The sequence below is a fragment of the Sciurus carolinensis genome, chromosome 2 (assembly GCF_902686445.1).
Source record: "Sciurus carolinensis chromosome 2, mSciCar1.2, whole genome shotgun sequence".
Taxonomy (NCBI): Eukaryota; Metazoa; Chordata; class Mammalia; order Rodentia; family Sciuridae; genus Sciurus; species Sciurus carolinensis.
This window is the reverse complement of record NC_062214.1, coordinates 119220144-119292232: the sequence shown is the minus strand read 5'-3', so window position 1 is coordinate 119292232 and position 72089 is coordinate 119220144. Positions and strand designations below refer to the sequence as shown.

At 37.7% G+C, this 72089-nt stretch overlaps 1 pseudogene; it reads left to right on the top strand.

Annotated features, from left to right (window-relative positions):
• Positions 1 to 45120: 45120 nt before the first annotated feature.
• On the top strand, positions 45121 to 46091 carry LOC124976408 (olfactory receptor 4F3/4F16/4F29-like; annotated as a pseudogene).
• The last annotated feature ends 25998 nt before the right edge of the window (positions 46092 to 72089 follow it).

The window sequence follows — 72089 nt, the reverse complement described above, 5'->3', positions numbered from 1 at the left end:
AAGTAGATGGGAGGCGGGGAAAATGGCTGCACTGGAAAGGGCGGGGAGAGCAGCTTTCAGACTGGCAAGCTAGGTTGTGATGCAACAGAAAGGGCGGGGAGCAGCTTAGTATTACAAGAACAACATTAATAGTCTGTTGAAAAAAAGGCAAAAGATTTCATGCGGTTTCTTTTTGGGTCTTGGCAAGTTCAAGTATGTCACTCATAATTCTCAGTTGTTATGATTTACTTTAGGAATCAATACTGCATTTGAAGTGGCCAAAATTTAACTTCTAAGAATGATTTTTGTGGAACAACTTTAGGTAAGAATATTTTTTCAAGAAGTTGAGAAAAAACAAATTCAGTACAGCTTGAAGTGGAGTCTGTTAAGATGATGTACATGTACAGCTGATGGTGGGCAAAACCTCTGGAGTAAACAACAGAAGGCCTTACTGGGCAAATTTATGAAGTTTGTGAAAAATGTTAGTGAGGCCAGAATTGGGGACAGGCAGTTAGTGTAGAAATAGGGGATCGGGTCAAATTGAGGAAATGGAGGTCATAAAAGTCATCTGCCTCTGGAAATTGGAGACTGCCCCTGGGAGAATGGAATATCAAGGATTTCCAGAGCCCATTGATTACCAAATTTACCTGCCCTTATCAAGGACTGCAAGCAAGGAGATGCTAACTGACACCCACCTGGCCCTTGCCTGGCTGAATCACTTTGGCCCTTCCCCTGCCCCATCTGCTTCTCACTTTTTACATCTCACCTGCAAAACCAGGCCTAATCACTTAGGAAGGAAGGAGAGATAATAGGGGTGAGAACTGGAGAACAAAAGAGACCTTAAGATGTAGGGGTCGCTCACTTCTTGGGACTTTAGAACATCAGCCATGGCCCCCTTCTCCCTCCTGGGAGAAGTCTGTATTATTACCTTTAAATAAAACCTGCTTAATATGCTTGCCTTGGCATGCTTCTCTAGTGTTCAGACTTCAACATTAGAGGGAGCAGAAGTCGTCACTGGTAAAAGGTGGTATCATTAGCTGTTGAAACTTTTATACTTACTCATTTTATTACTCATCAGCAGGTTCTTTGTAGAAAAATTTTGAATTTATCGTGTTTATTGAACCAGCAGTGCAGTGCCAAATTTTATTCATTTTTGAACACTTAACATTACTTTGTTCCATGAATTTTAGTCAGAAATAGAAGCTGAGTAGCCTGATCTGTTCTATCACATAGCAGTTTAACCTCGAAACGGTAAGGTCTTATTGTGATTTTTTTTTGAGTTCAGGACTGAGATTGAAAATTTCCTGAGTCAATGTGAATTAATTAGCTCTATATAAGAGAAGAGAACGATATACTTTAACTAGATTCAAATAAATTATCTGTGAGGCTATCACAGACAAAAAACTTGTGATTTCTGTAGAAATACCATTGAAAGAAGAAAAAAAAAATCAAATCTGTGAGTTCAATATAAACAGTAGTAGAAGCATCTCAAACTTCAGTGACATATCATGGATAGATTACCTGAAGAAAATACACCTATGCTTCTGAAGTTTTCAGCAGTTTTGCTGATGATTTAGATATAGATGTGAAGGGCTAAAATGAGAAATGTTTGGGGATAAATAATGAGAAAGAAGCATATTAGCTGTAAACTCATGTTAAATCAAGGATATCGATCCCTCAAAACTAGTAAAAATTCAGAATTTTCTAATAAAAACAAGGGGAATCACAATACTGTTTTGCTATATATTGCCAGATGACCAGTACTGCTCTTGTATACCAGTCTCTATGCTCTTTGGTAATAAGTTGGTCTGTAATATATCTTTTAATACAAGGTGTCCACAGTTATATCCAAGAATCCTCAGTTCTCTTTACAGACCACAGCTCTCCAGGTATAAACTCTGGCAAGTCCCAGAATGTGCTATGCTATTTCAGATTTTCATGTCTCTGCATATAGTGCTTCCCCCATCTTTGCTTAAAGTTAAGCTGTCACCCAGCTGTCATTTCTTGAGTTTTGTACAGGGTGAGAGATAGGGGTTTACTTTCATTCTATTGCATATGGATTTCCAGTTTTCACAACACCATTTGTTGAACAGGCTATCTTTTCTCTATTGTAAATTTTTGGCACCTTTTTCTCATATGAGAAAACTGTATTTATGAAAGTATGTCTTCATGTCTTTTATCCTGTACCATTGGTCTACCTGTCTATTTGGTGCCAATACTACACCATTTTTGTTACTATTGCTCTATAGTAGAGTTTAAGGTCTGGTATAGTGATACCTCCTGCATCACTCTACCTGCCCAGGATTGCTTGGGCTATTCTGGGTCTTTTGTTCTTCCAGATGAATTTCATGATTGCTTTCTCTATTTCTATGAGAACTGTCATTGGGATTTTAACTGGCATTGCATTAAATCTGTATAGCACCTTTGGAAGTATGGCCATTTTGCTAATTTTAATTCTGTCTATCCAAGAACATGGGAGAGCTTTCTATCTTCTAAGTTCTTCTTTAAATTCTTTCTTTAATGCTCTGTCATTTTCATTGTAGAGGTCATTCACCTCTTTGGTTAGATTGATTCCCAAGTATTTAATTTGTTGTTTTTTTTTTTTTTTTTTTTTGAGGCTATTGTGAACAGAGTTGTTTTCCTCATTTCCCTTTCAGATGTTTTATTGCTTATGAATAAAAATGCTTTAGATTTATGCATGTTGATTTTATATCCTGCTATTTTGTTGAATTCATTTATGAGGTCTAGAAGCTTTCTGGTGGGAGTTTTTTGGATCCTCTAAATATAGAATCATGTCATCAGCAAATAGTGACCCAGTTGTCATTTCTTTAATGAAGTTTCTTTGAATTTTCCAGGTACATTATATCTTTTCTTTGGTGTGAACCTTTTGATGTTGCACTTATTACTGTGTTTAAGTGTTTCTTTGCCTTTCTCCATCTACAGACTGAATTCTCTGAGGCAGAGTCCTTGTCCCTTTCACTCCTTCTCCTCCTCCTGTGTGGGCATCATATACAGCAGAGCTCAGCATGCTAGAACTGAAGTGAGTATTGTACAACCTGTTATCCTCTCGCCCTCTACTCCAACATCTTGATCAATGCTCTATAAATATTTAAGAACAACATTTTGTCAAGAAAACTAACTAGACACTGAGGAGGTCACCATCAAAACATGAAGTATTCCTCAATCCATAAAACTCTCCTGTTTGGCAGACTAATATTCCCTATACATAGAGGTAAGAACATTAATGAAAATCCTTAGGTGAGTTAACAGATTTAGGGTAGAGTCAAGAACAAAAGGTGTTAATATTTAGATAGCAGACATTCCCCCAAAACTCATGTGTGAGACAATGTGAGAATTTTTAGAGGTGAAATGATTATGGTAGGTATTATCTAATCAGTGAATTAATCCACTGATATGGATTAACTGGGTAGTTACAGTAGGCAGGTAGGAGGAAGTGGGTCACTGAGGGTGTGCCTTTGAGGTTTATATTTATTTTTGGTGAGTGGAGCTCTCTCTGCTTCCTAGTTGACATGTCCTTATCTGCTCTCCTCCACCACACCTTTCAGCTATGATGTTCTGCCTCACCTCTGGCCCAGAGCTATGGAGTTGGCCAACCATGAACTGAAATGCTGAAACTGTGAGCCAAAATAAACTTTTCCTCTTTTAGTTGTTCTTGTCATATTTTTTGTTCACAGCAATGTAAAACCTGACTAAAACAAGAGGTCTTATTTTTTGGTGGCTCTTTTCCTTGAATTTTTCTTGTATATGCTGAACTCCAGAATATACCCATTCTTCTTTTCTTAACCTGCACAAATGCATGTATTTAGAAAATAAATATGCATTATATATTTTGTGTCTCTCTTGTATGTGCACATATGAGAGAAAATAAAAATTTTCATTAAAGAGTAATTAAAAGATACCTTAATGAATCATAGAACTTCACATTTGCCTTAAGCCCTGAGGTAGGAAATAATGTGATAAAACTTACTCATCCTCGGGGGATCACTTCCCCTAGGTGACTCATTAATTGTTTTCTCCTATGGCTCTGGGGAAATCAATCTTATTGTATGAGGCCATTCCCAGCACAGATTGAAGACCTATCAGTCTTCCCTCTTTTCTCTACTACCTTTTATATTGCTAATTAGATGTATCTTTTCTACTCCACAGTAATTTCAAATAGCTGCATATGTGAGGTGTAATTTTTCTGAAGATGCAGTTATTTCAGATCTGCTAGAGAACAGGTGGGTGAGAAGGATGGGCTGAACATATCCAACCACATTGTTGCAATTTGTTGACTAATATTTTTGGTAACTAAATCACCATTTGAAATTACCACTGGGTATACACGAGGGTACTCAAGAGGAGAGAACTGAGAATAATAGTTGTGTCAATGAGAAGGTCTGAGAAATACTTTGCAGTGAACAAAGAGGGCTTCAGGTATTTAAGGAAAAGAGCTATGAAGTAAGAGCCAGGCAAGAGCCCTGGGGAACACAGGAATTTAGCTCCTGATGTAGGTCAGTGCAGCAGTAAACATCTATTCTATAGTTGGTATTGGTATTTGGTCTTAGTTGCAGAAGACAACTTCTATGTGGACCAAGCAAATAGATGTATGAAAACCAGGCAGTGTTTGCCAAAGAGGTAGGAAGTGCATCCTTTCCTGCACACACTGACCATTTAATCAATCAGTTGTTATAAGAAATGACTCATGAGAACAAATCTGAAGTGACTACTGAGGGCAAATATTCCCTCTGATTTTTCTCAATCAGACTTCGGTCTTTCTGAAATATTCGAAGAACCTTGATATCTGGTTTGGATCATTTTTGTGTGCAGATCTACTTCTTTTTTTTTTTTTTTTTTTATTCAACGAAATCTACTTTGACTTCTATTAGTTTCCCACTACTGTTTTGGGTGAGGGAGACACAGAAAGGCATCGCTTCTTCCCTCCAGAGTTCCCACCTGGTGTGGGAGAGAGGAATGGAAAGTTGCACTGGGTCACTACACAGCTAGGGTGGGGACAGCTGAGGTGGAAAGTAAGGGAGGAGCACACCTCAGGAAAATGTCACCTGAGGAAAGCAGTGGGAAAAGTGGGGAAATGGTTCCAAATTAAGGATCTGCTCTTTTTTGTCTATCAGGGTTCGGTCAAATGCTTTTCTTTGAAAGTCATTTGCTGGGTATGTGAGTAGACCTCTTTGAAACTGTAAAAATATAATCTAGTTTTTAACTTCTTTTCTGTGTTTTCCTAGTTGGGCATGTTAGTCTCCAGTCTCAGAGCATGAGGGGAATTTTTATGATTATTCCTTTTTCATTCTCTTTCTTTTCTACTTGATTCTTTTGATCACTCTCTTTTCCTAGTTTCTTCCCCCCCACCTTTTTTTTTTCCTGGGAATTGAGCCCAGAGGCACTTCACCACTGAGCCACATTCCCAGTCCTTTTTTCTTTTTTCTTTTGAGACAGGGCCTCACTAAGTTGCCTAGGACCTTGCTAAATTGCTGAGGCTGGTTTTGAACTTGTAGTCCTCCTGCTTTAGCCTCCCAAGCCACTGGAATTATAGGCATGCACTCTTGTGCCAGCTCTTTGCTATTTCTTGCTCCTTCTCCCAATTTTCCTGTTCTCCTTTATTTCACATTTTCTCTTTCTTCTCTTAGTATGTCTCCTTTGTCTTTATCCTTTTAATTATCTTGTCTGATATAATCACTCCAAATTGCAAAGGAATGAATTTGAATTAATTTAGAAAATACATATTGACTTCCCAGAAATGAAAATTCTGACCTCTGAAAATATCCTAGGATGTGAAGACAAAGGTAGAGATGAATACTACAGGAGACTGGTTTTCCTGCCCTTGGAAACAGGACATAAGCCATGCACACGCAGCTCCACGCCAGGGTGAAAGGCACCGGGACAAGGACAGAATGCTGCGGGAAAGGAGGAGACAAGATGTCTTTCCTAGCTAAGAGAAGTGGGGAGGACAACGTTTCAGAAGAGATGGGGCATTTTGCGAGGAAGAGTATTTTATTGTATGAGGAAGGGATAATTTCAGCAAAAGAAGAAAAGGAAAATTTTGGAGATGGCAAAGGCACTGATTCTGCTGAAGAGGAGAGAGAGAGGGTGCTGGGGACCAAGCCCAGAGGACTTGAGAGTGTGGGCTTCACCAGGGGGAGACAGTTAGCCCTGCAGAGTGATTTCAGCAGTAGAAAGACATAACTAGTGTTTTTAGAGTATTAATCTGCCATGAAGTCAGCTGAGGGGACAGAGACTGGGGACTGGTAATGCTTTATATTTAGTAAAACCCTATTTCCCACCTCTGGTGGGTTAATCATCACTATGTGTCATATAGAAGCTCTAGTCTACTGGTTAATTCCATATTTCTCATTTATGGGTATTCCATCTCTTTCTAGATCTCACTCCATCCCTACCAAATTCCAGGACAATAATGGAAAATTCGATTTTTGTTATTTCTTAGATACTCAAAATCAGGATACCTGGTGATCTTTTCCTTGGTTTTTGGCTTTTTCTTTTATTTATTTGGTAGCAACATGATCAAATAAAAAAAAAAGGAGTTAGTAATAGGCAGAAATGATTTTATTTATCTGCCTGAAAATCTAAAGTTATACAATTTATTGACAGTAGAGTTGTTAAGACTGACCTTTTGATTTCTTAGTATAGTCAAAATTCTCCTGTTACTAGTCTAGTGTTCTTTTGCTACAACAAAATCCTTGTTATATTTAACTTTTCTTTGTATCTTCATACATTTTCCTCCTTTTCCTCTCTAGATTCAGAGCAATTTATAGCCCTCTTATTTTGTAAGGCTAACGATCCTCCTCTTCCTCCTCATCCCCTCCCCCTCCCCCCACCCTCACCCTTGCCTTTTTCAGGGGAGATGCTGGAATCAAATTTAGGGCTCAACATTCTAGTCAAGTGCTCTACCACTAAGCTATGTCCTCACCCCCTGATTCTTCTTATCTTTGATTTTATCCATTTCTAATATTCCAAAACCTCATGATCAATTACCTCTGACTCATGCTCTTTCCTATTCTCCTTGTCTGGCTTCTATGAAATGTGTTTATCTAGTCATCAAAAAGACATTTTGGGGACACTATTTCTATATTATTCTTTTCCTATTGTTTTTAATTGTACAACCTCTATAACTATTAACAATCGATCTTTCCTTAATGCTAGGCATTCTGAGTTCCTCTCACCATCCTTTATTTATTCATTTACTCCATGAATAGTTGTTGAACATGAATGATGTATTAGGTATGTTAAGGGCACTGGGGTTACATTAGTGAAGAATTCCTATAAGATTCTTGTTCTACAAATACCTATTTCCTTATTAATGATACCATACATAGTGTTAACCCTGATTCTTTTTGACCCTCCTGTCCCACTGTGACATTCTGCATCTTCTTTCTTTCTTCTTTTCCTTTCCTTTTCTTTTCCTCTCTCTTCTCTTCTCTTCTCTTCTCTTCTCTTCTCTTCTCTTCTCTTCTCTTCTCTTCTCTTCTCTTCTCTTTCCTTTTCTTTCTTTTGGTACTGAGGATTTAACCCAGGTCTGCTTTACCACTGAGCTAAGTCTCCAGCCCTTTTTATTGTTTTATTTTATTTAGAGACAGGGTTTTGATAAATTGCTTAGGGCCTCTCTATGTTGCTGAGGCTTTCCTTGAACTCACAATCCTCCCACCTCAGGGTCCGCAGTAGCTGGGATTATAGGTGTGCCCACTGTATCAGGCACTTTTCACCTTCTTGAAATGGTCTTGTACCTTGACTTCTGGGGTCTTGAACTCTCCTGGCTTTTCATAACTTTTCTCTGTGTGCATCACTGTTTTTGCTTCCTCTTCCCAGTCTCTCAATCTCCAGCTTTCCCCATTGTGCATTTGATCTTTTTCTGAATACATAATTCCTTGAGATTTCAAATGATCACATTTGCCTAGGTGAGGTCTAAGTTACCTCTCTAGCCCTAATTTCCTTCTAAAACACTATTTTTTACCTAATGTAAAACCCTCCTGGACTCAAAACCCCTCAAAGACTCCTCCTCAACCATGGACACTTTCATCCCTCTGTAATCTTTTACATTTTATCTCCTGTCCCTCCTGGGCAACCTTGTATTGAAACCCAGAAAGTCACTGTCCTCCCCACCAAAGATCTAGTATTCACTCTTTCTTCTATACCTTCTTACATGTGGTTTCCTTTCTTTGGAATCTCTGTAACCATCTTCTCTTATTTTTAGTTTTTTTTTTTTTTTGAATTGAGAAATATATTCTATATCCAAAGAAAATATAAAACATGCAAATATATTAAAAATAAAAAAAATGAAATTCAGTGCATTCACCACCTTAGGTTAAAAGAGGATATTTCTAAGTACCTTAGAAAAGCCTCTGTGTTCTTTTTATTTTTTAAATTCCCTTCCCTTCCTTCTGCAGTTAGCCATCAATTAATTTTGCCTTGCATTTTCTTTTTATCATAGATGTGTGCAAAGTAGACCAGAAAAAAAAAAAACCCAAAAAACTTTGTTTAAAGATGCATGCTCATGTATATCAAGAACAAATTAAAAAAAGAGAGAGGAAAAAAAAAGATGCATGCTTCCGGACACTGGTACTTATATGTCTACCTTTCACTTAAAACTTCACATGCTGAGACCAGAATCCATCATCTCCTGCCCTCCCTGCCACCCAGATCTCCCTTCAAAAAGGATGTTCCGTAAAATTGAGAGGCATGCCATCAATAGCTGGCTTCTAGCTGGTAGCTCCTTTGGATCTGTTTCAGTGGCAGAAAGCCCTGAAGTCACGTCTTCCCCAGAGTAGCCCACCTGGGGTAGGTGACTGAGTGAAGGGATGGGGATAAATGCCTGGTAATTTCAAACCCATGTAGGATCAGTAGGTGGAGAAAAGTTCAGTACAGATCTCTGCCTGGCGGAGACCTTGTTGGGCCTGTGTTGCAATTAGAGGTCTTCCTTTGCTCAGTCCTACTTCTGCTGTCTTCCCTTTCAAAGTGCTGACCCCCTAACAAACGTCTTGTACTCAAAACTCCATCTCAGTGCTTATTTCAGGGGAACCCAAATGGCTACCTTGTTTCTTTTCCATTTTCTTTAACAAAATCAGTTTTTGTTGAACAGATTTATAGCTGTTTCCATGGATGTATGGACCTGAAGATTCTTTTCTCATTTTGTCTTGGTTAAGTTCAGTATGGACATTATATTAGTCTCATAAAATAAGGCAGGGGATAAATTTTTCTCTTTTTCTATACAATTTATGTAGAATTATAATTACTTATTTGTTTTTTGAATCTTTGATAGATCTTGTCATTAGAACTGAAGTTCTCTTTGTGGGACAGTTTTTAAAATTACCGATTAGATTCTTCAGTAGTTATAGTATTATTTAGCTTTCCTATTTTATTAATTATGGTTTCAGTAGACACACGTAAATGAACTAAAAAGGGAAAGATTACTAATGAAGGGCCTATTTAAGAAGTGACATTTAAACCAAGTGTGGTGGTGTATGTCTGTAATTCCAATGACTTGGGAGGCTGAGGTAGGAGGATTGCAAGTTCAAGGCCAGTCTGGGCAACTTAGACAATGTCTCAAAATAAAAATAAAAGCACTGGGGATGTAGCTCAGCGGTGAAGTGCTCCTGGGCTTAATTCCTAGTGCAAAGAAAAAAAAAAATGAATGACTATTTAAGAAGGTGAGGATAGGATTTAGGAATTTGGTAAGTATTGGAGAAGCATACCAGGGTGGTTACTGGAACCTGCCAAGTAAGTTCTAGATGTAGAAGAGGGCTACGCTTTTGGGGAGAACTATAGCCACTTCAACTTGAGATGTGGTAGGGACTAAATCAGAAACTCAATATCCTTCTCTTTCCCTCTCTCTTCCTGACCTCTGCTCTTTCCTCAGTGCTTCCCATTGACCAAAACCAACTAACAGCAGGATTGCAAGGGAGACCAACTCATGCAACCCTTGAAGGTCAGCCTCAGGGACACAGAGCAGAGTGGGGAAGGGGACAGTGCATCTAAATGTTCAGGAGAGTGAGTTTTGGTAAGTTGTATTTTTCTAGATATTTGCTCATGTAACCCAAGTTTTGAAGTATGCTGACATAAAGTTGTTCTTTATAATCTCATTATGCTTTTAATGTCTGTAACATCTTTACTTATGTTCTCCTTGAATATTTAATATTAGTCCTACCTGTCATCTCTCTCTTTTCCTTAATTGATCTTATCAGAGGCTTATCAATTTTATCTTTACAAAAAGTCTATGGTTTTGTTGATTATCTATAGTGCATTTTGTTATTTCATGATATTATACTCATCTTTATTATCTTTCTTTAAGTTTCACGGTACTAAGGACTGAATGCAAGGACTTGTGCATGCCAGACAAGTGCTCTACCAAGGCGTTACATTCTCAGTTCTCTTCATTCTTTATGTTTGTCTTGCTGTTCTATTGACTAATCTTTCTTTTTGCTGGGGATTGAATTTAGGATCTTGCATATGCTGAGCACACTGCTCTCCTACTGAGCTATATATTCAGCCCTTTGTTTACTAATGTTAATTTAAAAAATAATTTTAAGCCTATTTTTCTTTCTCTGACATGACCAGTTAAATCATATATTTGCCTCTAAATAATGCTTTAGCTGCATCCCATGAGATCATAGTGTGTGTTTATCCATCTGTGTTTGTGTTCAGTGATGGGTATTGAACCTAGGAGCTTGCACATGCTAGGCAAATGCTCTCTATCCCCAGTCTATGGTATATAGTATGTTTATAACTCAGTTGAAATGTTTTCTAATTTCTATTGTGAGTTATTTAAAGGTGTATTTTTCTACTTTGAACCATGGAGATTTTCTGGTTATTATTGTTAGTGGTTCCACCTCATGCACTGGGACTGGCATGTGTATATGGTAGCAAGATTTTGAAATTTGCTAAGATCTGCTTTATATGAGAGTACAGTATATAGTGAATTTTCGTAATGCTCCACACATGCTTGAGCAGACTGTGTATTGTGCATATAATGGGGACAGGAAACTATTATAATTCAATTAGATTAATCATGCCATTCAATCCTTCTTTATGTTGACTGATATTTTATGTCTTATTGTTCACTGAAAGAAATGAACAAATTTAACTGGACATCTTGTTTTTTTATACACTAAACACAGCAATCCTAATAGCATTGCATGGTTTTCTAGGTATGTTTTCTTTGGTTAATACTGTTAGGCTTAATTGGAAAATGTGAATTTGTGGACAAGTACCTTCCATCAATTTTGGAAAGTTTTTACATATTTTATTTCTTCAAAATTGCCTCAACACTAGAACTTATAGATTTCTGTTAAGCTTCTTCACATGTTTCTCTCTCTTATTTTTTGTTTCCCAATTCTATTTTCTGTGTTACATCTTCAAATATGACTTCTAATTATAAAACCTATCTTTGACTATGTCTTCTACGCTATCATTTCTCTTTTGAGTTCTAAATTTTAATTATTTTATTTTAAATTTCTAGGAGCTTTATTTGATCATTTTTATGTCTCTATTTCTTCAGTCTGTAAATTTTCTTGTTTGCAGTTTTAATTTTCACTTTGTATTTATTTGTTTAGTTTTGAGATATGGTTTCTCTATGTTACTCAGGCCACACTGAACTCAGGATCTTCCTGCCTCAACTAGCAGGGATTTTAGAGGGTGTCATCATGCCTGGCTCACTTTGTATTTATTAATTTATTTATATTGGGGATTGAACCCAAGGGCGCCTAACCACAGAGTCACATCCCTAGCCTTTTGTATTTTTTTATTTTGAGACAGGGTCTTGCTAAGTGCTTAGGGTCTTGTTGAATTGCTGAGGCTGGCTTCAAACTTGTGATCCTCCTGCCTCAGCCTCCCCAGTAGCTAGGATTACAGACTTGCATCAGTATGCCTGGCATGCTCTTTCTAATATTTGAAGACTTTATGGATTTGTTTTTTTCTTCTACTAGTTTTTGTTATGGTTCTTAGGGTTTTTCTTTTTTTTTTTTAATGTAATGATGTGTTTATGAGCTCATGTTTTTCCTTTGGAACTTTATAGGAAGTATTTGAGGACTTGGATGAAGATCAAGCTTCAAGACATGTATATTTTTCCTTACAAAATCCCTGGGGCATAAGGTGGATGGGTTTTTCCTAGTTCACCTTTCAAGAAATAAGGCCTTAAAAAAAAAAAAAAAAGTGAGGACTTTTAGAGTCCCAAATTTATTGGGAGAGATTCCCATAATAGACTCCTGTTTTAATTGGCTGCTGGGTTTTATTCTTCTTTTAAATTTTATTTTTTCATATTTATTTTTTTGGTACTAGGGATTGAATCCAGGGACACTTAACCACTGAGTCACATCCCCAACCCTTTTTTTATATTTTATCTAGAAACTTGCTAAGTTGCTTAGAGCCTCACTAAATTGCTGAGGCTTTGAACTGGCTTTGAACTTGCAATCCTGCTGCCTCAGCCTCCTGAGTTGCTGGGATTATAGGCATGTACCACAGGGCCTGGTTTGGGTTTTTCTTCTTCTTTTTTTGGGGGGGGTACAAGGAATTGAACTCAAGGGCACCTGACTTCTGAGCACTGAGTCACATTCCCAGCCCTATTTTGTGTTTTATTTTGAGACAGGGTCTCACCGAGTTGCTTAATGCCTTGCTTGAACTTGAGATCCACCTGCCTTAGTCTCCCCAGCCGCACCTGGCTGGGTTTTTATTCTTGATCCTGGAATTCTGCTAGATCATGTAAATTGAAGCTCAGACTCACTTTATTTGGCCTAAGGTTTTAAGGTGAAAAGTCAGGTTCCATACTCTAGTTGAGTTCCAACCTTTACTGAAGTTCTGACCTGAGTTCTGCGTTTGTGTGTTTAATTTTTTTAAATCATTTACCTATAGATAATAGGTAAGAAGACAATAATTCAATCTTTTTTTTTTTTTTTTGTTATCGCGGATTGAACCCAGGGTGCTTAGCCACTGAACCACATTCCCAGTCCTTTTTTATATTTTATTTTGAGACAGGGTTTCACTAAGTTGCTCAGGGCCTTGCTAAGGTGCTGAGGCTGGCTGTGAATCTGGAATCCTCTTGCCTTAGTCTCTTGAGCTGCTGGGATACAGGTGTGTGCCACCATGCCTGGCAAGAACACAATAATTTTTATTCAGCATTTTAAATTTTTAGTTGAGGCTTGGTTTAGATAGCTCTTCAGTTATATGGTCATAAATGAAAGTGTTTTTCTTTTGAATCAACATTTGTTTAATACTATTAATACTATTGTCAAATACTATTGCCTGAAACTTTGCCAAGACCTAAACATTTCTTTTAGAATTGTGAATGTAGGGGATTAATGTAACCACTCCAGTGCACTGGATTCTTGAATGTACCTGTTAGGAGCAAGCAATGGTAAATAAATACATATTTTGTTGTTGTGTATGCTGATATCTAGTTTTCTAATTTGAATCATCTGTAAAATATGCATTCCTTCTATGATCATTGGTACTGTGATCGTATTCCAAAACTATGTAGATTTATTGTTAAAACAGTACAATGTCCATCACTAAAATGAATAGTAGTTACACAATCCTCTACTTTTGTTTCACCACATTTTAAAAAACTAACTCTTCCAGAGGAAGATAATCAGGATTATAAGTGGATTGGAGCCAATATTACATGATGAAAAAAAATTTTGATACTGGGGATTGAACCCAGGGGTGCTTAACCACAGAACCACATCTCCAGGCTCCCCCTTTTTATATATATACATTTTATTAGAGACAGAGTCTTACTGAGTTGCTTAGTGACTTGCTAAGTTGCTAAGGCTGGCTTTGAACTCCTGATTCTCCTGTCTCAGCCTCCTGAGTTGCCAGGATTATAGACCTGTGCCACCATACCTGGCTCATGATGAATTTTTAAAGGACCTAGGTAGTTTGCTCATAAAAGGATGACCTTGGATAGATAGGAGAGATTTTTAAGTATTTGAAAAGCTGATGTATAAGAGATAGATATAATTATTCTGCATGACTTTAAATTACAAAATTGGGATAAATTAGAAGTTAAAGAAAACCTTTCTTCTCATTAAATAGAAGAATTACACAATATAGATGTCCAAGAATAGATACATTGATTCAGGAGCTAACTTGGTCTCCATCAGTGGAATTGTTCACTGATGATCACTTGTAAAGAATCCTACAGAGGAAATTTCTGTTCCCTAAGAACCAGTACAATTCTTGCTTCTGTGAACTCTGGTGGCTCAGGAGTTGAACCACGTATTTGACTTTTCGGGTGTTTCATTGTGTGTAATGTTTATCTTTGATCTGGTTCTTCAGATTCTAAGTTATGGCTCATGTGATTAGGAACCTTGCTTCAGGGCTCAGTGGTAGAGAACTTGCCTAGCAGGTGTGAGGCCCAGGGTTTATTCCCCAGTACCACAGAAAGCAAACAAAACCTCCAAATCAAACCAAAACTAAAAATCCAAACAAAACAACTTCTCCTAAAACCCAAACAATCTTCCTGAAAAACAAAAACAAGCCTTGCTTTAAGTTTCTGTTTCTTCACTTGCACAATATTGTGCCCAGAGCATATACTTTTGCATGTAGTTGTTAATGGTTGTTTTTCAGTGTATTACAATTATGTTTTAGTTCACATTTGTAACTCCAAACACTTTTTAGGAGATGTGTTAGATTTGCTGAGGCAAATGATTACCTTAGAGTAAAAATCAAATAATTTCAGAGAATGAGAATAGTTTCCTTTAGAAAGAAAAAGAAGCCTATAATCCTAGCTATTTGGAAGGCTGAAGCAGGAGGATTGCAAATTCAAGACCTGCCTGGGAAATGTAGTGAGACTGTCTTAAAATAAATAAAAATGGGCTGTGACTATAGTTCAGTGGTAGACTGCTTGCTTAGCACGTGTGAGACACTGGGATCTATCCCTAGCACCACCAAACAACAAACTAACAAAAACAACAACAACAACAAAGGATTAAAAAATTGGTAAGTCAATTTAATGAAGGAAAATGATTTTGGCTTACTACTGAAATCCCAACTGACCAAATGAAAGGATACATTCATTTATTTATCCATCCATTTTATCTGCTCTTCATCATATAACTCAAGTATCCAGCCACCCACTAAACGATGTTTATTAAGTGCTTTCCATCTATGAGGCATATTGGACAACACAAATATCTTCTGTGTTGTTAAAATACTTTCGCAGGATCTCTGGAAACTTCATAGTCCAATGGCTAGTAAATAAGCGACTTTCTCTCCTTTTTTATTATAGCACTTAAGTTCTGACTAGTTGACTAGCGCCAAACTTAGATCAACTTTCACATATTTTAGGATTAGTCTTGAATGTAGAATGGGAAATAATATTACTCTTTTGATTTCCTTATATAGGGCAAAATATTTGGAATCACATATAAAATAAACCTTACTATTCAGACTCTAGATTTGAGTTCCAATCTACCATGGGAATGCCCATATTATCAGTAGACTTATTCTTGATCCCAGAGAAATCCCCATGTACTTGGGATTGGGAGAAAGAGGTCAACTCCCAAATTCTTTAACATTTAGTTTTTTGGGGCTTTCCATGTAACATAATACTTGGTTCTTTTGTTCCTAAAGCTCTATTAAAATTATTTTTGCATTCCTCACTTGAAATGGCTCCCTGATGCTGCAGGAGAACTCATGGTCAAATTCTAGACAAAGCCAGTGATCACATTGGGAAGTTGGTGGAAGACAGGGTGGTAAGAGGAACCGAAAATTTAGAGATTTTGGCAGATCTACTTCAGTGCTATTGTGGTCATTGTGCCTTTTCTCTCTTTTACTTGGAGATAATTTTGTCATTTTATCTTACTAAGGATTGAATTCAGGGGCATTCAACCACTGAGCCACATCCCCAGCCCTATTTTGTATTTTATTTAGAGATATGGTCTCACTGAGTTGCTTAGCACCTCACTATTGCTGAGGCTGGCTTTGAACTTGATATCCTCCTGCCTCAGCTTCCCGAGCTGATGGGATCACAGGCATTATCTTACTTTTAATTGATACATAAGCATTGTGGTGACTTTCATTGCTCTAACGAGGCTGAACTATGTGCCTCAGAATTCCCTTTTTAAAATATGTTTCCAATGAGAACAGACTCAGGAGAGATTTTTTGGTAAGATTTGGAGTTTCTTCTAGTTTCTGTCATTGGTATGAGATCGTGAGTGATGCTGCAACTGCCACGTGTTCCCTAGGATCCTCCTTTGGGTCCGTGGGCTCATGACCATGTGTGTGATTATTCCTGTGACAAATGACCTTGGTTTCTGCAGTGTACCCATGCTGTTGAGGACAGAGGCAATGAGATCTGCACTAGTTTCTGTCTGGTGGATCTAGCTCTTGCTTGTGTGTTCTCGCTTACTCTTTCTCTCCCTAACTTAGCACCCATCTTCCCATCCTGGATGCCTCCTTGTAGACTTCAGCTATAGCATTAGATGAAAAGATGATGGACTCACAGATTGCTGAACCAGCTTTCATGGTTATGTAAGGTCAACTTCCTATAACAAATCCTGTAGCGTATTGTTTCCTAGTGGTTTTGTTGCTGTCATGGAATCCTAAAAATATATATCTAGTAATTCTACTTTCTTATTTCTTTTGCTCTTTCAGGCAAATTTGGAGCCCAAAGAAAACTGAGACCATGAAGGGAGGAAATTATTCAATGGTATCTGAGATCGTGTTGGTGGGACTCACCAGTTCTTTGGAGTTACAACTTGTCCTCTTTCTGGTTTTCTCTATGTTCTATACGGCAGGTATTTTAGGAAATGTCTTCATTGTGCTCACAGTGATCTCTGATTCCCATTTACACTCCCCCCTGTACTTCTTACTAACCAACCTCTCCTTTATTGACATGTGGGTTTCCTCTGTTGCAGTTCCTAAGATGATTTCTGATCTTTTCAAGGAAAGAAAAGTCATTTCTTTTCAAGGCTGCATTGCCAGATGTTCTTCCTTCATGTCTTTGGAGGAACTGAGATGGTGCTGCTCATAACCATGGCCCTTGACCGATACGTTGCTATATGTAGGCCTCTCCATTACCTGACCCTCATGAGCTTCAGAACTTGCAGTTTACTCTTGATGGTAGCCTGGACCACTGGAATCATTCACTCGTTGATCCAAATAGTATTTGTTGTAAAACTACCATTCTGTGGCCCCAACAAAATAGACAGCTTTTACTGTGATCTTCCTCGATTTATTAAGCTTGCTTGCACAGTCACCTACAGATTGGAGCTTATGGTCACTGCTAATAGTGGCTTCATCTCTCTGGGAACTTTTCTCATTTTGATTATCTCCTATATTTTCATCTTGGTCACTGTTAGGCAGCATTCATCAGGTGGCCTGTCCAAGGCTCTTTCTACATTGTCAGCTCACATCAGTGGTGGTCTTATTTTTGGTCCATGTATCTTTGTGTATTCATGTCCATTTCTTGCAGTGCCTGTGGATAAATTCCTTGCCATTTTTGATGTAATAGTTACTCCATTTCTGAGCCCTGTCATATATACTTTTAGGAACAAAGAGATGAAGATGGCAATGAGGAGACTATTCCTCCAATTGTTGAATTTCCAGAAGTTGTTTTAAGTGGTCGTTTTTCAGGAAAAAATGCATTTATACTTGTTATTACTATCGAGTTACTATGATAGTAAGTACAAATGTAACTGGTTTACATATATAATACACTGTACTTTTGATAGTGATAATAAATAACTATGAAATTGAAAACAAAATGCATTTATAACATTTTCTGTCCATGTTACAGACAAGAATTCAAAGAAGCATAACATCATGGATACTTTGCTTACTAGTTCTTTTACCAACATGAAGGACTTTCTTGATGTGTTTTCTTGCCTGTAACCAAGGAGGTTATAGTATTCTATCTTATGGGATGTGTTGGAATAAAAAAGTATTAATATAGAACTGTTTCCACAATTTTCCTAAATGTCCTTGATAAAGAGGATTATGAATTGGTCAGTTCTATCCTCTTGAGCATTCTGAGCAAATTCCTCCCTTATCAGATTGATTTAAGGGACTTTATAATGTATAATATTTAAATATTTAAGGAGGTATTGTTTATCTTTTATCCTTCAATATATGATGCCCTTCAATTAACAAAAGTAAAGTAAAATTTCTTCTTATCACAATGTCAACCTAAGTTGGGTCACAATGTGATGGGCTTGCTTATTTTAGCTAATGCATACAGTAACTATAAATTCAGCCTTATAGTTACTCCAGTTCTGTCAAAAATTGTGTCCTAACAGTATTGGGGCATTTGAAAAATGGGGCCTGGTGAGGAGCAAAGATAGAGATCTACTTAATACTTCTGTTTCAGCTTGTGCTTATCCTAATTATAGTTGAAATCAGCAGTGATTCCTCAGAGTTGGGTAAATTATTCTTCTTTTCAGTGTTATTGTTTAGATATGAGGTGTCCCTACAAAGTTCATGTGTGAGACAATGCAAGAAAGTTTAGAGGTAAAGTGACTGGATTATGAAAGCTTCAACCTAATTAGTGCATTAATCCCTTGATAGGGGTTGTGAGTGGTAATCTCAGGCAGGTAGGGTGTAGCTGGAGGTTGATCATTGGGGGTGTGCCTTGGGGGTTTATATTTTGTTCCCAGTGAGCTAAGCTTAGTCTCTCTCTCTCTCTCTCTCTCTCTCTCTCTCTCTCTCTCTCTCTCTCTCTCTCTGTTTCCTGATGATCATGTCCTGAGCTGCTTTCCTCCAATCCTCTACTATGATGTTTTGCCTCATCTTGGGCCCAGAGCAACAGAGCTGGTCATCTATGGATTGAGACCTCTGAAATCAGGTGCGCAAAATAAACTTTCCTCTGCTAAAATTGTTCTTTTCAGGTCTTTTGAAAAGCTGATCAAAACATTCAGTGATGTGTTTACAAGCACAGACACTGTGAGATCCTCTGCCTGGCTTCTAATCCCAGCTTTGCTTTTTACTAACTCAAATTGTGTATTATTCTACTTATGCCTAAATTCCATAATCTGCAAAATGGACCTGGATTAAACCTGAAATTCCTGATATTTGACTATGTTGAACCTAGAAAAATGGCAGTTCCTTTTGAGTAATAATTTTTTTCCTGATAAAGGTTCAAGGATTAACTGAATTAACATTTGTAAAGTGCTTTAAAATTTTTTTCTCTAAAGTATTATATATGTGCTTGTTCAATAAAATGAAATAAAACATTAAAACCACTTCTTGAGACAAGTGTGGTGGTGCACATCTGTAATCCCAGAGACTCTCAGTGAAGGCTGAGACAGAAGGATCACAAGGTCAAGGCTAACCTCAGCAATTTAAGAAGGCCCTCTCTCAAAATAAATAGCCAAGCTATGGAACCAACCAAGGTACCCTTCAAAAGATGAATGAATAAAGAAAATGTGGTATAAATATACAATGGAGGATTACTGAGCCATAAAGAAGAATGCTGGTAAATGGATGGAACTGGAGACTATCATGAAAAGTGAAATAAGCCAGACTCAGACGGTCAAAGGTTAAATGTTTTCTTTGGTTTGTGGAAGGTAATACAAAGTGGGGGAAGAAGAGAGAAAGAGAAAGAGAGAAAGGGAAAAGCAGGGGGGGAATGATTCTGTTGAAATAGAAGAAAGATCTGTGGACTAGATGAAGGAGACTGAAGGGGAGGAAGGAAGGATGGGATAAGGGAAGAACAGCAGAATGAATCTGACCTAACTTTCCTATGTACACATATGAACAAAGCACAGTGAATCTCACCATCATGTACCCCCATCCACAAGATACTATTAAAAAAACAACACCTCAAAGCAAATAGCAGAAAGATCAGTAGAGGGAAGGGAACAGACAGGGGGAGGAGGATGGGAGGGAAAGGGGAAGTACTAGGACTGAATTTGAGCTAATTATATTCCATGCTTGTATAATTATGTCAAAATTAATCCTAATGTTATGCATAACTAGGAAAAACTAATCATAACAATAAAAGGGCTGGGACTGTAGCTCAGTGATAAAGTGCTCCTGGGTTCAGTCCTCAGTACCAAACATCAATCAATCAATCAATCAATCAATCAAACAACAAAATAAAACCATTTTTCAGTTTTGATGACCTTCTCCTATTCTGTCTGCAAATTTTGTTTCTTTCCTGACTTCATCCATCAGATCAAGAACTTGGTCTTGGGCTGGGGTTTTGACTCACTGGTAGAGCGCTTGCCTAGTATGTGTGAGGCACTGGGTTCAATTCTCAGCACCACATATACATAAATAAAATAAAGGGCCATTGACAACTAAAAATAAAATAAAATAAAAAAAGAACATGTGATCCAAGTTGGGACTAGAGGGATTCTGCACTCCTTGTTGCTCTGTAACTCGGGATTCAAGCAGAGGAAATACTATTTCTCTGTGAAGTAGTTGTCACTGCCCACCTATCCCCTGCTGTTTACACCATTTGTCCACTGCAATCGCCCACCATCTGCCAGCATATCGCTTGCTTTTTGAGTGTGGATCGATCACTGACTGCCACCTATCATCTACCATTTTCCGGTTTGCCTGCCTCTTGCCTGTCCACTGCCTGCCTTTCACCTACCCATTGCCTACTGCCCAACGTCCAGCTGCCAATCATCCTGTTAGCCTGCAGGCCGCCAGTGGATAGCCTGCTGTCTGTTGTTGCCTAAAAGTCTACCGTCACAGTACCCACAGGTTTGGTTATACGTGGCTGCTGCCATTTTGGGACAACAGCCAGGACCTGCAGATGAGGTGCTGGAAGCCTTTGGGGACACTAAAAGACTGGAGGGTAGAATCCATACTTCCTCAGCTCCATATCACTAAATGAGAAGAGAAACAACATGAAAACACAAAGGAAAAAAGTGTCTCGAACAAACCAAGATGTTCCCACAATAGGACCCATAGACAACACAGTAGAAGAAATGTCAGAGAAGGAGTTTAGAAAATACAGAAATTAATCTTTGAAATGAAGGATGATATTGGAGGCAAAATACAGTCAGTGAAAGATCACTTCAATAAAGAGGCAGAGATTATAAAAAGGAATCAAGGAGAAATCCTCAAAATGAAGGAAACAATAAATGAAATTAAAAATACAATGGAAAGTATCACCAACAGACTAGACCACTTGGAAAACAGAACCCCAGACAATGAAGACAGAATATATACTCTTGAAAATAAAGTTGACCACACAGAGAAGATCATAAGAAACCATGAACAGAACTACCAAGAAATATGGGATAACATGAAAAGACCAAATTTAAGATTTATCGAAATAGACAAAGACATAGAGATATAAACTAAAGGAATGCACAATCTTTTCAATGACATAATATCAGAAAATTTCCCAATCTAAAGAATGATATGGAAAATCAACTACAAGAGGCTTACAGGACACAAAAGTACAAAATTACAGCAGATTCACACCAAGGCACATAATAATGAGAATGACTAACATACAGAATAAAGCTAGAATTTTAAAGACTGTGAGAGAAAAAAATCAAATTACATATAGGGGGAAACCAATTCAGTTCTCAACTGATTTCTCAACCTAGACCCTCATTGCAAGGAGGTCCTGGAATAACATATATCAATCTCTGAAAGAAAATGGATGCCAACTGAGAATTTTATATCCAGCAAAATTAAGCTTCAGATTTGAAGTTGAAATTAAACCTTCTGTGATAAACAAAAGTTAAAAGAGTTCACAACCAGAAAACCTGCACTACAGAACATTCTCAGCAAAATATTTAATGAGGAGGAGGAAGTAAAAAAAAAAAAAAACAATGAAAATCAGCAAAGAAAAGAACTACACTAAAGGGCAAGTCAATCAAAGGAGAAGCTAAGCAAGTTAAAAACTAAAAATAAACCAAAATGACCAGGAATACAAATCTATGTCAATAATAATCTTGAATGTTAATGGCCTAAACTCATCAATTAAAAGACATATTAAAAAAAAGACCCAATCATATGCTATCTTCAAGAGACTTACCTCCTAGGAAAAGACTGAAGGTGAAAGATTGAGAAGAAACATATCACTCACATGGACTGCGTAAACAAGGAGGGGTTTCCATACTCATCTCAGACAAAGTGAACTCCAAACCAAAGTTAGAAGGGATATAGAAGAACATTTCATACTATTAAGTGAATCATACACCAAAAAGACATAACAATCATAAATATAATATAAATATATATGCCCTAAATAATGGAGCATCTAACATGTGTCAAACAAGCCCTTTTCAATATCAAGAATCAAATGGACCACAATACAATAATACTGGGTGACTTTAACACAACTCTCTCACCATTGGAAAGATCTTCCAAACAAAAACTAAACAAAGAAACTATAGAACTAAATGATACAATCAATGATTTAGTCTTAACAGACATATAGGGTATTTCATCCTTCATTGAGCAAATACACTTTCTTATCAGCAACACACAGACCTTTCTCTAAAATAGAACATATGTTATGACACAAAGCAACTCTCAGCAAATACAAATAGAAATACTACCCTGCATTCTATCAGATCATAACAGAATGAAACTAGAAATCAATGATAAAATAAAAATAGAAGCTACTACAACACCTGGAGACTAAATAGCATGCTATTGAATGATGAATGAATGGCAGAAGAAATCAAGGAAGAAATAATAAAAAAAAAACCACTTACAGGAAGTGAAATCACTGATACAACATATCAAAATCTCTATGATGCTATGGAGGCGTGCTAAGAGAAAATTTCATTGCATTTGAGCTCATACATTAAAAGAATAAAAAGTCAACAAATAAATGACCTAACATAATATCTCAAAACCTTGAAAAAGAACAAATCAACACCAAAAGCAGCAGAAGACAGGAAATAATTAAAATCAGAGCTCAAATCAATGAAATTGAAGCAAAAGAAACAATTCAAAAAAATTGACAAAACAAAGTTGTTTCTTTGAAAAAATAAATAAAATTGATAAACCTTAGCCACACTAACAAAAAGAAAGAGAGAAAACTCAAATTACTAAAATTCATGATGAAAAAGGAAATATCACAATGGATAGTACTGAAATACAGAAGATAATTAGAAACTATTTTGAAAACTTATACTCAAATAAACTAGAAAAACTTGAAGACATCAACAAATTCCTAGAGACATATTATCCTCCCAAACTGAATCAGGAGGACATACATAATTTGAACAGATCAATATCAAGATATGAAATAGAAGATGCCATCAGAAGCCTACCAACCAAGAAAAGCCCAGGACCAGATAGATTCTAAGTTCTGTAAGACCTTCAAAGAACAATTAACAGCAATACTCTTAAAATTATTCCATGAAATAGAAAAGGAAGGGGATCCAAGATGGCATACTAGAGGGAGGCTGCATTCCTTGTCGCTTCGTAACTCCGGTTTCAAGCAGAGGATATCTGTTTCTTGGTAAGGCAGTTTTTGCTGCTTATCAAACCCCTGCTGTTTACCCCATTTGTCTGCTGTGATCACCTGCAGTCTGCCAGCATATCTATGCCTTTTTTGAGTGCAGATTGCTCACTGTCAGGCGCCTATCATCTGCCATTTGCCTGCCTCAGGCTGGTCCATCGCCTGCCTTACACCTATCCATCACTCAATGCACGAGGTTAACCTCCCGATCGTCCAACAACAGTCAGCAAACTGATCGCCGACTGCCAGTGGAGTACCAGCTGCTGCTATTGTCTGGAAGTTCACTTTCACAGTACCTGCAGGTTTCATTACACGTGGCTGCCGCCATTTTGAGACAACAGCCAGGCCCTGTAGGACCCCTGGGCAGACTGACTGAGCCCCACCTCCAGGATCCCTCAGCCCGACCGATCACTCCCTACCTCTGGGGCCCTCACATCGACTGACTGCTCCCTGCTGCCAGGACCCCCAGACCAACTGACTGGGCCCTATTACTGGGACCCCAGACTGACTGATTGCACCCAGCCTCCAGGACCTCCAGGACCCCTGCCTGACTAACCACATCCCGCCTCCAGGACCTCCAGCTGGCCATGTCCACACCCTGAGCTGCAGCTCACCATTTGCCAACACATTTGGAAGCCCGAGTGGCCATCTTGGATAATCCTGGAAGCTGTAACTCCGATCTCTAGGTGGGGCAAATTCCATCCTGAGATGCCTGCTGGAGGCTTGAAGTTCATTGTCAGGTACCTCTCATGCATCAGGCTACTGAACACTGGGAGGTTTCATTACTATATGACTGTTATACTGTAGATTTTCTTTTTTCTCCTTATAGAAAAAATTTAAGTTTTTATTTCTTTATTTTTCTTGCTCTCTTTTCCTTTTCTTTACCTGTTCCCTTAGAGTCTCTTTCTCCCTTTTTTGGATGCTAACATTCAATTTCTTTTGATTACACTGTCACCCTTTCTACTATCTAGAACTTATGTATAATCTTTTCTTATCCCATTAACAGTCACATTCTACATCCCTCTGCATCCTCTTTGTCCTCCATTAGAAACTGCAGATCTTATTGCAAATCTGTTTGTTTTACCAAAGATAATATTTGAACTCATTCTGTTTATTATGACAATATTGTTATTGTCCTCATAGGGGCTATTTGGTCTAGGATTGCATAGTGTCTGAATTGGGCACTGCGAATATTGATCTCCCCTTAAAGAAAGGGTTTTGGAAACCTATAGGGCCACTATAAGACTATAGGGGGAAATCTGCAATACTCCACATCTGCACTGCTAGAGGGGAAGATACTTGAACAACATGAAAAAACAAGGGAAGAAAATGATCCAAACAAATCTAGATTCTATATTAATAGAATCCAATGACAGTATGTTAGAAGAAATGTCAGAAAAGGACTTCAGATTATACATGATTAAGATGATTTGTGAAGCAAAGGATGAGATAAGAGAGCAAATGCAGGCAATGAATTACCAATAAGCTGAAAGAACAAGTGCAGGAAGCAAAAGGTCATTTCAACAAAGAGATAGAGATTCTCAAAAAAAAAAAAAAAAAAAAAAAACGGAAATCCTTGAAATGAAGGAAACAATAAACCAAATAAAAAACTCAATGGAAAGCATCACCAAAAGACTAGACCACTTGGAAAACAGAACCTCAGACAATGAAGACAAAATATTTAATCTTGAAAATAAAGTTGCCCAAACAGAGAAGATGGTAAGAAATCTTGAATAGAATCTCCAAGAACTATGGGACATCATGAAAAGACCAAATTTAAGAATTATTGGGATTGGGATTGAGGAAGGCACAGAGATACAAACCAAAGGAATGAACAACATATTCAATGAAATAATATCAGAAAATTTCCCAAGCCTGAAGAATGAAATGGAAAGTCAAATACAAGAGACTTACAGAACACCAAATGCACAAAATCACAACAGATCCACACCAAGGCACATGATAATGAAAATGCCTAACATTCAAAATAAAGATAGGATTTTGAAGGCTGCAAGAGAAAAGCATCAGAATACTTATAGGGGAGACCAATACGGATAGCAGCCAACTTCTCAACCCAGACTCTAAAAGCAAGAAGGGCCTGGAACAACATATTTCAAGCTCTGAAAGTACATCGTTGCCAAAAAAGAATCCCATACCCAGCAAAACTAACCTTCAGTTTTGAAGATGAAATAAAATCCTTCCATGATAAACAAAAGTTAAAAGAATTTACAAATAGAAAGCCTGTGCTACAGAATGTTCTCAACAAAATATTCCATGAGGAAGGAATGAAAAACAACAATGGAGGTCAGCAAAGGGAGGAACTACCTTAGAGAAAAACCACTCAAAGGAGAAACCAAGCCAACATAAAAACCAAAAATAAGCCAAATGCCTGGGAATAGAAATCATATCTCAATAATAACCCTGAATGTTAATGACCTAAACTCATCAATCAAAATACATAGACTGGCAGAATGGATTAAAAAGAAAGACCCAACAATATGCTGCCTGCAAGAGACTCATCTCATAGAAAAAGACATCCACAGACTAAAGGTGAAAGGATGGGAAAAAACCTACCATGCACATGGACTCAGTAAAAAAGCAGGGGTTTCCATCCTTATATCAGAATAGAGTGGACATCAAGCCAAAGTTAGTCAGAAGGGATAAAAAAGAACATTTCATAATGCGTAAGGGAACCATAAATCAGGAAGACATAATGATAGTAAATATGTATGCCCCAAACAATGGTGCATCCCTGTACATCAAACAAATCCTTCTCAATTTCAGGAATCACATAGACCACAACACAATAATTCTGGGTGACCTTAACGCACCGCTGTCACCACTAGATAGATCTTCCAAACAAAAACCAAACAAAGAAACCATAGAACTCAATAACACAATCAATAACCTAGACTGAATAGACATATATAGAATAGTCCATCCATCAACAAGCGGATGGATTCACTTTCTTCTTAGCAGCACATGGATCCTTCTTGAAAATAGGCCATATGTTATGCCACAAAGCAGCCCTTAGGAAATGCAAAAATATAGAGATACTGCCTTGTGTTCTATCAGATCATAATGGACTGAGAGTAGAAATCAATGACAAAATAAAAAACAGAAATTACTCCAACACCTGGAGACTAAATAATATGCTATTGAATGAAACATGGATAACAGAAAACATCAAGGAGGAGATAAAAAAATTCTTAGAGGTCAATGAGAATGATGATACAACATATCAAAATCTCTGGGACACTATGAAAGCAGTATTAAGAGGAAAATTCATTAGATGGAGCGCATTCCAGAAAAGAATGAAAAGTCAACAACTAAATGACCCAACATTACAGCTCAAAGTCCTATAAAAAGAAGAACAGAATAACAGAAAAAGTAGTAGAAGACAGGAAATAATTAAAATCAGTGCTGAAGTCCATGAAATTGAAACAAAAGAAACAATTCAAAAAATTGACAAAACAAAAAGTTGGTTCTTTGAGAAAGTAAACAAAATAGACAAACCCTTAACCATACTAACAAAGAAAAGGAGAGAGAAAACTCAAATTAGTAAAATTAGTGATGAAAAAGGAAATATCATGACAGACATCACTGAGATACATAACATAATTAGAAGCTACTTTGAACATCTGTATTCTAACAAAATAGAAACTACCGAAGACATTGACAAATTTCTATAGACATATGCTCCTCCCAAACTGAACCAGGAGGTCATACACAATTTAAACAGATCAATATGAAGAAATGAAATAGAAGAAGCCATTAAAAACCTACCATCCAAGAAAAGCCCAGGACCAGACAGATTCTCAGCCAAGTTCTACAAGACCTTCAAAGAAGATCTCATTCCAATACTTCTCAACGTATTCCAGGAAATAGAAAAAGAGGGTACCCTACCAAACTCATTCTATGAAGCTAATATCACCCTCATACCCACACCAGGCAAAGACACATCAAGGAAAGAAAATTTTAGATGAATATCCTTGATGAATATAGATGCAAAGATCCTTTACAAAATATTGGCAAACCGTTCCAAAAGCATATTAAGAAAATCATGCACAATGATCAAATGAGGTTCATCTCTGAAATGCAAGGATGGTTTAACATCCGTAAATCAATAAATGTAATCCATCATGTCAATAGACTTAAGGATAAGAATCATATGGTTATTTCAATTAATACAGAAAAATCATTCAACAAAATACAACACCCCTTCATGCTCAAAACACTAAAAAAAATAGGAATAGTAGGAACATACCTGAACATTGTAAAGGCTATTTATGCAAAGCCCATGGCCAACATCATTCTTAATGGAGAAAAACTGAAACCATTCCCTTTAAAAACGGGAACAAGACAGGGATGTCCTCTTTCACCACTTCTATTCAACATTATCCTTGAAACTCTAGCCAGATCAATTAGGCAGACCAAAGAAATTAAAGGGATATGAATAGGGAAAGAGGAACTTAAGCTGTCACTATTTGCTGATGACATGATTCTATATTTAGAGGATCCAAAAACCTCCTCCAGAAAACTTCTAGACCTCATCAATGAATTCAGCAAAATAGCAGGGTACAAAATCAACATTCATAAATCTAAAGCATTTTCATATGCAAGCAATGAAACAGCTGAAAGGGAAATGAGGAAAACAGCTCCATTTGCAATAGCCTCAAAAAAAAAAAAAAAAAAAAAAAAAAACAACTTGGGAATCAAACTAACCAAAGAGTTAAAAGATCTCTACAATGAAAACTACAAAACATTGAAGAAAGAAATTGAGGAAGACCTTAAAGACCTTAGAAGATGGAAAGATCTCCTATGTTCCTGGATAGGTAGAATTAATATTGTCAAAATGGCCATAGTACCAAAAGTGCTATACAGATTCAATGCAATTCCAATTAAAATCCCAATGATGTGCCTTACAGAAATAGAGCAAGAAATAATGAAATTCACCTGGAAGAATAAGAAACCCAGAATAGCTAAAGCAATCCTTAGCAGGAAGAATGAAGCAGGGAGTATTGCAATATCAGAACTTCAACTATACTACAAAGCAATAGTAACAAAAACGGTATGGTATTGGTACCAAAATTGACAGGTAGATCAATGGTACAGAATAGAGAACACGGACACAAACCCAAATAAATACAATTTTCTCATAGTAGACAAAGGTGCCAAAAATATGCAATGGAGAAAAGATAGCCTCTTCAATAAACGGTGCTGGGAAAACTGGAAATCCATATGCAACAGAATGAAATTAAACCCCTATCTCTCACCCTGCACAAAACTCAACTCACAATGGATCAAGGACCTCGAAATCAGACCAGAGACCTTTCATCTTATAAAAGAAAAAGTAGGTCCAAATCTTCAACTTGTTGGCTTAGGATCAGACTTCCTTAACAGGATTCCCATAGCACAAGAAATAAAAGCAAGAATCAACAACTGGGATAGATTCAAACTAAAACGCTTTCTCTCAGCAAAGGAAACTATCAGAAATGTGAAGAGAGAGCCTACAGAGTGGGAGAATATCTTTGCCAACCATACCTCAGATAGAGCGCTAATTTCCAGAATCTATAAAGAACTCAAAAAACTCTACACCAAGAATACAAATAACCCAATCAACAAATGGGCTAAGGATATGAACAGACGCTTCACAGAAGATCTACAAGCAATCATCAAACATATGAAAAAATGTTCACCATCTTTAGTAATAAGAGAAATGCAAATCAAAACTACTCTGAAGTTCCATCTCACCCCAATTAGAATGGCGATTATCAAGAATACAAGCAACAATTGGTTTTGGAGAGGATGTGGGGAAAAAGGTACACTCATACATTGCTAGTGGGGTTGCAAATTAGTGCAGCCACTCTGGAAAGCAGTGTGGAGATTCCTTAGAAAACTTGGAATGGACCCACCATTTGACCCATCTATCCCACTCCTTGGCCTATACCCAAAGGTATACTATATACTACAGCATACTACAGCATACTACAGAGATACAGTCACATCAGTGTTCATAGCTGCTCAATTCACAATAGCCAGACTGTGGAACCAAACTAGATGTCCTTCAATTGATGAATGGATAAAGAAACTGTGGTATATATATATATATATATATATATATATATATATATATACACACAATGGAATATTACTCAGCTACAAAGAATAATAAAATTATTGCATTTGCAGGCAAATGGATGAAATTGGAGAATATCATGCTAAGTGAGATAAGCCAATCTGAAAAATCCAAAAGGCGAATGATCTCACTGATAAGCGGATGATGACACATAATGGGGGTGGGAGGGGGGCAAGAATGGAGGAAGGAGGGACTGTATAAAGGGAAAATAGGGGTGGGAGGTTGGGGGGGAAGGAAAAAATAACAGAATGAATCAAACATTATTACCCTATGTAAATGTATGATTACACAAATGGTATGCTGTTACTCCATGTAAAAACAGAAACACCATGTATCCCATTTGTTTACAATAAAAATAAATTAAAATTTTAAAAAAAGTGAATACAAAAGGAAAAAGAAAAGAAAAGGAAGGAATTCTTCCAAACTCATTCTGAGATGTTAGTATCACACTGATACAAAAACAAGGCAAACATACATCACGGGAAGAATACTTCAGACCAATATCCCTGATGAACATAGGTGCAAAAATTTCTCAATAAAATTCTGGCAAATTGCATAAAAATATATTAAAAAGTGCACCATGATGAAGTGGGGTTCATCCCAGGGATGCAAGATTTGTTCAACATACGGAAATCAATAAAAATAATTCATCACATCAATAGACTTAAAGAATCATATGATTATCTCAATTGATGCAGAGAAAGCATTTGACAAAACATAGCACCTCTTTATGTTCAAAACACTAGAAAAACTAGGGATAGTAGGAACGTACCTCAAGAGTGTAAATTTGTCTATGCTAAGCTCATGGTCAACATCATTCTAAATGGAGAAAAATTGAAAGAATTTTCCTAAAAATTGGAACAAGGCAGGGATGCCCTCTTTCACCGCTTCTATTCAACATCATCCTTGAAACTCTAGCCAGAGCAATCAGACATGAAGGAAATTAAAGGGATATGAATAGGAAAAGAACTCAAACTATCACTGTTTGCCAATGACATGATTCTATATTTGGAAGATCCAAAACATTCCACCAGAAAACTTCTAGAACTCATAAATGAATTCAGCAAAGTAGCAGGATAAAAAGTCAATACCTATAAATCAAACAAATTTCTATACATAAGTGACAAATCTACTGAAAGAGAAATTAGGAAAACTATCCCATTCACAATAGCCTCAACAAAAATAAAATACTGGTGAATCAATCTAACAAAGGAGGTGAAAGATATCTACAATGAAAATTACAGAACACTAAAGAGAGAAATTGAAGACCTTAGAATACGTAAAGATCTCCCATGCTTTTGGGTAGGCAGAATTAATATTCTCAAAATGGCCACACTATCAAAAGTGTTATACAGATTCAATGCAATTTCTATAAAAATCCCAATGACATTCTTCATAGAAATAGAAAAATAAATCATGAAATTGATTTGGAAAAGTAAGAGACTTAGAATAGCCAAAGTAATTCTTAGCAAAAAGAGTGAAGCAGGAGGCATCACAATACCAGATCTTAAACTATACTATAGAGAAATAGTAACAAAAACAGCATGATATTGGCACCAAAATAGACAGGTAGAGCAGAGGTACAGAATAGAAGACACAGAGGCAAACCCACATAAATAAGTTTATCTCATACTAGATAAAGGTGCCAAAAATATATATTGGAGAAAAGATAGGCTATTCAACAAATGGTGCTGGGAAGAACTAGAAAACCATATGTAACAAATTGAAATTAACCCCATCTCTCTCACTCTGCACAAAAATCACCTCAAAGTGGATCAAAGACTTAGGCACTAAAACAGACCCTGTGCCTAATAGAAGAAAACAGGCCCAATTCTTCACCATGTAGGCTTAGGACCTGATTTCCTTAACAAGACCCATAAAGCTCAAGAAGTTAAATCAAGAATCAATAAATGGGATGAATTCAAACTAAAAAACTTCCTCTCAGCAAAAGAAACAATCAATAATGTGAAGCGAGAGCCTACAGAAGGGAGAAAATCTTTACCCATGCACCTCAGATAAAGTATTAATCTCTAGGATATATAAAGAACTCAAAAAACTTAACACTGAAAAAACAAATAACCCAATCAATAAATGGGCTAAGGAACTGAACAGATGAAGAAGAAATACAATCAATCAACAAACATATGAAAATATGTTCATCATCTCTTGCAATTAGAGAAAATGCAAATCAAACTGCTGTAAGATTTTATCACACTCTAGTCAGAATGGCAATTATCAGGAATACAAGCAATAATAAATGTTGGTGAGAATGTGGGGAAAAAGGTACACTCATATATTTTTGGTGGGAGTGCAGATTGGTGCAACCACTTTGGTAAGCAGTATGGAGATTCCTAAGAAAACTTGGAATGGAACAACCATTTGACCCAGCTATCCCACTCCTCGGTTTATACCCAAAGAACTTAAAGTCACCATACTACAGTGACGCAGCCACATCAATGTTTATAGCAACTCAATTCATGATAACAAAACTATGGAACCAACCTACATGCCCTTCAACAGATGAATGGGTAAAGAAAATGTAATACATATACACAATGGAATATTACTCAGCTGTAAAGGAGGATGAAATTATGGCATTTGTAGTTGAGTGGCTGGAGTTGGAGAATATCATGCTAAGTGAAATAAGCCAATCCCCAAAATCCAAAGACTGAACGTTTTCTCTGATAAGCAGATGCTGATTCATAGTTGGGGGTGGTTAGGGAAGAATGAAGGAACTTTGGATTGTATAGAGAGGAGTGAGGGAAGGGGTCGGGTAGGTGGGGAAGGGAAGGGCAGTGGATTGAGATGGACGTTATTACCCTACATACATGTATCGCGTTCCCTGCCCGCAGAGAAACACGACACCTGGTTGAAGTTTCAATGCTTTATTGCGCGCTGTCCTTCTGCTTCTATTGTTTCTTTTTCTTATCCCCTTTTTTCCTCCTCAGCAGGGAAGTTACAGACCTTATATAGGTAAAACCACCAATCAAAGGAGAGCACACGAGGGAAAAGCGTGGACAGATACAGAGAGCCAAGCAGGGCATACCGAGATCATGCGTTGTGCATGAGACCAGAGAACCAGTCATAAAGACTTCCTTAAAATGATGTCAGATGTTTGTGCAAAAGTTAACTGCTCTGACTCACTGCCAGGCGCCATCTTAGCCACACCTAGGGCCAGGGGTCCCGGGTACCCCGACAGTTCCCCCTTTTTTATTATAAAATTAAAGCTCAGGACCGTGCCTGTCTTAGGTTGAGTGGTCAGCATATGTCCTTACCCGTCATCAGAGTCTGCAGAGCATGCTGCAGCTCCTGTCTTAGGTTGGTACATAGCCACCTCCTTCATTACCCGTCTTTGACTACCGGTCCAGCATCGAGAGCCACACTTGTGGGGAGCTGCCGGCCTCTAGGGCGGTCATGGCCTGATGAAAGATAATCCGATCCCTGTTTTGGCTGGCTCGTAGACGCACAAACAGACGAGTGAGGAAAAGGATACCAATGAGGAGAAGCAGTCCCAAAGTGCCCAGACCTGCCCACTGTTTTACAAAATCGAAAGCAGAAGAAAACCATTTAGCCATCTCAGATACAGAAGCAATATGTACCCCAGTAGAATTAGCTTTGACAATTTCGGCTCTAAGTTGTGAGGTAAGATTATCAAATTGAGATGACCAAGTAGAAGTAAGGTAAAGTGACAAATTACTAGATAACTTAGCTGCAGTGCTGAAATTATCATATACAATAGGGGTAACACAAACAGCTCTTAAAGAGTAAACACATCCCAGTCCCAAAAGTTCTTGTAATATGTCCACTTGTTCTTGTAATAGGTCCACTCTTTGATTCACCAGGAGTAAGCCTGCCCTTAAATGTTGGTTTAAAGTCTCTTGAGTTTGTAAGGCAGTAGCTGTGTTTTCAGCTAAACGGTTGACTGCAGTCGCTGTCTGTATAGTAGTTGTCAATTCACAGCTGCTGCGATGCCAAATTGTCTTTTATTTCTTGATAGTAGCACTGGTAATTCTGCATCTGTAACAGAGACTGGGATAGGTAGGAAGGTAGGGATGCGCATTAAGACCGCACAGGAGAAATTGGTAGCATTTCAACATTGAGAAAGGTAGCAACTAGATTGAGAGCAATCAAGAGTTGTGTTATTGGAAATATTGGTTAGTAGAAACATAAAAGGAGGGAACACACAGGCTGGAGTGGATGAGAATGTAATGTCTCTAGTACAGTTAGTAGTAGTCTCAGCTCCAGCATTTTTTCCGCTCCACGCCGAAGAGTTCCATTCGCATTGTCTAAAAGATCCTCCTTTAAGAGCAAAAAAAAAGGTTGTAAGTTAGTATATCCTGAAGTCGAGGTGAATAGCAACCAGCTATTAAAAGGATTAACGCGCTCCATGCCCATGGCATCATGATCAGCAAAATTATCAGTGGTACGCTGGGAAGTAAAATTTGGTGTGAAGAAAAATCCATGTTGAACTGGGGTCGCTCGCTTTGTATTTTGACAACCTGTCCAAATGGGAGGAGTGGAAAATTTTGGATTACATGGAGGAAAAATTCTGGGAGTTTTAAATCCATTTGTGGGAAGAGGTAATTTGTGAGGTAGCATTATCCTCAGGTATATCAAAGCATAAGGCTCCAGGGAGGGAGATAGCGGAAGAATTATATGGTTGAGTCTCTGGATCATAAAGTGTAGTGGGTAATATTAGTTAACGGTAAAGGATATGGCCAAGCTTTAACTATTGCCCACAGGTCAGTCTTTCAGGAACCCAGATCGGAGTTTGTTGATCCTGTGGAAAAATACAAACAGACCCTCGGACCCAACATAATACTGGATCTGGTCCAGCAACCTGTCAATATGTCTTTCCACTTGGCCCATGTTTGAGGGACAGGGGAAGGGTTGCTATGGCGATCAGCCGAAGAGTGTCCATAATTGTCTATAGTCAAAAAATTTAAAATAAAAAGAACCAGATTAATTTTGTCCTTGGGAGATTTAAAAGAGGCTCCTATTCCCCCTTTTGTTTATTAAGACAATTTTTTAAGGTGAGATGTGTCCTCTCGACTATACCTTGTCCTTGTGGATTATAGGGAATACCAGTAATCAATTGAATATTAAATGTTTGTAGAAATAGCCGGAAGCTTTTGGAGGTATAAGCAGGACCATTATCTGTTTTTATAACTTTAGGTATGCCCCAGCAAGCAAACGCTTGTAGGCAGTGTTGAATGACATCTTTTACCTTTTCTCCAGAGTGAGCAGAAGCCATGATGACCCCTGAAGCAGTGTCTACTGACACATGTACATACTTTACAGTACCGAATTCAGGAATATGAGTTACATCCATTTGCCAAACATGATTAGGTAACAATCCCCTGGGATTGACTCCAAAAGATTGTACAGGGATCAAAGGAGCACAGTGTTGACAATTTTTTACTATTTGTCGAGCCACACATTTAGAGATAGGAAATTTTCTACTCAAGGTAGTGGAATTTACATGGAATTTCTCATGAAAGAGTTTTGCTTGTTCCTCTATGGAAAAAACAAAAACGGATTTGGTAGCCATATCCACCAAATCATTTGCTCTAGCCAAAGGTCCCGGTAAATTAGAATGAGCCCTAATATGTCCTGTATACATGGCACAGTTTCAAGAACACTTAAAGCATTAACAACATATGAACTATCAGATAGGAGATTAAACGGCTGATTATCTGCTACTTTAAAAGCCAACACCACAGCTGCGAGCTCAGTAACTTGTGCCGAGTTGGATTGAACTATTATAGTATGAAGTTGATCATGAACAAGTGCAGATCAAACTGAACTGAGGTGGAACAATATAATACTGACCAATCATCATCATTATTGCTTAGCCATTTAATTTGCTGAGTGGAATAAGGGGTTATAATGATAGAAGGATGGATTTCAAAGACAGTAATGCAAGATTCTATTCCCTTAAATATTACTTGAGCAACAGCTTTGGGATATGATTGTAATATTTTAGCTGGTAGGAATAGGCATTAAGACTGTTTATGAGAACCTAGAAGCATTCCAACATTGAGAGAGAAGTTTGGAGAATAGCAGCTTGATAAATACCCTGTTTTAAAACTTGTATACTTGGAAAATATGAATACATTTAATATACAAGGAGTGACCATTTTACAATTACCTTGACACTTTAATCTTACTAAATTTAGTTTTTAAAGAAAAATTTAGACTCTGTAACATAGTACAATACTCTTAACAGTTGTTTTACCATAATTGTATAAACCCCAATTTTTAAGACTAATTGTTTTAAAGAATAAAACTTAATAGACACAAAGTTAAGAGTAAATTAGTGTTTCTAAGAAATCCTTGTTATTTTACCATGTCATTTTACCATATAGATTAAACTTTGGCTTATATCAGAACATTAGTATTTCACCTTAGGGAAAACCTTAAATAGCTTTAGCTGTTTTACATACATACAACCAACTTAGTTACACACAGACTTGTTGAAACTTGTCCTTTACTTACACACAGACTTTTTTAGCACTTATTTAGACCCTCATGTATTTTATTATATAACACTTTTTTATCCAGAAAGATTTTCTTCTTCACTAAATATAGTTGTATTTTTAGAACCTTTTATTTTTTCTTTTTTATGTGTTGACCCCCTTTTGTTCACATTTTGAAACAACTCTTATGAAATTTCTGAATTTAGATAAATTACACCATTTTAACAAGATAAAATACTTTGTTGTTTATAGTACTCTAACTGAAACACAGTTGAAACCTTTAGAACCCTTTGTATATAGAATTGTACTTGTTAAGACATAACTCTTAGTAACCTTGTTTTTAGTCAAGATATTAGACAAGTGTCCTGAACAGTATTTGCTGTCTCTTTTCTGTTGAAGAAAGGTCCTAGAAACAATTGATATTAGACATTGTTTAACATCAACATTTTATTAGTTTGACCACCTAGAGACTTGTAAGTTATTTTTAAAGACATTTTACTTTTATTAATTTACTCAATTTAAATTGAACCTTTTTAAATCACGTGAATAAAAGTATTTGGATCCATTTTTAAATTTTAATTTTAGGAGCGCTCAGTTTTGATACAGACAAAACATGACATTAGACAGCACAACATCCACATAACACAAAATCAAAGGCCTTGTAACTTTATAGGTGAATCTCCATTGTAATGTAACAGATGTTCAAAAATAACTGTAGAGTTGGATAAAAATAAAACTGATCAAAAAAAAAATCATGAGCTCAAAAATACAGCATTAAAAAAAAAAAAAACAAAACAAAACAAGAATCCTGGAAAATGAGTAGTTCTGTGTAGCAGCCAGAAGCTTAAAACAGACACCTTTTTTTTTTTTTTTTTTCCTTTTTTATCTTCAGGTTACCCCCCTTTCCCGCTGAGACCGCTGCAGTTTACATTCCAATGCAGGCTTTAGCAAGGCCAGGGAGGGGGGAGGGAGGATCACCCAGGACTTTTTAACCCTTTTTCTTCCTGGCTGAGAAATCAGGTTAGGTTTGAATGCAGAAAATCACAAAATATTATTTCTTACTACTTTTGAGGAATGGAGCTGCTGAGATCTCTGCCTAGGGGGATTGGACTGGGGGAGGACTGCTTCAAGAACACGGGTGTTCCCTCCCTAGGTGGCCATGGAGCTGCGTGGAAGGGATCAGGAGGGGGGGCCTTTTTCTGTCTCTTGTGATAGTTTCTCTTGATCAAACAATCCCTCATTTAAAAACTGAGGGGCTTTATCTTCTACAGTTTTTAAAAACTTCCTAGCTGAGGAAACCTTTAAAGGTGTTCCATTAGCCTTTAATAAAGCCTTTAATAGACCTTCCATGTGAACTCTAGACACCTCAGAACCCATGATTAATTTGCTGTGATCACTTTTCGCATACCAGTTTCAGTTCACTGGACCGCGTTCCGCTTGGTCCGGGTTGATTGATGGTGGTCTTTCATGCACCACTTTCACTTTAATATCTCTAATGTGGACCGCTTTTCGCTTAGTCCAGGGTGTAGCCGCCTTTCGCGTGCTACTTTCACTTTAATACTTTTAAGGTGGACTGCCTTTTGCTAGTCCACTCCGAGCCGCATTTCGCTTAGCTCTGTCTCCGGACTGCCTTTCGCTAGTCCACTCCGAGCCGCGTTTCGCTTGGCTCTGTCTCCAGACTGCCTTTCGCTAGTCCTTACTTTCACTTTAATCGGACCGCATTCCGCGTGTCCCCGGACCACCTTCCGTGTGTCCTGACTTTAATTGGACCGCATTCCGCGTGTCCCCGGACCACCTTCCGTGTGTCCTGACTTTAATTGGACCGCATTCCGTGTGTCCCCGGACCACCTTCCGTGTGTCCTGACTTTAATTGGACCACATTCTGCGTGTCCCCGGACCACCTTCCGTGTGTCCTGATAGTCGCTTTACCGCGAACGTCAAGGCTGCCTTTATCACTCCTTTTTTATTATTTATAACATTAATCTCTAAAACTTACCTAGGTAGTTGCTGCTGGTTTGTTGTTTCCCGGGTCGGGTTTTGGCACCACTTACCGCGTTCCCTGCCCGCAGAGAAACACGACACCTTGTTGAAGTTTCAATGCTTTATTGCGCGCTGTCCTTCTGCTTCTATTGTTTCTTTTTCTTATCCCCTTTTTTCCTCCTCAGCAGGGAAGTTACAGACCTTATATAGGTAAAACCACCAATCAAAGGAGAGCACACGAGGGAAAAGCGTGGACAGATACAGAGAGCCAAGCAGGGCATACCGAGATCATGCGTTGTGCATGAGACCAGAGAACCAGTCATAAAGACTTCCTTAAAATGATGTCAGATGTTTGTGCAAAAGTTAACTGCTCTGGCTCACTGCCAGGTGCCATCTTAGCCACACCTAGGTCCAGGGGTCCCGGGTACCCCGACATACATGTATGAAAAATATTAAAAAAAAATAGAACTTGCTCTTTTCCTAAGAGAGCTAGAATATTCTCCAACTATTTTATTTCTTTATTTTTTTAATGGCATAGACAGAGATTTATTTAGGAAGGTAGACATACATCTCAGGGGAGAATGTGGATTATCTTGAGAATGAGAAGACTCTTCAAGTATTTTAAGTGATAAAACTTCTTGAATAGAGAGACTTCAATATGCCACAAATCAATTTGGTTTCTATACTTTTTAAAAATAGTCATTCTCTTATTTTCAAATTGCCCTCTTTTATACTATTTTAGAATGCTAATATCTTGTTTTGATTATCTGTGGGTTTAAAAAAATTTTTGTTTTGTACTGGGGATTGACTCCAGGGGCATTTTACACTGAGGTACATTCCCAGTCCTTTTATTCTTAAATTTTGAGACAGGGTTTTACTAAGTTGCTTAGGACCTTGCTAAGTTGTGGGGGCTGACCTTGAATTTGAAATCTTTCTGACTCAGTCTCCCCAGTCCTGGGATTACAGGGTATATCACCACCAGCCTCTGTGGTACATTTTAATATGCTGAAAGAAGTTTTCAAGCTGATTAATTTATAAAACTTATATAAACAGAGCTGGGCATTGTGCATATGCCTGTATTCCCAGTGGCTTAGGAAGATGAGGCAGGAGGATCCACCTTTGAGACAAAACTAAGCAACTTAGCAGGGCCCTAAAGACTTAGAGAGACTCTGTCTCAAAATAAAACATAAAAAAAGGGCTGGGGATGTGGTTCAGTAGTAAAGCACTCCTGGATTAAATCCCTGGCACGTACATGCACACACACACAATTTATACATATGTAAATTATATGTATTAATTGATCAGAAATACACTGAATATTTGTATGTTCTACTTCTTATGTCAGGAACTGTAGAAAATTGTTAGAATTATATAACCCAATTTTAGGAATGAACAATGGGTCTCTGAAACAAAAAGTCACTATAAATTATTAAGTGGTATGGTAACTCAGCAGACTCAAAGAATGTAAGTAGAGGGGACTTATGGACTTGTGGATGCTATGGGAAGTGCTAGACACCACTGGGCTACTCTTCTGAGCTAATGCATGCCTTGGAAGGAGAGAAGCTCATGAAAAGTGCTGAAGCCTCAGGGCAGGGTGACCCCAGCATGACCTCTTGGTTGGACTCTGCTTCACCCTTGGCCTAGCCAGTATCTGCAGAGCCTGACAAGATCTGACCCTGCCAATCTCAATGAACAAACTTTCTTTCTCTCTTATTTTTTTTCCTTTTGGTACTGGGGATTTAACCCAGGGCAGCTTAACCACTGAACCACATACCCAGGCCTTTTTATATTTTATTTTGAAACAGGGTCTCCCTAAGATGTTTAGGGTCTCACTAAGTTTCTGATGCTGACTTTGAACTTGCAATCCTCTTGCCTCAGTCTCCAGAGCTGCTGGGATTACAGACAGGTGTGCACTATCATGCCCCATGAACTCTTTTTTTTTTTTTTTTAAACTTTCTCCCTCCTTGCTATGCATTGCCCCTAAATTGTTACTTGGACATATCAAGCTTGTGTCTCCTGAGGCATGTACGCTGACTCTTCCCTCTGCCCATAGAGCACGTCACACAGATGTATGCAGGGCTGTCCCCATCATTCAGGTTTCATCTGAGCGTCAACTCCAAGGAAGACTCCTTTCTAAAGTAGTTCCCTCTTGCCGCTCTACTCCAGTCTTTATTATGTACTTGGTTTAATGTTTGTTTTGGAAAGATTGCTTCTTAATATTTTGTTAATTATATTTTCTCTGCAGGACTGTGTGCTCCATAGAGCAGAAACTGATTTCTTGTTCATTTGTACCTGGAGGGGTGCCTGGTCTAGAGGAGGAAGTCAATAGTTATTTGTTATTATATAAACAGCAAGGGTAAATAAAAGCTAAGTGGAAGAAAGGAGCAACTTTTTCCTTCTGCATCTCAAGTGGTGGGAAAATACACTTTCTTTAAGAGTCAACAAATTGAATTGGAGAATATCATGCTAAGTGAGATAAGCCAATCTCAAAAAACCAAAGGACGAATGATCTCGCTGGTAAGTGGATGATGACACATAATGGGGGGTTGGAGGGGGGCAAGAATGAAGGAAGGAGGGACTGTACAGAGGGAAAAGAGGGGTGGGAGGGGTGGGGGGAAGGAAAAAATAACAGAATGAATCAAGCAACATTACCCTATGTAAATTTATGATTACACAAATGGTACACCTTTACTCCATGTACAGAGAAACAACATGTATCCCATTTGTTTACAGTAAAAATAAAAAAAGAGTCAACAAATTGTTGTCTAAGGTATGTTTTTAAGTTACTTATAGTTAAGCATGAGAAGAAAAGGAAACGTTGACTGAAAGTCATTTCATTCAAATATATAGCTGTTAAATTCTTGGTATATTTCTTGCATCTTCTTTCATGTATCTAAAAATTGTATTGTACAAAATATTATTGCATATTTCTACAATAACCTTGATCATTTTAAAATGTGATATGTAAATCTTTTCATGATGAAAATGTGCTGGCATGTAATTCTTGGTGGCTATGTGATAATCTCTTTTATGGCTGTAGATACATTGCTTTAGTCAGTAGTTCATTGCTGGACATTTAAGTTATTTCCAATTTTGAGGTCTAAACAGCCCTGTTATGAACTTTTTTTTTTGGTACAAGGGATTTAAGTCAGGGGTAGTTTACCACTGAGCTATATCCATATCCCTTTTTATTTTTTATTTCGAGACAGGGTCTCCTAGGTTGCTGAGATTCTTGCTGAGTTGCTGAGACTGGCCTTGAATTTGTAATCCTTCTGCCTCAGCCTCCTGAGTAGCTAAGGAGTACACCACCATGCCCAGCATGATTTTGCTCTCATCTATCTTCCTTCATTTAATTTAATCTGCTCTTTTCCTGACTTCTCATCTTGGAAAGTTAGATGATTTTTTGTTTTTTTTTTTTCTTATATATACATTTCCATTGAAGTTCCTGTAAGCTTTTACACCCCTCAAGTTATGTTCTAAGCATGTAAAAATGTCATTGTTTAAAACACAAATTATTTGGATGTAGCTCAGTGATAGAGTGCTTGCCTAGCTTGCAGGAGGTCCTGTGTTCAATCCCAGCACCAAAGACAAATAAACAAAAATTTCCAAATGTGTTGGGTGGTCTTGAGCTGATCAACTGCCATTCCTAGTAAGAGTTAACATGAGACAATAATCCCTGAAGAATGAAACCAACAACAGAATTGGAGGGAAAGATTATAGGATTGTGAAAAAAAAGTATAGTACTTTTTTTTTTTTTGTACTGAGGATTGAACCCAATGTTGCTTAACCACTGAGCCACATCTCCAGCCTTTTTATTCTTCTTTTTAGAGAGAGGGTCTCACTAAGTTGCTTAGCGCCTTGGTAAATTGCTGAAGCTGGCTTTGTACTGTCTCAGGCTCCTGAGCCTGGTGTAGTGCTCTTGATTTAATACGTTGAAGGAGGTATTCCATTTCTCATCAGCTACTTCTGTTGACTCATTTTGAAGCAAAATATTTCTTCCATTCATCTAGGTACCATTACATCTGGTGCATGGATGATCCTTCCCCAACCCCTTCTCTTCTTTTGTCCTTTTTATTCCCTAGGTAAAAATAAGTGTGGACTCTGAGGTATAATTCCCAGGAAAATTCAATCAAGGGAGGATGGACTATTCCCCAGACTCAGTGCTATTTGGTCACCAATAGTCAAGGTTACTAATTAGAATTTTTTTACTTGAGAAAAACAAAGTAAGGTTCATTGTTTTTGAAAAGGCTACAGTCTTAGTCAGAATATCAAATTATCCTCCTTGAAGTCTAGAAAGCTCCTACTTCAAGTGCTATCATGTAAAATGTATGTAAAACAAATTCTTTACAGTTGAGCTGACTAGACATGAATCCAACCTGTCTTTGGCTCTGCCTTCAACTATTGTTCAGTAATTATCTCCCTTTTAAATTTAAGCCACAATTTAATAATTTTTTGACATATTTGTTATTTATATGTTCTGGGCAAAGCATGGAGAAGAGTACCAAAGTGAGTTCCTATAACTTTTGTTAGTGATGTTGGTAGATATTTGTTTTGGAGAAGACACTAAACTGGATCCTGAGTGCAGGGCAGAACATTGAACAGAAGCAGCTGTTCCAGGAGGAGGAAAAAGCATGACATTTTCATGTTTTCTCTCCCACATTCCTTTCTACTTCTCTATTGTGTATTTCCTATTTGTTTTTCACAGTAGATAAATGTCCAATTATAGTTTCAGTTTCTGTGTTTTACAAACTCTCAATTTCCGTAACTTAGTTCTCAGCATCACACAAACTAATTCCTGTTTTTCTCTTTAGGAATTGCAACTCTCATATATTTGAAGCTTTTTATCTTTTCCCCAAATTTTGAGGGTATTGATCTACACTTGAGGAGAATAGATTAGGTTCTTTGGTCTGACTCAGGATGAGTTCTGGTTCTCACTATCTGTCTGTGGACTGGACTGACATTTGCATCTTTGAGCAAGAATCACAACTGGTGTTTAGACATAAGTCAGTCATTTTTCTTCTTTTTCTCGCTTTTCTATGTGACCCAGGTGAAATGGACAGTGAAGTAGAATAAACTGAGGGGGTGAAAACTTTTCCACAGGTAGCTAAGATAATGTAGAGGTAGTTTCAGAGGTGTGGTGCTAAGGTGTTGATGTCCCCTTCTGTGGTGTGCAGGGAGATTGGGGGAGAGTGGGGAGCTGTGGCAGAAAGCATAGTACAGATAGGAGCACATACAGCCAAAGTAAAAATAGATGAGAGTTGAATTGATACAGACTCAAGTGTCTGCTGGCTTAGCGTGAAATGATTTATTTGCAAGTGTCTGGGAGGGATCAATCAGGAGGATAGGAATTAGAGGAGGCCAGATCAATGAGAGAATGGCAGAGGAGGTTTGGACAGCAGAGTGGGGTATGAAGCAGGAGTAGATGCATTGTGATAAGAGAGGAAAGAGTTCTGCCAATGAAATATTAGACACCCCCAAACTCACTTTACCTTCTATGAAATTCTGTCGAGTGCTCTGATAGTAAAAGCTGCTTTGATGGGTCCTTGAAAATTATCTTTGACATTAGGTCATCAGGGTTTAACAGAGTAGTTAATAAAGAATGCCTGCAATCTGGAGTCAACCTGTTCTTGAATGTTTTTCTCTAAGGAGAAATAGATGTGCTCAAATAGAAAATTTATAAAACTAAAGTGGAAAAAAGAGAAAACCCATAGTCTCTTCATAGAAAGATAGCAACTAGTAGAATTTTGACATTTTCTTCAAATGCTTTTAAAATTTACTTTCATTTTTTAGCAATTGGAAGAATTAGGCTTGAATTTAATACCTAGCTGTGCAACATTAAGCAATTGATTTAAACTCCTTGAGTCCTCATTTTCAAATCTGTAAAATATAGATCACTGTTTATGGCTATTTTACAACAAAGAGATGAAGATTTTTAGAGGTCATAAGATTTTAGGAGAAAAGAAAATTAATGTTATAAACTTTGATATTTTTATTTTGAAGGAAATGATTATTAAAAAGGATAAAAAAATAAAGATCAGCATTTATGGTAGGACAAAACTTGAAGAAATTGTCTTAGTTGCAGTTATGTGTGAGACAATATGAACATTTTTAATTTAGACAAATTTATAATTTATGGGTCTAATCATGAGCTGAAAAATTCAAGAATCAAATTTTGAAAGGGGAGGATTATTTCTGAAATTCAAATCTGAGGCTGGAAGATGAGGTTCATTGGGTATCTCAAGGTATGTAGATAAAGATAATGAAATGGAAAAAAATTAAAGAAAATAAAATAAGGGGGATAGAATCAGGAGGCATGATATGTAAAGCCAGTAGTTGTTCCAGAAGCACAAGAAGTAACTGACTTAATTTAAATGGGGGGACACTGGAACAGAGGTGGAGAAAAGTATTTTAAAGATTTCATCTTAATTGTTGGGGATAAGTAGGAAGGGAATGGAACATATTGGTAAGGAAAATAGTGTTATTATATTAAAAAAGAATAGAGCAATGTGTCACTGGAAAAGGGATAGTGGCCATGAAAAGAATAGAAAACTTTGGTAGGACTTCCATGTCAGCAAGGGGTAATGTATGAATACAATCTTATACCAGCAAAATTTTAAGATGAAAAGGTTACCTCTTTTGTTGATGACACATGATTATAAACCTAGAAAACACAAGACATATCACTAAACAACTTCAGAATGTTGTAAGGTGGCTGTGTACAATAGAAAAAGATAAGTAGCTTTTCCATTTCAACGCATTTCCTGTTCTGTGAGATTTTTTTTCATGTAGAAATTAGGGAGTATAAATTTCTGTACTTTTGGTATACCACTCCTTAAAAATTTTTTGGTGCTTTGCTTACATATTCCCCTTCTAGATGTACCATAAAGCCCAAACTAAATCTGAGGTTGTGTGAGAACATGATTCCAATGATTTAGGCATGGAAAAGTTTCTGGGGTTAGTTCTCTGTGACCCGAGCACAATATAAACTCTTCACTGTACAAGGGCAAGGTGACCTTCAGTTTTTGACACCTGGGTCATTACTCCATAGCCAGGATGTCCTTTTCGACTTGAAAACTTTCCCCCTCCTCGTGTGCTCCTCAGGTAACAGTAACGCAGGGTCATCCTTGCACTTGAAGTTGATGGATGGAAGAAATCACTCAGTGGTGTCTGAATTTGTGTTGGTGGGACTCACCAGTTCTTGGGAAATTCAGATTCTCCTTTTTCTGTTCTTCACGACATTTTATGTAGCAAGTATGCTGGGAAACCTTCTCATTGTGCTCACGATCATCTCAGACCGTCACCTACACTCCCCAATGTACTTCTTGCTGGCCAATCTCTCCTTCATCGATACAGGTGTGTCCAGCATCGCCACTCCAAAGATGATTTATGACCTCTTCAGATAGCACAGAGCCATCTCCTTGAAAGGCTGCATCACACAGATGTTCTTCATTCACACCATGGGAGGGACACAGAGATGGTGCTGCTGACCGTCATGGCCTACAACCGCTACTTGGCCATCTGCAAGCCCCTCCACTACCTGACCAGCATGAGCCTGAGAACGTGCACTTCTCTCCTGGCTGTGGCCTGGACCATTGGACTCATCCACTCTGTGGTCCAGCTGGCTTTTGTTGTAAACTTGCCCTTTTGTGGAACCAACAAAATGGATAGCTTCTACTGTGACTTTCCTCGGTTCATCAAACTCGCGTGTGCAGGCACTTACAGACTGGAGTTTCTGGTCGCTGCCAACAGTGGGTTCATCTCCACGGGCACCTTCTTCATCCTGATCATGTCTTATGTCTTCATCCTGGTTACGGTTCGTAAGCACGCTTCGGGTGGTTCAGCCAGGGCCCTCTCCACTCTCTCAGCTCACATCACTGTGGTGGTCTTTTTCTTCGGTCCTTGCATCATTGTCTATGTGTGGCCCTTCCCTGCCTTACCCATAGATAAATTTTTACCTATCTTCGATGCTCTTATCACTCCTTTTATGAATCCTATCATCTATACCTTTAGAAATAAGGAGATGAAAGTGGCAATGAGGAGACTCTTTGTTAAGGCTTTAGCAAGTTTTAGGAAAAGTTCTTTCATGCACAGTCCAAGAAATTCAGATTAATAGTGATTGTTCCTGGAAATTAATCTCTTTAATTGAATATTTGCAAGTCTTCATTTTAGTTCAGGTTTCAATGTCCACTATGAAAAGTCTCCTGACAGAGGCTATTCTGATATGGTCGGTTCTTCCCAGGGAACTGCTACTTTGAGGATTCTGAAAATATTGAAGAGGGAATGGGGAGGAGCTCAGGTAGAGCACTGACCTAGTAGTGTTCATGAGACCCTGGGTTCCATCCCCATCACCACGAAGAGAAAAAAGTATGTCTGTGCTGTGGAGGAGTCAACCCAGCTATGGAACGTCGAGTTTGTTCCTGGAGATAGTTTCTGTCATTGAAGACTTTGGGGATGGTGATGGCTGAAACCTCACATCCCGGACGCATTTCCCATTGATACTTGATGATGGCCGTTCCTCTCTTTGACACTGATTCTAAAGGATATCTCTCTTCCAATCCACGTGTGTAACTCTAGTCACACCCTCTGAGTTTCTCAGTGTCCTTACACATGGAGAGGAATAGACAAAACGGAGATAATTACCAGAGAACTTTGAGAATTGAAGCCTTTTTATCATCTAAGTTTATTCACCCGTACTGACATCGAGTTCATGCTAAGGTTTTTAGATTTAGTTAGTATTGAAAACTGAAATTTAGCATAAATCATAAACAGTTGAGGAAAACTTTAATATTATTAATCAATATTTTTTTGAGGCCAGAAGATGTACATTTCCATCCCATTCAATGTATATTATAATTATATTTTACCCTGGTAATTTCTAAGCAACGATTTATTTTTATAAGGCAAAGAAAACTATGTGACTATTAAGTGATTGTAAATGTCTTGAATATTTTGGAACTAAAAGAGGAGAAACTGATTTATGAATTAAAAAAAACCCCAAAAATCATTTAATGTGAATCAGGTTTACAACTAAATAAAAAAAGCATAGAAACTGTAAAAGAAAATTTATGGTGAAACTGTGTATAAATTAAGAGATATAAATATGTAATAAACACATTAAATATTTCATGTGATATAGAATATTATATAATAATGGTAGTTTTTTTTTTTTTTTTTTTTTGTAGTACTTGAACCCAGGGCCTGTGAATGCTAGGCAAGCACTCTATCACTGAGCTACTTTCTCTTCCCTCTTAAAAATTTTATTTTGAAACAGGGTCTTGCTACATTGTTTCTGGCCTTGAACTTGGATCTTTCTGCCTTAGCCTCCTAAATTGCTGGGATTATAAGTATATACCATAGTGCTCAGCCTATGTCATTATTTTAAAAATAAATACATTATTCATAAATAGTAAAAATAATTATTCAAAGAGAATGTTTTACTGTTCTCTCTGTGTTACCAGATGAGTAGGAACAGCTATTATGTGTGCCCAATTCTAGTGTACGTTACAACCCAGCTGTTGGGAACCTTGTCTGCCATCTGTGAGCTCCAGAGGACTTGTAGCAGTGCTTCTAAAGACACGGTAGACTCTTAGTAAAAGATGGGGAGAATAATCTTGAAGGCTGAAATTGATGTTTCTGACTAATCTTTATCCAGTTTCCTTCGCTGATTTGCAACTGAACCTCAGCAAAAAGATCAGATGCTCTTGAACTTGTATAGATTTGTAAGCACTTCTGTTTTGTAGTTCTTGTTGTAGTATATTAAATATTTCATCCGACCTGTTGCCTACCTCTGAAATATCCTCTCAAGTCACCGGTCTTGACTTTTATCTTGAACTCTAGACAAAGTAATTTGGAAAAAACAAAATTCCATATATAACTTTGATTAAACTCGTAACCTTCCCTTAGAAACCCAGTTCTTCTGCTTTTCTACCCCAGATTGGTGAGGCTTTCAGTCTTTTCAAGTTATACTCTTGGGAGATGCCTAGGTTCTGTTCCCATCTGCTAAAATCCTACTTTCTTTTTAAAAATTTTTTAAAAATTTCTTTTTTAATTTTAGTTTTCTTGATTCATTGTACACAAATGGAGTAAGACTTCATTTCTCTGGTTGTACACGAGGTAGAGTCATACCGCTTGTGTAATCATATGTGCACATGGGGTAACAATGTCGGTCTCATTCCTTCTAATAATCTCTCCTTCTCCTACCCCTCCCCACCCCTCATTTCCCTCTAAACGATTCATCCTTCCTCCATTCTTCCCTTATCCCCTCCCATCCTCGTTATGTATCATTCTTCACTTATCAGAGAAAACATTCAGTGTTTGGTTTTTTTGAGATTGGTTTATCTCCCTTAGCATGATATTCTCCAACTCCACCCTTTTACCTGCAAATGCCATAATTTTATTCTTCTTCATGGCTGAGTAATATTCCATTGTGTATATATATACCACAGTTTCTTTATCCATTCATCTGTTGAAGGGCATCTAGGTTGGTTTCACAATCTAGCTATTGTGAATTGAGCTGCTATAAATATTGATGTGGCTGTATTACTATAATATGCTAATTTTAAGTCCTTTGGATATAGACCAAGGAGTAGGATAACTGGTCAAATTGTTATTCCATTCCAAGTTTTCTAAGAAATTTACATACTGCTTTCCAGAGTGTCTGCATCAATTTGCAACCCCACCAGTAATGTATGAGTGTAAGTAACTTTTCCCCCCACATCCTTGTTGTTGCTTGCAGTCTTGATAACAGCCATTCTAATTAGAGTGAGATAAAATCTTAGGGTAGTTTTGATTTGCATTTCTCTAATTATTAGATACAGTGAACATTTTTTCATTTATCTGTTGATCACTTGTAGATCTTCTTCTGTGAAATGTCTGCTCAGTTCCTTAGCCCATTTATTGGTTGAGTTAGTTGTATTTTTGGTGTAAAGGATTTTGAGTTCTTTATAGATTCTGGAGATTAGTGCTCTATCTGAAGTGTGTGTGGAAAAGATTTTCTCCCACTCTCTAGGCTCTCTCTTCACATTGTTGATTGTTTCCTTTGCTGAGAAAAATCTTTTTAGTTTAAATCCATCCCATTTATTGATTCTTGCTTTTATTTCTTGTGCTTTGGGAGTGGTGTTAAGGAAGTCTGGTCCTAATCTGACATGGTAAAGATTTGGACCTACTTTTTCTTCTATTATGTGCAGGGTCTCTGTTATAGTGCCTACGTCTTTGATCCATTTTGAGTTGAGTTTTGTACAGGGTGAGAGATAGAGGTTTAATTTCATTTAGTTACATATGAATTTCCAGTTTTCCCAGCATCATTTGTTGGATAGGTTATCTTTTGTCCTTTATTCTGTGCCATTGATCTACCTGTCTATTTTGGTGCCAATACCATACCATGTCGTTGTTACTATTTCTCTGTAGTATAGTTGAAGTTCTGGTATTGTGATACCTCCTGCTTTACTCTTCCTATTCAGAATTGAATTGGCTATTCTGGGTCTCTTGTTCTTCCAGATGGATTTCATGATTGCTTTCTCTATTTCTATAAGGTATGTCATTGGAATTTTAATTGGAATTTCATTGAATTTGTATAGCACCTTTGGTAGTATGGCCATTTTGACAATGTTTATTATGCTTATCTGAGAACATGAGAGTTCTTTGCATCTTCTAAGGTTTTCTTTAATTTCTTTCTTTAGTGTTCTGTAGTTCTCATTGTAGAGGTCTTTCACCTCTTTTCTGAGATTGATTCCCAAGTATTTTATTTTTTTCGAAGCTATTGTGAATGGGGTAGTTTCCCTAATTTCTCTTGCAGTGTATTCATCACTTATGAATAGAAATGTATTAGATTTATGAGTGTTAATTTTATATCCTGTTTTTTTTGAGTTCATTTATTAGTTCTAGAAGTTTTCTGGTCGAATTTTTTGGATCCTCTGAACATAGAATCATGTTGTCAACAAATAGTGATAGTTTGAGTTCTTCTTTTCCTATTCGTATCCCTTTAATATCCTTGGTCTGCCTAATTGCTGTGACTAGAGTTTCAAGGATGATGTTGAATAGAAGTGGTGACAGAGGGCATTTTAGAGGGAATGCTTTCAATTTTTCTCCATTTAGAATGATGTTGGCTGTGGGCTTAGCATAGACAGCCTTTACAATGTTTAGGTATGTTTCTACTATCCCTAAATTAGTATTTTGATCATGAATGAGTGCTGTATTTATCAAATGCTTTTTCTACATCTATTGAAATAATCATGATTCTTAATCTTTAAGTCTGTTGATGTGGTGGATTACATTTATTGATTTCCAGATGTTGATGAATTTTGTTAAGAATTTTTGCATCTGTTTTCATCAGGGATATTGATCCGAAGTTTTCTTTCCTTGATGTGCCTTTGTCTGGGTTTGGTATCAAGGTGATACAAGCTTCAAGTCCTTTTTTTTTTTTTTTTGAGGTGCTGGGGTTTGAACCCAGGGCCCTGTACTTGCAAGGTAAGCACTCTACCGACTGAGCTATCACCCCAGCCCTGATACTAGCTTCATAGAATGAGTTTGGAAGGATTCCTTCCTTTTCTATTTCATGGAACACTTTGAGGAGCATTGGTTAATTCTTATTTGATGGTCTTGTAGAACTCAGCTGAGAATTTGTCTGCTCCCAGGCTTTTCTTGGTTGGTAGACTTTTGATGTCTTCTTCTGTTTCATTTCTTGAAAGTGATCTGTTTAAATTGTGTATGTCCTCCTGATTCAGTTTGGGGTAGATCATAGGTCTCTAGAAACCTGCCAATGTCTTTGAGATTTTATATTTTGTTGGAGTATAGATTTTCAAAATAGCTTATAATTATGTTTTCTATTTCAATAGTGTCTGCTGTGATCTTTCCTTTTTCATCACGAAGTTTAGTAATTTGAGTTTTCCCTCTCCTTCTTTGTTAGTGTGGTGAAGGGTTTATAAATTTTATTTATTTTTTCAAAGAACCAACCTTTTGTTTTCTCCATTTTTTGAATTGTTTCTTTTGTTTTTCAATTTCATTGATTTCAACTCTGATTTTAATTATTTTCTGTCTTCTCCTACTTTTACTGTTGATCTGTTCTTCTTTTTCTAGGACTTTGAGCTGTAATGTTAGGTCATTTAGTTGTTTACTTTTTATTCTTTTATTAATGCACTCCATGCAACAAATTTTCCTCTTAGTACTACTTTCATACTGTCCCAGAGATTTTGATATGTTGTATATTTGTTCTCATTTACTGCTAAAAATATTTTATTTCCCCTCTGATGTCTTATTATCCATAAATCATTCAATAGTGTGTTATTAGTCTCCAGATGTTGGAGTAGTTTCTATTTTTTTTTAATTTTTAAAAATTTTTTTTTATTATAAACAAATGGGATACATGTTGTTTCTCTGTACATGGCATAAAGGCATACCATTTGTGTAATCATAAATTTATATAGGGTATTGTTGTTTGATTCACTCTGTTATTTTTCCCTTCCCCCCACCCCTCCCACCCCTCTTTTCCCTCTATACAGTCCTTCCTTCCCCCATTCTTGCCCCCCTCCCTAACTCTAACACTAACACTAACCCCTCCCACCTCCCATTATGTGTCATCATCCACTTATTAGCGATATCATTTGTCCTTTGGTTTTTTGAGATTGGCTTATCTCAGTTAGCATGATATTCTCCAATTTCATCCATTTGCCTGCAAATGCCATAATTTTATCATTCTTTATGGTGGAGTAATACTCCATTGAATATATATGCCACAGTTTCTTTATCCATTCATCAATTGAAGGACATCTAGGTTGGTTCCACAATCTGGCTATTGTGAACTGAGCAGCTATGAACATTGATGTGGTTGCATCACTGTAATATGCTGATTTTAAGTCCTTGGGTATAGGCCAAGGAGTGGGATAGCTGGGTCAAACGGTGGTTCCATTCCAAGTTTTCTAAGGAGTCTCCACACTGCTTTCCAGAGTGGCTGCCCTAATTTGCAGCCCCACCAGCAATGTATGAGTGTACCTTTCTCCCCACATCCACGCCAACACCTGTTGTTGCTTGCACTCTTGATAATCGCCATTCTAATTTGGGTGAGATGGAATCTTAGGGTGGTTTGGATTTGCATTTCTCTTATTACTAGAGATGTTGAACATTTTTCCATATGTTTGTTGATTGTTTGTAGATCTTCTTCTGTGAAGTGTCTATTCATTTCCTTGGCCATTTGTTGATTGGATTATTTGTATTCTTGGTGTAGAGTTTTTTGAGTTCTTTATAGATTCTGGAGATTAGTGCTCTATCTGAAGTATGATTGGCAAAGATTTTCTCCCACTCTGTAGGTTCTTTCTTTGCATTGCTGATAGTTTCCTTTGCTGAGAGAAAGCTTTTTAGTTTGAATCTATCCCAGTTGTTGATTCTTGCTTTTATTTCTTGTGCTATGGGAGTCCTGTTGAAGAAGTCTGGTCCTAAGCCAACATGTTAAAGATCTGGACCTACTTTTTCATGTATAAGATGCAAGGTCTCTGGTCTGATTCTGAGATCCTTAATCCATTTTGAGTTTAGTTTCATGCATGGTGAGAGATATGGGTTTAGTTTTCTGTTGCATATGGATTTCCGATTCTCCCAGCACCATTTGTTGAAGAGGCTACCTTTTCTCCATTGCATATTTTTGGCCCCTTTTTCTAGTATGAGAAAATTTTATTTATTTGGGTTTGTGTCCATGTCCTCTATTCTGTACCATTGATCCACCTTTCTGTTTTGGTAGCAATACCATGCCATTTTTGTTACTATTGCTTTGTAGTAGAGTTGAAGATCTGGTATTGTGATACCTCCTGCTTCACTCTTTCTGCCAAAGATTGCTTTAGCTATTCTGGGTTTTTATTCCTCCAGATGAATTTCATAATTGCTTGCTCTATTTCTGTAAGGTACATCATTGGGATTTTAATTAGAATTGCATTGAATCTGTATAACAGTTTTGGTAGTATGGTCATTTTGACAATATTAATTCTTCCTATCCAAGAACATGGGAGATCTTTCCATCTTCTAAGGTTTTCTTTAATTTCTTTCTTTAGTGTTCTGTAGTTCTCATTGTAGAGGTCTTTCACCTCTTTTGTGAGATTGATTCCCAAGTATTTTAGTTTTTTTAATGCTATTTTGAATGGGGTAGTTTTCCTAATTTCTCTTTCTGAAGATTCATCACATATGTATAAAAATGCATAGGATTTATGTGCATTGATCTTATATCCTGCTACTTTACTGAATTCACTTATGAGTTCTAAAAGTTTTCTGGTGGAATTTCCTGGTTCCTCTAAGTATATAATCATATCATCAGCAAATAGGGATAGTTCAAGTTCTTCTTTTCCTATTCGTATCCATTTAATTTCTTTGGTCTGTCTAATTGCTCTGGCTAGAGTTTCAAGGACGATATTGAATAGAAGTGGTGAAAGAGGGCATCCCTGCCTTATTCCAGTTTTTAGGGGGAATGCTTTCAGTTTTTCACCATTTAGAATGATATTAGCCATGGGCTTAGCATGGATGGCCTTTACAATGTTAAGGAATGTTCCCACTATCCCTATTTTTTCTAGTGTTTTGATCATGAAGGGGTGCTGTATTTTATCAAATGCTTTTTCTGCATCATTGGAATAATCATGTGATTCTTGACTTTAAGTCTGTTGATATGGTGAATGACATTTATTGATTTACTGATGTTGAACCTACCTTGCATCCCTGGGATGAAACCCACTTGATCATGGTGCACTATCTTCTTAATATGTTTTTGTATGCGATTTGCTAAAATTTTGTTGAGAATTTTTGCGTCGAGGTTCATTAAGGATATTGGTCTGAAATTTTCTTTCCTCAATGTGTCTCTGTCTGGTTTAGGTATCAGGGTGATATTGGCTTCATAGAATGAGTTTGGGAGGGTTCCCTCCTCTTCTATTTTATGGAATACATTGAGAAGTATTGGAATGAGCTCTTCTTTAAAGGTTTTGTAGAACTCGGCTGAGAACCCATCTGGTTCTGGACTTTTCTTTGTTGGTAGGCTTTTGATGACTTCTTCTATTTCATTACTTGAAATTGGTCTATTTAAATTGTGTATGTCCTCCTCATTCAGTTTAGGCATTTCATATGTCTCTAGAAACCTGTTGATATCTTCGAAATTTTCTATTTTGTTGGAGTACAGGTTTTCAAAATAGCTTCTAATTATGTTTTGTATTTCAGTCGTGTCCGTTGTGATCTTTCCTTGTTCATTCCGAATTTTAGTGATTTGGGTTTTCTCTCATCTTCTCTTTGTTAGTGTGGCTAAAGGTTTATCAGTTTTGTTTATTTTTTCGAAGAACCAACTATTTATTTTGTCAATTTTTTGTATTGTTTCTTTTGTTTCAATTTCGTTGATTTCAGCTCTGAGTTTAACTATTTCTTGTCTTCTACTACTTTTGGTGTTGGTCTGTTCTTCTTTTTCTAGGGCTTTGAGCTGTAGTGTTAGGTCGTTTATTTGTTGAGTTTTACTTCTTTTATTAAATGCGCTCCATGAAATAAATCTTCCTCTGAGTACTGCTTTCATAGTGTCCCAGAGATTTTGATATGATGTTTCTTTGTTCTCATTTACCTCTAAGAATTTTTTAATTTCCTTCTTAATCTCTTCTGTTATCCATTCATCATATAATAGCATATTGTTTAATCTCCAGGTGTTGGAGTAGTTTCTGATATTTACTCTTTCATTTATTTCTAACTTCAATCCATTATGATCTGATAGAATACAAGGTAGTGTCTCTATCTTCTTGTATTTGCTAACATTAGCTTTGTGGCATAATATATGGTCAATTTTAGAGAAGGATCCATATGCTGCTGAGAAGAAAGTGTATTCCATCTTGGTTGGATGATATATTCTATAAATGTTTGTTAAGTCTAAATTATTTATTGTGTTATTGAGTTCTATGGTTTCTTTGTTCAATTTTTGTTTGGAAGATCTGTCCTGTGGTGAGAGAGATGTGCTAAAATCACCTAGTCTTATTGTGTTATGGTTTATTTGGCTTCTAAAATTGAGAAGGATTTGTTTGACATACATGGATGAGCCACTGTTTGGTGCATAGATGTTTATAATTGTTATATCTTGCTGATTTATGCTTCCCTTAAGCAGTATGAAATGTCCTTCTTTATCCTTTCTGACTAACTTTGGCTTGAAGTCCACATTATCTGAAATGAGGATGGATACTCCAGCTTTTTTGCTGAGTCCATGTGCATGGTATGTTTTTCCCCATCCTTTCACCTTTAGTCTATGGGTATCTCTTTCTATCAGGTGAGCCTCTTGCAGGCAACATATTGTTGGATCTTTCTTTTGAATCCAATCTGCCAGTCTATGTCTTTTGATTGATGAGTTCAGGTCATTAACATTCAGGGTAATTATTGAGATATAATTTGTATTCCCAGTCATTTGGTTCATTTTTAAAATTTTATTTATTTATTTATTTTTTTGACACAACTTGGTTCCTCCTTTATTTGACAGTTCCTTTAGGATAATTCCTCCCTTTACTGATTTGCTTCTTTGTTTTTTATCTCTTCCTCATGGAATATTTTGCTGAGAATGTTCTGTAATGCTGGCTTTCTTTTTGTAAATTCTTTTAGCTTTTGTTTATCATGGAATGATTTTATTTCATCATCAAATTTGAAGGTAAGTTTTGCTGGGTATAAGATTCTTGGTTGCCATTCATTTTCTTTCAGAGCTTGAAAAATGTTGTTCCAGGCCCTTCTAGCTTTTAGGATCTGGATTGAAAAATCTGCTGATATCCGTATTGGTTTCCCCCTGAATGTAATTTGGTTCTTTTCTCTCACAGCCTTTAAAATTCTGTCTTTATTTTGTATGTTCGGTATTTTCATTATAATGTGCCTTGGTGTGGGTCTGTTGTAATTTTGTGTTTTTGGAGTCCGATAAGCCTCTTGAACTTGATTTTCCATTTCATTCTTCAGGTTTGGGATATTTTCTGATATTATTTCATTGAATGGATTGTTCATTCGTTTGGTTTGTTTCTCTAAGCCTTCCTCAATCCCAATAATTCTCCAATTTGGTTTTTTAATGATATCCCATAGTCCTTGTAGATTCTGTTCATGATTTCTTACCATCTTCTCTGTTTGTTCAACTTTGTTTTCAAGGTTAAATATTTTGTCTTCAATATCTGAGGTTCTGTTCCAGGTGTTCTATTCTATTGGTTATGCTTTCTATGGAATTCTTAATTTGGTTTATTATTTCCTTCATTTCAAGGATTTCTGTTTTTTTTTTTAAATATGTCTAATGCTTCATTGAAATGATCTTTTGCTTCCTGTATTTGCTCTTTTAACTGTCGATTGGTGCGATCATTCAATGCCTGCATTTGCTCTTTCATCTCATCATTCAATGTCTGCATTTGCTCTTTCATCTCATCATTTGTTTATCTGATCATTCTAATTATGTACATTCTGAACTCCCTTTCTGTCCTTTCTTCTGCCATGCTGTCGTTGGATTTTATTGATGTAACATCTAGATTTGTTTGGGGCATTTTCTTCCCTTGTTTTCTCATATTGTTCAGGAATCAGTGGATCATTAAGATATTGCAGATTTCCTCTATTGACTTATAATGTCCCTGAAGATTGCTAGTATATCCCCTCTTATCCTTCCGTAGCCTGAAGTCTTGGAGGAAATTGATAATGTGGTGCTCCACAAGGAAGCTGCCTCTCTAGGGGTAGTGACCCTCAGGTGGTGTATATTCCCAGCTAGTGGGCAGAGGTGCCTCCACTTGTTGACCAATGGTCATCCAAAGGGGAACTAGGCTGCGAGCTGAGGCAAGGCTTGTTTGTTCCTGTGTCTCTGGTTTTACCATCCTTGTGGGAAAACCTCACCCGGCAGGGAAGACTCACCTGGTGGGGAGGTCTCGCTGGTCTGTTCCCTCCTAGAAGTTCCCCTCAATCTTCAACTACTGCCTGGGCTGGGCTGCCTTCCTCTGCAATGTTCCCAGGGGCCCAGACCTACCTCCTGGGCCTGGGAGCCTCACCCTTTGCAGACGAGTCTCCTTAGGCTGCCTCTCCTCAGAGAGTCTGCCCGCAGTCCTGGAACCTTCGCTCCACCTCTAAGCATGTCTCTGTGCGGCTCTTCCACCAAGAAGCCACCTAGGTCCTGGGGCCCTGCTCTGTACCTAATCACCTGTCTATGCGGCCCCTCCTCTGAGCCGCCACCTGGAGCCCCGCACAATAGCTCCGAGTCCCAGAGACCCGCCACACACCTCTTCCTCCAGACAGCTGCCCAGTGTTCCGAGGCAGTCACTAGGAGTCCAAGCAGCTCACTTCGCGTCTCCTCCTCCCGTCAACCCATGTAGCCCTAGGCAGTCACTCCGAGTCCAAATGATCCGCCCTGTTCCTCCTCCTCCTCGGGGTAGCCCCCCGAGTGTTCAGGAGCGGTCGCTCTGAGATCAAGCGACCCACTGCGCTCCTCTTCCAGACAGGCCACCGGAGTTCAGGAGCGGTCGCTTTGAGTCCAAACAACTCACCACTTGCCACCTCCTCTGAGCAGCCACCCGGAATCTGATGCAGTCCCTCCGAGTCCAAGCAACCCACCATGCTCCTCCTCTTCCTCTGGGCAGCTCCCCAGTGTTCAGAAGCGATCACTCTGAGTCCAAACAGCTCGCCACACATCTCTTCCTGTAGGCATTCTCTCAGAGCCCCAGTGGTTGCTCTGAGTCCAAGAGCTGTGATGAGCGGCCTCCTCTATGATGCTCCCAGTTGTCCGTGTTCACTGCTCCAGCAGGGGGAGGGGCGTCTTGCCGAGCAACTCTACTTCACAAAGTTCTCTGAATCCCAGGACTACCGCCCCATCCAGGACACCTCCCCAATGGGGGAGACTCACCCAGTGGCTTTGAGTTTGTCCCAAGTCTCTCACTATCTCCTCTTTTGAATCCTGCATCCTGGAGTAACATGAAATGCAGCCACCCTCTAGTCTGCCATCTTGAAACCCCCTCTATTTTTTATTTTATCATTGATTTCTAATTTCATTCCCTTATGATCTGATAAAACCCAAGGTAGTATCTATTTTTTTGTATTTGCTAAGAGTACCTTTGTGGCATGACATATGGTCTATTTTCGAGAAGGTTCCATGTGCTGCTGAAAAGAAAGTGTATTCACCCATTGATTGATGGAATATTCTATACACACCTGTTAAGTCTAAGTTATTGATTGTTTTGTTGAAGTCAGTGTTTTCTTTGTTCAGTTTTTGTTTGGAAGATCTATCCAGTAGTGAGAGAGATGTGCTAAAGTTACCCAGTATTATTGCATTGTGGTCTATTTGATTCCTGAAATTGAGAAGGGTTTGTTTGACATACACAGATGATCCATTGTTTAGGACATAATTATTTATGATTGTTATGTCTTGTTGATTTATGGTTCCCTGAAGCATTATGAAATGTACTTCCTTATTCCTTCTAATTTGGGCTTCAAATCCACTTTATCTGATATGACGATGGAAACCCCTGCTTTTTCACTATGTCCATGCGTGTGGTATGTTTTACTCCATCCTTTCACCTTCAGTCTGTTGATATCTTTTCTTATGAGATGAGTCTCTTGAAGGCAGCATTTTGTTGGGTCTTTTAATTAATCCAATCTGCCAGTCAATGTCTTTCAATCGATGAATTTAGGTCATTAACATTCAAGATTATTATTGAATATGATTTATATTCCTGGTCACTTTGGCTTATTTTTGGTTTTTAACTTGATTTATCCTTTGATTGGCTTTTCCTTTAGTGTAGTTCCTCCATTTGCTGACTTTCATTGTTGTTTTTCATTTCCTTTTCATGGAATATTTTGCTGAGAATGTCCTGTAGTGTAGCCTTTCTATTTGTAAATTATTTTAACTTTTATTTATCATGGAAGGTTTTTATTTTGCCATCAAATCTGAAGGTTAGTTTTGCTGAGTATAAGATTCTTGGTTGGCATCCTTCTTATTTTGGAGCTTGAAGAATGCTGTTCTAGGCCATTCTAGCTTTTAGGATCTGAGCTGAGAAATCTGGTGATATCTGTATTGGTTTTCCCTTATATATAATCTGATACTTTTCTCTTGCAGTCTTTAAAATCCTCTCTTTATTTTGTATGTTGAGCATTTTCATCATAACGTGCCTTGGTGTGGGTCTGTTGTAATTTTGTGCATTTGGTGTCCTGTAAGCCTCTTGTATTTGATTTTTCATTTCATCCTTCAGGTTTGGGAAATTTTCTGAAATTATTTCATTGAATAGATTGTTCATTCCTTTGGTTTGTATCTCTGTGTCTTCCTCAACTTCAATAATTCTTAAATTTGGTCTTTTCATGTCATCCCACAATTCCTAGAGTTTCTGTTCATGATTTCTTACCATGTTCTCTGTGTGGTCAACTTTATTTTTAAGATTAAACATTTTGTCTTCCTTTTCAAGGTTATGTCTTCCATGTGACCTATTCTGTTGGTAAGGCTTTCTAGTTAATTTTCAGTTTGGTTTATTGTTTCCTTCATTTCAAGGATTTCTGTTTTTTTTTTTTTTCCCAGAATCTCTATCTCTTTGTTGAAATGATCTTTTGCTTCCTGTATTTGCTCTTTTAACTATTTAATGGAGTGATCATTCATTGCCTGTATTTGCTCTCTTATATCATCCTTTACACACAGATCATTTTAATTATGTAATTTCCAAACTCCCTTTATGACATGACTTCTACTATGCTGTCAATGGATTCTATTATTCCAGCATCTTGGTTTGTTTGGTGTGCTTTCTTGCCTTGTTTTTTCATGTATCTTCCCCTCTAGCACTTCAGATCCGAGGTATTACAGTTCCCCCCCCTGTAGGTTTATAGTATCCCTGCAGGTTTCCAACACTTCACCTTTAAGGGGGAGATCAACATTACCAGTGCTCAGTACAAACAATATGGAGCCTTAAACCAAATAGCCCCTATTAAGATGTTAAAAGTTTTGTCATAATAAACAGAGATGATGAGTTCAATTATTATCTACAACAAAAATAATAGGTTTCTAATAGGGTCTACAATTTCTAATGGTGGACAAAGAGGATCAGGAGGGGTGTAGGATGTAATGTTAATGAGATAACAAGTGAGTATATGGAAGTACTAGATCATAGGAAGAGTGAAAGTGATATTAAAAGAAGTTGGTAGCATGAGAAAAGAGAGAAAGAGACTCTAAGGAAACAGATAAGAAAATAGAGTGAGAAAAATAATAAAAAACCTAGAAAGAAAGGAATAATAAAAAAAATAAAATAAAACTGTAATATACTATTCAAGCCTTCCAGTTTTCAGTAGCCTGATGCATGAAAGGATAATGTGGTGTCCCAGAATGGGAGCTGCCCTAACTAAAGATGGTGGCATCTGGGTTGGGCATAATCTGTGATGGCAGACTGAGGCATCTCTACTTGCTGGTAGATGGGTTTCCCCAGTACGGCACTGATTGAGGTGGCACTGGAGATCCCTGCAGGTGGGCACCCCTGTGCTGGCATTCCACATAGGCCCTATTTTCTTTTGTCTTTCTGTTCTCCTCTCCTCTTCCTCCTCTTCCTCCTTCTCCTTCTTCTTTTTGGTACTGGAAATAAAACCTAGGGCTTTGTTCTTTCGAAGTAGTGCCCCACCACTGAATTAAGCTCCTGGTCCCTTATCTATTCTTTTTAATATTGCATATTTTTGTCCCTTTCTCTCCATTTTCAGAGTCTTTCCTTGGTTCAGGTCTCTCATTCCACACCTCTTAATTGATCTCTGGGCATTGAGCCTCCCACAAAGCCATCAGAGAGATTTTCTGTAGTGCAAATCTAATAATTTGACTGCTCTCTGTTACCATCTACCAGACAGGTTGAAGTTCTTATCCTTCTCCATATTCTTAAATAGAAGTGATAAAATCTTGGAGTTTGCATTAACTTGAATATCATATCATACTTCGGTGGAACATGTATACTCTTGAGCACCAAAACCTGGAATCTCTGAGATGATTAGAGACCTTTAAGAACTGATTTTTCTGTACACCTCATATAGCATGACATGGCCTCCAATAATTTCAGCTCATTGGATGTGACTTGGGAAGATGAACATAGAAAATTTGCTTTACTGCTTTTGGTGGGAGGTTGTATGATTGTGGGAATTGAAGTGAGGGACTTGCTGGTCTAGGAGGGTCCTGGGAATGTAGAAAACCAGAGAAGAGTTTTTGAAAACCATTCCTGTGGGCTGAGCTTGAGCTGACATGTAATATAATTTGACACCACTTACAGATGTCACAGAGTCAATAATATTGTCCAAGACTTTTTTTATCTATAGTGCTCTTTGGAAGGAAGTTGATCCCTCCTAAAAAGGCTACCAAGACTAGTAATATTTATCAACTTTGTGTCTGAGTTTAAAATTTGAGTTTGGTTTAGATTTTTTTTCATGATTGTTTTTATAGGGGATGTTATTAAAATATCAATTTATTAATATCAAATCAGTGGATTTTCCAGTACTTCAAAAGTTATGGTCTAAATGTTTGTGTCAAAGAGCTTTTGGATTTTGACTATTTTTGAGGATTTCTTTTTATAGTAGTTTTCTATTATAAAAATATAAGTATTTTAAAGAAAACTAGAAAAATTTTTATCATATCTGAATAATATTTTTTACCAAGGAACAGAGGTAATTATGCAAATTATGTGTTGACTTAATGAAGAATAAAATCAGGAATATGACTGTATTTTCAAATAAAATTCATTATGATACAGTGTAGTGGTACTAATAGCCAAAGTAGTTTCTTGAAGAAAGTGAAATACTCCTGATTCTTGTAGATTTAGATTTTGTTTTTCTGTTATGAACACTACATACTAGCTTTTTCAAGCATTATTAATTATATTAAATCATAAAATAATGGTTATGTGAAGTTATGAAATGTAGCTTATGAAAATTATATTATAAATCAACAGTATTAAGATAAAATATTCAAAAATTGTTTTCTACTGCAAAATAAATAAAATGAATTTTTTTTTTTTTTTTTTTTGTGGTGCTGGCGATTGAACCCAGGGCCTTGTGCTTGCAAGGCAAGCACTCTACCGACTGAGTTATCTCCCCAGCCCAATAAAATGAATCTTGAGACTTTATTTTCTAAGGAATTCAAACCATGTAATTAAAAAATAACTATCATGGGGCTGGGGTTCTGGCTCAGTGGTAGAGCACTTGCCTAGCATGGGTGAGGCACTGGATTTGATTTTCAGCACCATATATAAATAAGTAAATAAAATAAAGGTCCATCAACAACTAACAAAAATATTTTAAAAATACCTATCATATCAGAGTGAAACAATGGAAGGCGTGCTTTGAAAATTCATGAATGATGTGAAAGTGAAAGATGCAGGATGGCAGAAAACCGCTAGGAAAGCATTCTTACAGACGTGCCATATTTAAGGATCATGGGTCTGAGCAGGAAATGGAAATATGGGGAATTCTATATTTACATCTGAAAAACAAAATTGCAGAAGCACAGGGCAGTATAAACAAAACTTTCCAGGAGTTTATTTGAAAAAATATGCATGGTTTTTATATTAGTGACAACCCATTATGTAGCTGTGTTATCTGTATCTCCTAGGAAATCAAGTAGCATTTTAGGTTTTATCTTCCTTAATACAAATACACATCCAGACAATGGAAGTTAAAATCCCATTGTTTGAGAACTAGCCAGACCACAGACAGAGATTGTGTCAAAGGATGAGCATCATATGTTATTAGACATACATTTAAAAATAAAAAAAAAATTCCAAGCACTCATCATATATAATTATCATAAAATATATATAAATAATACATGTCATAAAGTCTTGATACATATATCAACAGATGGTCATTACAGAATATCAAACCACATGGAATGGTTAAAATAAAAGCAAAATTTGCCAATAATTCCTTCTTTTTGGGGGGGGTATTGGGGATTGAATTCAGGGGCACTTGATCACTGGGCCACATCCCAGTCCTTTTTGGTTTTCATTTTGAGACAGAGTCTCCCTAAATTGCTTAAGGCCTTGCTAAATTGCTGAGGCTGGCTTTAAACTTGTGATCCTCCTGTCTTAGCCTCCCGAGCTGCTGGGTTTCCAGGAGTGTGCCACTTGTACCCGGTCTGGATTATTTCTTAATAAAATTTTGATATGCAATTTCTGGGCAAAGAGTAACTGTATTTTTAAGGTTTTTGTTTAATATTATCAATTTTCCTCCTCAGTTAGGATAATTTGATTTCAAGATCTTTACACACTGTGTGTTCACTAGTATATCTGTGAGTTTTCATCTTAATAGTCTTGTATTTCTTTTACAATTGAGGGGAAGAAGTTTGGTAAGAGTTTTCATCAAGAATAGATTTTGTGTCTTATCAGATTGATATTTTCTGCATCTATTGTGAAGGTAAAAAAAATGAGTCTTCTAGTTGGGTGTGATGGTGCATGCCTGTAATCTCAGCAGCTTGGGAGGCTGAGGCAGGAGGATTGCACATTCGAAGCCAGTGCCAGCAATTTAATGAGATTGTAAGCAATTTAGGGAGACCCAGTCCCCAAATTGAAAACAAAAAGGACTGGGGATGTGGCTCAGTGGTGAAGTACATCTGGGTACAATCCTTGGTACAAAAAACAAACACACAAACAAACAAAAACAGAACAAAACAAAGCAGAAACAAAACAAAACAAAACAGAGAGAGAAAGAGAGTTTTCTCGTCTTTAATATAAGGCATTACATTTTTTGAGTTTTGGACTAATTTTGATTTTCAAGGCAAAATCCACTTGATCATGATGTATTTTCCCTTGTATACACTTCTACTTGTTTTGTGAGTATTTAATTAGCAACTTTGCATTTATTTTATTAGAATGTTTGCATTTGTTCATGAGGGATATTGGTCTTTTAAAAAATACCTGTTAAGGTGTATTTTCTGTTACTAAAACAGAATGCTAGAGACTGGGTAAATTATACATAATAGATGTTTATTTGGCTGATGGTTCTGGAGGCTGGGAAGGTCGAGACTGAGGGGCTGTCTCTGATGTGAGCCTTCTTGCTGACCCACATGTTAGAAGGCATCATATGTCAGGAGAGCACGCACCTGTGAAAGAAAAAGGGATCAAATTTGTCCTTTCATAACTCACCCATTCCTACAATAACTCACCCACTGCCATGATGATGGCTTTAATCTATTCATGAGGCTGCTGCCCAGTGCCCTAATTATCTCTTAATGGTCTCACATAATCCCATTATAAAGGCAATTAAATATGTTGTGGATTTGAACAAATGTCCAATAACATATCTAGATGAAAAAATATATAATAGCAGGATTTATTATAGTATCATACAGTAGTTTCACTGCTCTGAAATTCTGTTGTCTGTTTATTCCCCCCTGCTCCCAACCCTTGGCAACCACTGATCCTTTTGCTGTCTCCATAGTTTAGCCACTTATATTGGCACATACATAATCATACAGTCTGTAGACTTTTCTGGTTGGTTTCTTTCACTTTGATATATGCAATTTAAGTTTCCTCTACGTTCATCACCCCGCCACCCGCCACCCTGCCACCCACCGCCCTGCCAGTGCTAGGGACCTCCATATCTTTTAATGACTTGATAGTTCATTTCTTTTTGTGCTGAATAGTATCCCATTGTGTTAATGTACTCATTTTGTTTACTCCTTCACCTCTTGAAGAATATTTTGGTTACTTCCACGTTTTGCAAATTATGAATAAATCTGCTATAAATATCTAAGTGCAGATTTTTCTGTAGACCCATTTCCAACTCCTTTGGGGTAAGAAATGGAGTGTGATTGCTCAATTGTATTGTAAGAGTATATTTAATTTTGCAAGAATCTCCCAAACTCTTTTCAAAGAGTTTGCATCGTTTGTGTTCCCACCAGCAATGAATGAGCGTTCCTGAAGCTCCACATACTCTCCAGCATCTGGTGATGTCAGTGTTTTGAATTCTGGTCATTCTAATAGCTGTGTGGTGTCACATTTTGTAGTTTTCATTTCCCTGATGACACATGCTGTGGAGCATTTTCTCCAATGTTTTCTTGCCATCTGTGGTGGGATGTCAGTTAAGATCTTTGGCTCTTTTAAAATACTGGGTTATTTTTGTACTGTTGAGTTTAAGAGTTATTTGTGCATTTTGGATAACAGTCCCTTACCACATGTTTCTTCTGCAAACATTTTCTATGAGTCTGTGACTTTTCATTCTCTAGACAGTGTCTTTTGCAAAGGAGAAAATTCTATTTACTCATTTAAAAAATATTATTATTTTTTGGTACTGGAGGTTGAACCCAGGAGCACTTAACTCAGGCCACATCACCAGCCCTTTTCATTTTTTGAGACAGGGTCTCTCTAAAGTTGCTTAGGGCCTTGCTAAGTTGCTGAGGCTGAACTTGAACTAGTGATCCTCCTGCCTCAGCCTCCCGATTTGCTGGATTATAGGCAAGCACCACAGCATCAGGTAGAAATTTTTATTTTTAATTAAGTTTTTAATAATTTATTTCATTATTTATAACTTTGGTCTGTCTCATCACACCATCTTTCGTACCCCCACTCCCTCCTCCCTCTCATTTCCCTCTACGTAATCTAAAGTTCCTCTATTCTCTCAACCCCCATTATGTATCATCACACACTTACCAGGGAAAATATTCCTGAAAAATCAAAGGCCAAATGTTTTCTCTACAGATCTTTCTGCTATTTACTTTTAGATTTTTAAAAATTTTGGTTAGCGTCTCATGGATGTACATGATGGGGAGATTCACTGTGGTATATTCATATATGTACATAGGAAAGTTAGGTTAGATTCCTTCCACTGTCTTTTGCTATCCCATCCTTTCTCCCTCCCCTAGAATCCCCTTCATTTAGTCCACTGGTCTTTCTTCTATTTTGATGGAATCCCACCATAACTTTTCCCTTTCTCTCTTTTCTTTTTCATCCTTTTTTGGACTAGCTTCAACATATCAAAGAGTCGAAGCTAGTCCATTCAGTTCTCAGTCTAATTTATTTCACTTAACATGATAGTCTCAAGGTATACTCATACATTGCTGTTGGGGTTGTAAATGAGTGCAGCCACTCTGGAAAGCAGTGTGGAGATTCCGCAGAAAGCTTGGAATGGAACCACCATTTGACCTAGCTATCCCACTTCTCGGCCTATACCCAAAGGACTTACAATCAGCATACTACAGAGATACAGCCACATCAATGTTCATAGCTGCTCAATTCACAATAACCAGATTGTGGAACCAACCTAGATGTCCTTCAATTGATGAATGTTTAAAGAAACTGTGGTATATATATACAATGGAATATTACTCAGCCATGAAGAAAAATAAAATTATGGAATTGGGTTTCAAGATGGAGTACTAGAGGGCGGCTACATTTCATGTTGCTCCAGGACTCAGGATTCAAAAGAGGAGATAGTGAGTGACTTGGGACCAACTCAAAGCCGCCGGGTGAGTCTCTCCCATTGGGGAGGCATCCCGGATGGGGCGGTAGCCCTGGAATGCAGGGAACTTTGTGAAATAGATGCTCGGCAAGACACTCCTCCCCCCTCTGGAGCGCATTGAATGATGAGATAAAAAAGCAAATGCAGGCATTGAATGATCGCACCAATCGACAGTTAAAAGAGCAAACAGGAAGCAAAAGATCATTTCAATAAAGAGATAGAGATATTGAAAAAAAACCAAACAGAAATCCTTGAAATGAAGGAAACAATAAACCAAATTAAGAACTCAATAGAAAGCATAACCAATAGGATAGAACACCTGGAAGACAGAACCTCAGATATTGAAGACAAAATATTTAACCTTGAAAACAAAGTTGAAAAAACAGAGAAGATGGTAAGAAATCATGAACAGAATCTCCAAGAACTATGGGATATCATGAAAAGGCCAAATTTGAGAATTATTGGGATTGAGGAAGGCTTAGAGAAACAAACCAAAGGAATGAACAATCTATTCAATGAAATAATATCAGAAGATTTCCCAAATCCGAAGAATGAAATGGAAAATCAAGTTCAAGAGGCTTATAGGACTCCAAATACACAAAATTACAACAGACCCACACCAAGGCACATTATAATGAAAATACCAAACATACAAAATAAAGACAGAATTTTAAAGGCTGTGAGAGAAAAGAACCAAATTACATTCAGGGGGAAACCAATACGGATATCAGCAGATTTTTCAATCAGGACCTTAAAAGCTGGAAGGGCATGGAACAACATTTTTCAAGCTCTGAAAGAAAATGAATGGCAACCAAGAATCTTATACCCAGCAAATCTTACCTTCAGATTTGACGATGAAATAAAATCCTTCCATGATAAAAAAAAGCTAAAAGAATATATAAAAAGAAAGCCAGCATTACAGAACATTCTCAGCAAAATATTCCATGAGGAAGAGATGAAAAACAAAGAAGCAAATCAGCAAAGGGAGGAGCTATCCTAAAGGAACTCTCAAATAAAAAGGAACCAAGTAGTGTCAAAAATAAACAAATAAATGAATAAAATGAGTCAAAAGACCGGGAATACAAATCATATCTCAATAATAACCCTGAATAATAATGACCTGAATTCATCAATCAAAAGACATAGACTGGCAGATTAAATAAAAAAGAAAGATCCAACAATATGCTGCCTACAAGAGACTCATCTCATAGAAAGAGATACCCATAGACTAAAGGTGAAAGGATGGGAAAAGACATACCATGCACATGGACTCAGCAAAAAAGCTGGAGTATCCATCCTCATTTCAGATAATGTGGACTTCAAGCCAAAGCTAGTCAGAAGGGATAAAGAAGGACATTTCATACTGCTTAAGGGAACCAAAAATCAGCAAGACATAACAATCGTAAATATCTATGCCCCAAACAGTGGCTCATCCATGTATGTCAAACAAATTCTTCTCAATCTCAGAAACCAAATAGACCATAATACAATAATACTAGGTAATTTTAACATGCCTCTCTCACCACTGGACAGATCTTCCAAACAAAAATTGAACAAAGAAACCATAGAACTCAATAACACAATCAATAATTTAGACTTAACAGACATTTATAGAATATATCATCCAACCAAGATGGAATACACTTTCTTCTCAGCAGCACATGGATCCTTCTCTAAAATTGACCATATATTATGCCACAAAGCTAATGTTAGCAAATACAAGAAGATAGGGACACTACCTTGTCGGGGTACTGCAGGCCCCCAGCCCTTCGGCGTGGCCAAGATGGCGCCTGGCAAGGTGCCAAGGAAGTGCTGAGAACAAAACCAGGTACCTCCAGCAGACTAATACTCTCTGCCAACAAGTGGCGTTATTTGAGGAAGTTAATGTGATTGGTTATGGGTCCTCGTGGACACTGCATGATTGCTATGTCCACACTGTTGTGCTCCATTACTGTCCATGCTTTTCCCTCGTGATCTATAAGCTGATTGGTTGATGTATGTAATGTAAGGCACTTGCAAGAGCGGCCAGCACTGGCCAGCCAGAAGGAGCAGACTGCAGAAAATAAAGAACTTGCCCTGATCCGGTTTCGTGTTTCTCTGCGGGCAGGGGAACGCGATAAATGGTGCCGAAACAAGACCGGGAATGAGAAAAAATATAACGGTAAGTTCACATAAGTTTTCAAATCAAGAAAAATTAGTCTGAGAGTTCAAAAGGTGAGACGTCTCGAGGTTCGCGGAGCTGCGACAATTTATCACAAAAGGATCCCCGTAAGAGGGACGATTCATCACAAGAGGTTCCCCAGAGGAGGGACGATTCATCACAAGAGGTTCCCCAGAGGAGGGACGATTCATCACAAGAGGTTCCCCAGAGGAGGGACGATTCATCACAAAAGGATCCCCGTGGGAGGGACGATTTATCACAAAAGGTTCCCCGTGGGAGGGACGATTCATCACAAAAGGTTCCCCATAGGAGGGACGAGTCAAGTGGTACCAAACTGTGTGCGTGTGTGAGTGAGCGTGTGTGCGTGCGCGCGCCTGTCTTTTGTTTGTGTGTTTAAACTAGTAAACTACCTCGTAGTCATGGGAACGGATCTGTCTAAGATTAGAATGCAGCGGCCTCTTAGAGAACTTTTAAAAAATCATGGAACACCATTGAAGGCAAACACGGCCTTCAAGTTTCTAGATACTGTAGAGAAAGTCTCTCCGTGGTTTTTAGACGAGGGATTATTAAATCTTCCTCAGTGGGAACAGCTAGGAGAGGATTTGCGTGACGCGGAGAGACGCGAGCCTTTGCCAATGGGAACTCTGGCAATATGGTCACTTGTTAAATCTTGTTTGATGCAGCAAGGTAAATCAAAAAACCCTTTTAGGGATTTAAAGGGGCCTTTAGAAGAAGGAAGTCAGATCTTAGAAGAAATTAAAGAGGAACGATCATGTTCTCAGACTTCAGAAAGAGAAAGTTATACGGAAAGAGAAAGTTCTGAGGAAGAACTTACTGGGGAGGAGCTTGAGGAAGCTATGGGAAAGTTAAGTGTGCAACCTGAGCGCCATCTAGCGCCTAGACGGCTTAGTACACCTATTGCCCCCAGAAGGCTTAGTACACCTATTGCTCCCAGTGCACCACCTATGGAGTTTAAGGAAAAGGAAAACCATAGCAGACATAGAGGGTGGGCCTCCTTACAGAATGCTACATATCCAGTATTTGAGGATGCACAAAATCAAAGATTTCATCAGCTATTAGATTTTAAAATGGTTAAACAGCTAAAAGAAGCAGTGAACACTTATGGGCCTCAATCGGCTTTTACAGTCTCACTGGTAGAGACCATGATGTCTTTAAATATGCTACCTTTGGATTGGACTAATTTAGCTAGAGCAACCTTGTCAGGGGGACAGTATCTTATGTGGAAAACAGCTTGGCAGGAAATTTCAATGGACACTGCAAGGCGCAATGCAGCTTCAGGGAATCTGCAGGTAGACAGAGACATGTTGATGGGAACAGGGCCTTATGAGGGAGTCCAGGCACAGATTAATTATCATCCTGCAGTGTATGCTCAAATTGCTGTGGCCGCTATTAAAGCATGGAAAACCCTACAAGGGTCAGGAGATGTACAAGGACAGTTGTCAAAAGTTACACAAGGAAGTAATGAGCCCTATGCAGACTTTGTTGATAGATTAATTCAAACAGCTTCTAGAATTTTTGGAGATGCTGATCAAGCAATGCCATTAATAAAACAGTTAGCCTATGAACAAGCCAATAAATGGTGCAAAGATGCCATCAAGCCATGGAGAAATAAAGACTTGACTACTTATTTAAGAGTCTGCAAAGACATTAATGAGGCCTCTGGAAATAGTGCTGCATTTATTGCTGCACTCGACAGACAAACCTCTGTTCTTGCCACAGCATTAGCACAAAGAGGAGGGAGTAAAAAAGGAGGATCTCCTGGTTCCTGCTTCACATGTGGACAAATGGGACATTTGAGAGCATGTTGCCCTTCCAAGAATAATGGCCAAGGAAAGGGGCCTAAGTTATGTCCGCGGTGTAAAAGAGGAAATCATTGGCTTAGTGAATGTTATTCTGTTAGGGACAATGAAGGGAATCTTTTACCAACTAACCCCAAGTTACAAAAAAACGGGGTGAGGGGCCCGCCCCGGGGCCCACAACAAATATACGGGGTCATTCAACAAGTGCCACGACAGTGGTATCCTCCAACCAAGAAGGGAATGAAGCTCAGGAAAGAAGAGCCACCTCAGGAAGTGCAGGATTGGACATCTGTGCCACCTCCAGACTCGTATTAACCCCTGATATGGGTGTACAAATGGTAGACACAGATTGGGAAGGAAATATTCCGGCAAATTCAGTAGGATTGCTTCTAGGCAGAAGTTCTTCTACCTTAAGAGGTCTTATAGTCCACCCAGGAGTAATTGACCCTGATTTTCAAGGACAAGTTAGGGCTATGGTTTCTTCACCCAGAGATATTACAGTCATTTCTCCAGGAGATAGGATAGCACAAATGTTAATTTTACCTAGTCAGCATTCCTTGTGGCCTAGTAAGAAGACAATAAGGGGAAATAACGGATTTGGGTCTACAGGAGGACCCTGGGCTAATTTTACTATGGATCTCCAAGATAGGCCCATAATGCAGTTAATAGTGGGACATAAACCTTTTATAGGATTACTGGACACAGGAGCTGATAAAAGTATAATAAGTGAAGCAGTTTGGCCCAAAGGTTGGCCTGTAGTTACAGCTAATCAAAACTTACAAGGTTTGGGTGTGGCTCAATCACCTAACCAGAGTGCTGCTTCGCTGTCCTGGAGTGATAATGAAGGCCATTCAAGGATTTTTCAACCATATATCTGTAAAATACCTATTTCCTTATGGGGGAGGGATGTCTTAACTCAATTGAATGCTAAATTAACTACAAATATTAATTCTAAACCTGTGACACATATGATGAAAAAGATGCAATATACAGAAAATCAAGGGTTAGGTCGAGAACAACAGGGATCACTACAACCCTTGCCCTTACCTCCTCCAAAAAATGATTTCAGAGGGCTGGGTTTTATATAGGGGCCACTGTTATTACACCAATTCCAATAGTTTGGAAAAATGATGAGCCACAATGGATTCAACAGTGGCCCCTTACTACAGTAAAGTTAGAAGCGGCTCATAAATTAGTACAAGAACAAGTACAGGCAGGACATTTACAACCTTCCACTTCTCCCTGGAATACTCCTATCTTTGTCATTAAGAAAAAGTCTGGAAAGTGGAGACTATTACATGATTTAAGAGCCATTAATGCACAGATGTTCCCTATGGGTCCTATACAACGGGGATTGCCTTTAGTTACAGCTTTACCTAAAAATTGGCCCACTGTCATTTTAGATTTAAAAGATTGTTTTTTCTCAATCCCATTACATAGAAGGGATTGTTGGCGGTTTGCTTTTACCTTACCTTCTCTCAATCATGCACAGCCTGACCAAAGATTTGAGTGGACTGTGTTGCCTCAAGGCATGACTAATAGTCCCACATTATGCCAAATGTATGTAGATAAAGCCTTAAAACCTACAAGAGACAATTTTCCAGACTTGTTGATTTATCATTATATGGATGATATCCTTATCTGCCACAAAAACAGACAATTCTTGGAAAAGGCTTTACAATTTTTAATTTCCACTTTACAACAGTATGGCTTAAACATTTCTCCAGAAAAGCTACAAATG